Source organism: Paroedura picta, chromosome 6 (genome assembly GCF_049243985.1).
Source record: "Paroedura picta isolate Pp20150507F chromosome 6, Ppicta_v3.0, whole genome shotgun sequence".
Classification (NCBI taxonomy): Eukaryota; Metazoa; Chordata; class Lepidosauria; order Squamata; family Gekkonidae; genus Paroedura; species Paroedura picta.
The window spans coordinates 107,696,729-107,768,817 of NC_135374.1; the positions used below are offsets into that span (position 1 = coordinate 107,696,729).

The following is a 72,089-nucleotide window of genomic DNA, read 5'->3' on the forward strand; positions in this document are numbered from 1 at the left end:
CCAAAAGCCAGTAAGAGGTTTTTTTTCCTGTCAAGGCAACACAGGTGAGCTCTTTGTGATGTCACCTCAGGAGGTCTCCAGTGTCCCTCTGGAGCTTGGCCCCTTTTCTTGCTTTCAGTCTGTTAAAGATCACCCCAAAATCCAGTAAGAGGTTTTTTTTCCTGTCAAGGCAACACAGGTGAGCTCTTTGTGATGTCATCTCAGGAGGTCTCCAGGGTCTCTCTGAAGTTTGGCCCCTTTTCTGTCTTTTAGTCTGTTTAATGATCACCCCAAAAGCCAGTAAGAGTTTTTTTTCTCAATTAAACACAGGTGAACTCTTTGTGATGTCATGTCAGTAGGTCTCCAGTGACTCTGGCCCTTTTCTGACTTTTAGTCTGTTTAAATATCGCCCCAAACACTGGCAGGGGCTCATGGGAATTGTAGTCCATGAAAATCTGGAGGACCACAGGTTGACTACCCCTGCCTTAAGCAACAAGTTTAAACAATTCTTCTGCTCAATATCTATGGATCAAGGAGCTTCTAAGGGATGAAATAAAATTAACTTTCAATTGCTTTTTCTTTTATACTTGATAGTCAAAGTTTTCAAATTATCAGCAAAAGACTTCTGTTCTGCCCTTTTAGGATCCCTTCCTCCTCAAATGCCCGGTAGCAATGATTTCCTTTATTTTAAGTAAAATAGTCTCCTGCCCTCTTCTATTTAAGGCTGAATCTTTGTGCAAAACCCAATGAACTCAACGGATCCTACTTTGAGTAAACATGCATAGGTTCAGGTTGCCTTAAATAAATAAACAAATATTTTATTTCTATACCACTCTTTCCTGGTGAGCCCAAGGCAGTTAACAACATGGTTTTAAACCATTAATAATAAAGCATTTTCACATCAATAAAATACTAAGAAAACCCTCCTTTAAAAGTTAGTCCCGATGTTTTTCAAATAATCTCCTCCTATGTCCTGATTGGGTCAATTGGAGACTTCCTGCTCCCTTGAGTACACTTCCTCCCTGATTCCTTCCAGAACAGTTAGTCACTTAGACTGTTAGGACTATCTGTCTCCTCTCTTCTTTACAAAGTTGTTCTCTTCTCAATAAAGCTATTATTTATGCAGCTAGCACTTCAGGCTTTCTTTCCATATTTAAACTCTGCTAACTTTTTAAAGGTGTCCCCCAAGTCTTGATATCGCATAGTTACTAAGCTTATCTCAAAAACTATAGGATAGGTCTCTTACTTGTTTCAAGAAAGGCCAAAATTATTGGCATGCAAAAAGAAGGTTGAAGAGCCTAATGCTGGGAGCGATTGAGGGCAAAAGAAGAAGGGGACGACAGAGGATGAGGTGGTTGGATGGAGTCACTGAAGCAGTCGGTACAAACTTAAATGGACTCCGGGGAATGGTAGAGGACAGGAAGGCCTGGAGGATCATTGCCCATGGGGTCTCGATGGGTCGGACATGACGTCGCACCTAACAACAACAACCAATAACCAAAAAAAAAGGAAATGCAAAAGAACAATTGATGCAGTGGGAAAAATAATTTATTCAACTTAAGAATTCCTGTTTATTTTGCCTATGCTTCATTAGGTGGATATGTAGAACTGTGTTGTGCCAAAAAACTTTGAAGCGTAAACAAGTAAAGATAGTAAAGCTGAATAAATTCTTTTTTTTCCCACTGCACCAATTACTTTTTCTTCTTCATATTTTTTTTGGCTCTAGAAATATGCCATCTGAGTCCGATCAAGAGATACTACCCCATCTTTTGCCAACACAGTTAACAATAAATTGATTTAACACTTGGTCCTATATTATTAAACTGTGTCGATGAAACACTTCTGGCCCACTGACTTTCACGTAAAGTTCCCAGTGACATTTTCCTCTCCATAATCAAAGTTGTTCTGTGCCAGAGAATTCTGGCACATTTGCAGGGTAGAAAAACAGAGGGGTCTTGTTTTTTTTTTTTTTTTCCATCAGGTCATATAAAGCAATTCTTGGAGATGATGTGCTTAATTGCTAAATGCCACTTTAAACTATTGTCCCTCTTCTGTATGTTCTGTGCTGCACGGTACTTACTATCTAGCAATCAAATGCCAACAGCAATCTCTTTTCTTCCTGATACGTCTGCTAAAAACCTGCAGTTCAACAGCCCCGTCCTTTTAACAGGGGCTTCATGTGAAAATGAGCAGCTGAAGTTTTTCATGGCACAGTCTGTTACTTATTAAGCCTCTGTTGAAGGAGCAGCTTCTCTCCAGGTTGTTGGCAACCTTGATCCTTGTCAGTAAAGCAAAACATGTTTTTAGCTGTTCCTGATCTCAGGGCTAAAACACTGATGACACTCACACAATCCAACGTAAAATATAACATGTAATGCCAATGTACATTGTCATCAAGGGTTTGTGTGTGTGTATTTGGTCAACACATTTTTATCAGGTATGTCCTGCATTTTGGTTGAAATTGTCTGGCAACCCAGCTTTGTTCAAAATTGGAAAAATTCAAAAATGCCTACAGTAGAGGAGTGGATGATGAAAATGGCAGAACTTGCAGAAACGGCTAAACTTAACTCCGATTAGAGAAAAGAATTTAACTTCCCTTGTTGCTACTTGGAAGCCCTTTACTGACTTTTGGAGGAAAAGTGAGAAGACTGAATTGATGACGTGTGGATTTGTGGAGTAGGAGTAAAGAAACTTATACATCTGTAATAGTTTGTACAAATGTAAGAATTTAAGAGTAAGCAAGCAGTATTCAATTAGATTATTATTTGAAAATTGCAAGCGATGTCCTGTTTTATTCTTTGTACTCTTTATATTGCCCTTTCTTTTCTTTTTTCCTTCTGCAGCTTTTGTCTTCTTTAAAACTTAATGGAATATGATATTTTTAAAAGACTCTTAAGAGGAAGAAGAGCTGTTTTTTATACCCTGCTTTTCACTACTTGATGGAGTCCCAAAGTGGCTTACGATTACATTCCCTTCCTCACCCTACAATGCCAGTGAGATATGTGGGGTTGAGAGAGCTCTAACAGAACTGTTCTGCAAGAACAGTCCTAAGAGAATTGTGACTAGGCCAAGGTCACCAGTTGGTTGCATGTGTTGGAGGAGTGGGAAATCAAACCTGGTTCCCCAGACTGGAGTCTTCTGCTCTTTAATCACTGTACCACACTGCTTCTCACATGCTTTGAAAGCCCCTTGCTGGGATTGCCCTGAGTCAGCTGTGACTTGATGGCACACATACACACACATAACAAGAGCTGTTTCTGCTTCTTTATTTCCTTTGCCTTGGCAGCCAAGAAAGGGGGGGCAGGAGCAATAGTACTTTTAAAAGAAACAGACATGCAACAATAGGAAATAAACATAGCTCTGAATGGAGCTAATTCCATGCAAAAGCAAAACGAAAACCTGACACCCCGCTCCACGCAAAGTGAAAGTGAGTTGGCATGTAGAAGAGAAAAATATACCCTGGAGGTCAATGCAGGTCAAAAGCAGGGGGGAAAACTAGTGCATCAAACCCCCGTTAGCATCTAACACCAAAATAAAACAGGAGTTTGAAAAAAATGCAGTTAGTCTTTAAGGTGACCCTAGAACCCTGTTTTATTTTGCTGTTTCCCTGAAGCCCCTCCTGAGGTACATTCCTGGTACTCCTTGTTCCTTATGCTTTTCCTTTCATTTCACCTTTTTGACAACACAAAGAAACAAAGAAAACAGAAATTACAGGCACTTTTTACCCTTTCTCTCCTACGTTTAATAACATCTGAAGGCACCCTGAACATAATAACTTTCTGGTTTAACTTTTATGTGTGTGTTTTTCATATCATTGGACTGAGTTTTCGCTGACATTTTTTAATTCCTGTCTTGAATTTGGGATGATGACTGTGCAGAGCTTGTTGCTTTCAAAATGGAAGCACACAAGACAAGGAAAGCGTGGGACTGAAAAGGTGAACCTCTAACTACTGGACGAGGAGAAAGAAAGATCTAGACAGATGGGGGGGGGAGAAGAAATACTGGACTGGTTTACTGGACTGGGCAAGAGCTTTCTAGGTATCTGTACCCATGAACACCACATGCTATCTGACAAGAAAAACTGATTTAAATCAGAGATGGCCGCTCTGTTCTGTAGCCCAAGTGCCAAAAACTATCCAGTTTCCTCGCAGATGGCTAGGCTGTGTAATACAGCTGCGATTTCTGAGGGGAGCATGAAGTCATCAGCTGAGGGAGTGGGATTACATTGTGTGCAATTGCCCGAGGAAACAAAATGGCACAGGTCTTTCAACATGTGCCTGGTACACCACACCAATGTATAAAATTATATAAGGGGGACATTTCTTCTTTCAATGAGTGGGGGAGGATTTTTGTTCGTTTGTTCTTGTTTTACGGTCCCCTGTTCAGCCTCAGGATGATTCACTATCAAAATCCAAAATAAAACAGCAGCTTTTAAGAATCAGAGTCAAAGCTAGGGAAAGTTCATACCCCAAAAATCGTTTTGGGTCTCTAAGATGGTCTTGGACTGAGCCTAGCTGTGTCCACTGCGTGTCCGTTCTAAAAATTGAATTTTGAGCTGGGTTCATGATTGAAACCAATATGCTTGCTGAATATGAGAATGAATCTGTGTGTTAGCCAGACTTTACAGAATGCCAGGCAGAGTAAGAGGGGAAGTTTTGTTCTAGAATCATAAGAGTTGGAAGGGGCCATACAGGCCATCTAGTCCAACCCCCTGCTCAACGCAGGATCAGCCCTAAGCATCCTAAAGCATCCAAGAAAAGTGTGTATCCAACTTTTGCTTGAAGACTGCCAGTGAGGGGGAGGTCACCACCTCCTTAGGCAGCCTATTCCACTGCTGAACTACTCTGACTGTTTTTCCTGATATCTAGCCTATATTGTTGTATATGTAGTTTAAACCCATTACTGCGTGTCCTCTCCTCTGCAGCCAACACTGTTCTGAGACAGTGTTGCTGTATCAGTTAGGTTCTGCTCATTTTTCACTTGGGCAGTTATTCTTTCTCTTGAAATAAGAATTTCGTTTTCTTTGAGTAACTGTTAAACACCCGTACCTTTATATTCACAGCAAACAGAATCACATTTCTTGACAGGCTTTTTCCTACTCAGTTGGTTAAACTGTAATAACAAACTTATTCAATCTTGTACGTTTTGTCTGAGGTTAACTTTGTTCCTAACACACTTCTGTTTTGTTACAGTAACTTATGGAGACACGGCCTCTGTCTCATATAAGTGCAGAGAAGCAAGAACACTGACTGAGATTCTGTTAACTAACACTAACCAACACTAACCGACAAAACATAACACTTAGAATTCTCCCAGCATGCACTTCTCCTCCCTCCAACACGAAGCGTGCTTATATGCAAGGATGGGGGGGGGGGGGAAACGGGACGCCACCCATCCTTACCAAATTTTAAGGGGAAACCAATGTCTAAAAACAGGCACCTGGCAGCCTATCTCAGGTGATGGACATCTCTTTTATTTTTTGTATATAGAGATCTATATCCACTTCAGAATGACAAATCCCCATGGGTGCATGCACTCACTTCTTTTCTACAGCATGCAAAGCAGACCTTGAGGAGATCCTTCAAAATCCTCATTTGATGGATGTCTGTTGCCTCGTGCCATCAGTCTCTTTCTACCAGCAGAAGCAGTTTTATTACTTGCCCAAGTGCAAACTATGATGGACAGAGAAAGCAGTGCTGTTAATCCTCGTAAAGACATTTAAGGGGAAGTGTTTAAAATGCGTACTGTCTTAAGGGAAATGAATTGCAATTTATTGTTACAATAGAATCCCCAGGACTTAACAGGGATATTGGTTTCTTATCTCACTACATATCCTAACCTCATTGAGCCCTTGTATCTGCATTCCTAAAAATCCCCCAGAAGGGCCATATATCCTCTTCATTTTATTTTATTTCTTATTTTGAATAATAGAATTTGGAATTAGAGATCGGAATGCATGCTGGAGGTGAGGCAAATGAAGCATAGTGACATTGTCACAGTTAATTACCCTGTGTCTACAATTGGGGTTGCATGTATCCATGAAACTCCAATCATGATATAGTTATTTCTTTTTATTACGTCCCCATCCCCCGAGTTTAATCCAAACAAATAACATCCTGATTAACTTAGCCTGTTATTCCTGTAAGGCGTTTGTATCTATTTACTGGTTTATTACTTACCCTCTACCTAAACTTGCGTGAATTGAAAAATTCCCATTTCATTGTGTCTGAGAAAGTATGCATACACACAATAGCTTGCACTTTGAATAAAATTATGTTGGTCTTAAAGTCATCATTGGACGCTAACTTCGTTGTGTTACTTCAAACCAACGCGGCTTCCCACCTGAGTCTGTGTACTGTCTTGTTAGAGACAAGTTCCTCTAAAGTGTCACTAGAGGGCAGCAGCAATATAAAAGCACAGCCACAGTACAAGTTAGAGCTGCTGGTCCTTGGAAGAACAAGTAATGTTTTCTAAAGTGCCACACAAGTATTCTTTTGGCTGCAGGTACGGTGATCCAGCATATGATACAAGCAGGGGCTGCCCAGTCGAGGTATTTTCAACAGAACAAACACTGTCACAACCCAATTCATGTGTGTGTGTGTGTGTATGTGCCCACACACACATGTTTGCTATCAAACTGCAGCCAATTTTGCTGACACCAGCAAAGGTTTTTCTAGGTACGTCAGTAGCAAAGGCGAGTTGCCATTGCCACCTTCTGCAGAATCTTACTTCACGGTTTCCCTTCCAAGCACTGACACTGCTTATTTGTATCTTTTTATTATTTTTAATTTAAATGTATAGACCGCCCTCTCTGCCAGAGCAGACTCAGGGTGGAGAACAAGACACATTGAACTCTGTAATTAAAACCACAGTCATATAGTCTTAAAATCAGTTCTAAGAATCCCTGGGTATAGAACCAGAACCCAGGGTGGCAGTGCAATACAGGAGGGAGGCTAATTAGAGGTTGATGTTGCCTGTTTTACTGGCCTCAGCCATAGACCTGGTGGAAGAGCTCTGTTTTACCAGCCCTGCGGAACTTGATGAGCTCCAACCAGTCCCTTATGATCCACCAGGTGGGAGCCTGGCTCTGGTTGAGGCCAGCCAAATTTCTTTGGGACCAGGGACCACTACCTTCTTAGTAGTGGCTGAGTGCAAGACTCTTCTAGGGACATACACAGAGAGGCAGTCCCATAGGTATCTTCCAAGATCTGATGGAATCAGACTCCCTTCCCTTCTCCAGTCCAGAGTATATTTGATTTTCTAGACAGAAGGAGAAGAGTTGGTTCTTATATGCCACTTTTTCTCTACCCGAAGGAGTCTCAAAGCGGCTTATAGTTGCCTTTTCTTTCCTCTCCCCACAACAGACACCCTGTGAGGTAGGTGAGGCTGAGAGAGCCCTGATATTACTGCTCAGTGAGAACAGCTTTTCTGTGAGAACAGCAAGCCCAAGGTCACCCAGCTGGCTGCATGTGGGGGAGTGCAGAATCGAACCTGGCTCGCCATATTAGAAGTCCGCAATCCTAACCATTACACCAAACTGGCTCTAGACAGAAGTTGGATCCCATGGTGGAGAAACCATATAACACACAAGGCAACTTTAATAAGGCTTGTAAACAGAAGAATGCTCAAGTTAGGTCAGCTGACTCATAGAAATATTATTGCAAATTTCTGTGTCAGTGCAGGGTAGCCGCAACTACCCACAGAGAAATATGACTATGGTGTGACCCAGATGTCACCTAGGTGGAAAGCCTTATTAGAATGTGCGGTCATGAGCCAGTTGGATGGAATGAGCACAAAGATTTCCCAGCAGTTAAGCAAGATGAAAGGGGAAATGACCGCAAAAAGCAAGGAAGAATCAAAAAACATTCTAAGGTTGACACAACCCTGGGGTAGCTGACTGTGAATCAGAATCCAGACCTTGCATCGTGTTCGTTGCACATAAAGTCAGTGATGCAGGCTGGCACCAACTTGAAGACTGAGCAATTGGACAGAAAATGTTAAAAAGAAACCCAAGGCTAATGGTGCAGAATCAGATTAAAGTGTATATATAATTAGGTTGATTTTTTAAAATCCGTACATATTTCACCAGTAGGTTTCATCAGGGGAATCTGTGCATCTTTCATTAGTTCTTAAAACAATGGGAATAGGACCCATAGGAAAATGTTTAAGCATGGGTGATGCTTAAGAAAAAAAGGCCAATGTGAAAGAAACCAACCATCCAAGACTTGAAGTGGGTTTACATGCTAATCAGATGTATCACTTTCTGAACAGTTCACTTAAGAAAGTCATAGGCAACCTAGAGCCAAATAAAAAGAGGACAACAAAGACAAGCAAGACTCGATTGATGGCCTTAAATTACAAGGTAGATTTTGACTGAGGTAAACTGCCAAACAAAGCATTTGGGGGGGGGGGGGGTTGTGTGAGAAGACTTCTTTGCTGGAGGTCTTCTAGAATAGACTGGAATGCCATCTGTCAGAAATAGTCCAGTTTGGGATTTCCTATATACGGTCCCTTCAGACTCGAGAACTCTAAGCTGATGAGTGGGAGCTGATGCACATGTAATTCTATTCACAAAGAAAGTTCACAAGCAATCAGCTTTTGTGGACATGAACTAAGAGGCAACATGATTCCATAGATAGGTAAAATTTAGGGGCTTTCCGCATTCATCCAAAATAGTACAATGGTTACTAATTGAAATCACTACAGTTTTGCCATTATGCACAACGTCGTTGACAATCTGCAACACTCCTGAAACCGATCTGCAAAAAGCGCTTCGTTGTAGCGCTTTCAGGGAAATCCCAAAAAGTGGATTCACCCTCCGGAAAGCGCTACACTTCTGCAACCAATCTGCAACACTAGCGGGAAAGTTCTGTGCGTTACCATTGTTGCGGTTTCTGCAAAGTCCCTCCCCCTGGCTCTCTCCTCTGATCTTCCGGCGAAGCGATCACCATTTTTTTTCTCCGAGCGAGCGGAGATCAACGCACCAGCGAGCCTTCGTTTACCAAACGAGGCTTCCCTGGCTGCAGCCCCTCTTTTTAAAGTCACCAAGCACAAGCCCGTTTGCTGATTTATTTTCACTTTATTTTCACACTGTTTTCAGCCGAAAATCGCGCCTGTGAGGGGGGGGATTTTTTTTTCACTCGGGGGGAGCGTGGCAACAATGAAACGGCAGCTCAAACACCACCTGCTAGCTGGATGGGTCTCTCTGTTGCAACGAATCAATGAATATTCGTTGCAACAGGTGTTTTGTTTTTTTTTAAACCTTCCTTAAAGGGAAAGGGGCTGTTTGGGAGCATGATAACGGCCGCCCATTGGCTGCTTGACCACCAGGGGCGGGACACAGCTTAGCAATAGCACTTCCGGGCTAGCGATTTTTGCAGAGACCGGAACCCTGTGGGAAACGATAGAAACGCAACTGGATTCCACTACAAAGGCAGGTATGCATTACGCCGAATTCCACTATTTAAAATGGCGATTTTTCATTCAGCGAACAATTTGCTATATGGATCCCGGTGCGGAATGGCCCTTAAAATCTCCCTGTTCAGACATAAATCTTTCCATAAACTTTGGGCTGGTCATTCTCAGCCTACCCGGCAAGGGCTGTTATGAGAGAAGGTACAACAGACAGAAGGCCAAAGTACACCACTATGAGCTTTTTAAAAAAATGCCAGCCTACCCGCAGCAAATATCAGAAGATTTTGAGGGCAGGGCCTGTTGAGAGTAGAGTTTGGGAAGGATATAATGCCACTTTTGGGCAATTCTTATGAATTTCTCCTAATCTCTGTGGCAACAACCACAGAGACATGGGGGAATTCCTAGAGCATCACACTGGAGGCCATTTCCCCAGCCTTTCTGTGTTCTCAGATTCTTGAGGGCAGGGGATTGGGGACAAAGGAAGGATTTCCTTGCCATGAGCAGGCAAAAAACAAGACTAAGTTTCTTGTTTGTTTATGTGTCGGATATTTTACCTGCCGCTCTCAAAATTGACTCACAGTGGGTTACAATCAGGAATAAGACCCCAATAAATAAAACATTAAATGTATAAAACCTAATTAATAACATTAACTTTGAATAACATAGAAATGCAAAGAAACACATATGGGAGTGGATTTCTGTAAGAATCCTCTTCCACTAACAGGATAGTTCTGATTCTGATTTCTGAACAGGAAAAAAAATCACTTTAGGAAAGAATAGTTAGAAAAAAGGGAGAAAATTGTGTAGGGCAAGGAAACTACAAATTCTAAGTGTAGGAAGCTCTGCTCAGCTCACCCTATCCCACGTTTCTGAGGAATTCTTTAGACTCTACATTTCACCCCCAACCAGGAGACAAGTCGCTGGTGACCAGGTTTTGGGTATACTTTGTGGCTGAACCAGGAAGCTGGCTTCCCTGCAGTTTCCAATGCTAAAACTAATCTCTAAGATGAAAAATCAAAAATAACACAGAAGACTGCCGCATTTCATAACCTGAGATGTTAGGAGGTACTGCCTACAATTTTCAACAGTACTCTTGTATAGTATCTGCCATAGCAGCAGTCACATTCAATTTGTGGCAATCCTGAACGGTTTTCACGGCAAGAGTTATTCAGAGGTAATATGCCATCGCCTGCCTTTAAATCACGATCCTGGCATCCCTTGGTGATCTTCCACCCAAATACTAACCAGGGATGACCCTGCTTAGCTTCTGAGACCTGGTGGGAATTGGCAAACTCAGGCTATCCAGGTCATAGTGTCATTTTACAGTAGAGAAAAAAGTCCCCAGAATGGCTTATATGTAAGCCACTCTGGGAGTTTATGTCTGAGCTGGGACCTGGGCTGAATCTGCACAGAGCTTTTATTCCAATCCCAGGTCGATTCAATCCCTGCTATTTACACTGAATGCAATTTCCATTTTTATTTTGGCCAATTTAAATTTTCCCTCTGCAACAAGCATGATTGATCCAGAGTGACCCTACCTTTTCCCCACGATATCCTGGAGTGGATATAACCCTCAATATTTGAAAAATCAGCATGAAAAAGTGTGCAGCTGCCGAGCCTCCAATGCTGTAGAAAAGCCCTGATTGGCCAGTTCAAAGGTTTCCTCATTCCCAGGTTGCAAGCTTCCCTTAAAGGGGAAGCCCTAACTTCTCTCAGCAGAAGCTCCAGAAGCCTTAACTTCTCTCAGAAGAGATTTGCCTCTGGGATTTATTCCCCCTCCTCTGCTGTCTCCAATCCTCTCCCCCCTTCATGAAAAGAAAGAAAGAGGCTCCTGCTGCATTTGGTTCCCCCTATCCCTTCTGAGCTTCCCTATTCACGTGCAGAACACTATTCTGTTTCAATGGGGAGGGGAGGGGAATAGAGGAAGACCCGAGTTCAAATCAATCTGAATTCAGCAGGATCCACAATGGAATAAACAAAGTAACTGCAGAATCAGCCCTGGACTCAGCTCCTTGTATATCTTGTGTACTGAATTACATCACTTCTCGAGTTTTAAAAAGGACACAATCAGGAATACCCAAGATCCACCAGAGTGCCACAGACAATGATTCTTTCTACCTTTTCTCAGCTCACTCAGATACAACATAAACATCATACATTTTTTTAAAAGATCACCTGACTTTGTTAGCACTAATTGGCTAATAATTCATCATTTTTATGCACACTGTCTTCTCTTCCCCTCAATAAAAGGATTGTTGAATGTATAGCTGTCCTGGAGGCAATTTGTCCAAGTCCCGGTTTCCAGGCTCCCAAGCCCTCCCAGAACTTCACCCCCCTGTATACCTCAATAACCCCAGTCACTGTAATCAAAGCAGCAGTTCTTTGTGTTGCTGTTATTCAAAATCAGTCATAAAAGTGTTAAAGTAAAATATTACCAGGTGGATTCAGGTGAGTAGGCACATTGGTCTGAAGAAGGAAAATGTTAGCTTCCAGGGCCATCCTGATGCCCAACAAATGTTTATTCATGATATTAACCTTCGTGTGCAAGCACACCTCTTCAGATGTAACATGTGAACTATATAGTACCAGGTAAGCACATAAAACAATCAATCAATCAATCAGTCTGTCTGTCTGTCTGTTTTTCTTCAACTATAATAACTGTGAATGCTGGCATGATTATATATCAAATAGTATTTTTAAGTGTGTTTTGGTGGATGCTTAAACTTACCCCAGGACATGTTTGTGTGTGTAAGATACAGTGAGAAAATGATTTTAACACCTGTTTTATACTTGCTCCTTGATTAGCATGGCTTTTTCATGTTCCCATTAAATATATAAATCGGTATGGGCATGAACTGAATTTTTGCAGTTTGGTTCATGGCTGATCCATAAACTGAACCATGAGCCGATATAAATCGGGAGGCTGGTTCTCAAACCAAACCAGCTCATATTAGTTTATGAGCCACTAGCATTGCTAACTGGGAGATTTCATAACATTAAATAAGTTTAAACAAGATCTGCCCCTGTCGGCAAAACTGTATAGAAACTTTTTCACATGTTTTATTGCACTGCCCATTTTATGAGGATATTCAGGTTAAATTATTATCTCCATTCTTAACCAGAAAAGCTAGATGCTCTGACCAGATTAAAGTATTGTTTTTAATGAATAATCAGAATTCTGCCTTAATTGAGAATGTTTATAATTTGCCATAAGATTGCAAGAACTCAAACTGTAAACTTAATATTTGGCTACCCTTGATCTCTGTAACTTGATCTCTATAACTTGCATATAATAGTTGTACTAACTGTATTTTCTCTCTTATGATGTGCCAGTAAAGCTACTGTTGTTGTTTTGAACCGTTAAAGTTTAAACCTCTGCATTCTGCTCCCTGTGTCTTTTCATGGGGAGCAGAAAATGGGGGGTTATATGGCTCTCAGCCATTTCACCTCCTGCTTTTGGCTCCCTGAAATTTTCAGGGCCATTCTGCACCCAGTAAATAAAGTGAAAAGCTTATTTTTGCAGACGATTTTCTTTTTTTGGCATTTCAAACAACATTGTCAGCATCCAGCATCCCAGCAGCAAACTGGCAGTTACATCCTCCATTTTGGATTCCCCCAACTATGTAGTGCAAGCAGGAGGAGAGCAACCAGCAACCACAAGCAAAATAAATGAGAGTAACCAAAGTAGCACAATCTCCATCTCCAGTAACAAATTGCCTGGAGCAACCAATACACATTGCTTCATCCAGGCAGAGCAAGAAAAAATCCCCCCCACGCAGTTGATGCACAAAGCATGCCTCTCAGGACTCCCCCCCAACAGGGGAAAAAGTGATTGGCTGCCTGGCGTGATTGACAGGCAGAGGGAGAGACATATGTATAGCATGTCCCTCTCCTCTGCCATTTCAGGCAGCCATGTGGAGTACCAGGAAGCGGCAGAAGAAAGGGGGAGAGCAAGAAGGTGAGAAATGGCAGGGGGGCATGATTTTTTATAGTGTCACACAATTTCGCTGGCGTTACGCCATTTTTTTAGATGTGCAGAATGGTCCTCAAGGAGAGCAGAAAGCAGTGATTTTAATGGCTCCCAACGATTTAAACCAACAGCTGAGCAAAACAGTTGTTTTATGAAGAGCTGAAAGCCGGGCTCTGCTTTCCACTCTTCATAAACCTCTAAGAACTACATCACAATTTATGAAGTTTATCATGGTTTTTCAGTTCATAAACATGAACCATAAACTGGCCAAAATTTTTGGCAAACTTTAGCTCATCAGCTGGTTCATTCCTATCCAGCTTGGTGTAGTGGTTAGGAGTGCAGACTTCTAATCTGGCAAGCTGGGTTTGATTCCGTGCTCCCCCACATGCAACCAGCTGGGTGACCTTGGGCTTGCCACAGCACCGATAAAGCTGTTTTGACAAGCAGTAATACCAGAGCTCTCTCAGCCTCATCTCCCTCACAGGGTGTCTGTTGTGGGGAGAGGAAAGAGAAGGCGATTGTAAGTCACTTTGAGACTCCTGGTAGAGAAAAGTGGCATATAAGAACCAACTCCTCCTCCTCCTTCATCCCTACTTACAAAGATACCAGGATTTTGCATAAGAAGTCTCCAGTGCAAAACAGCAAGAAGATATCCCAGAACTCTTTGGCTCAGATCCTTATCTCTCTTTCCACTACTGCTGGGTATTTCTACTTACAAAAGAGGGGAAGGAAACTATTTATGATTGCCTCTTTATACCGTGAAACCTTGTTTTGATCCCAATGGAATTTTGCTGGCAGGAAGGTCTAGTGTCCCACAAGGACAGTGTTCCGATGGTCACTGAAGGCTGCAATGGGAGGGGAGAGGCAGAAAAATTGCCATTTATAGATATAGATTACCTGTAATGTCATACAATTCAACCACAACACAGATGGGCATAGGTGATATATACTGAAGCCTGATATGTAAGCTAGCATTTTTGCAAATATAAAAGACTGACTTTTAACATACAATAAAGTACATTTGCCATTTTAGCCAATCAGAGAAAGGCAGAACCTTTCCAAGGCAATTGGTACAATAAATTTTATATATTGATAATTTTTTTAAAAAATGACTGACATTCCCCACAATACGTTACAGAGCCGGTGGTCTATCTATATGTATATATAAATTGTTTGATAAGTGTATAAGGAATCAACCACTGAAGAAAAATTGTGAAAACAGAATATATCTAGAAACCGTTTTGGTTGGTCCTTAAAAAAATTATCAATATATAAAATTTATTGTACCAATTGCCTTGGAAAGGTTCTGTCTTTCTCTGTTTCTGCTTTGAACCTTTCTTCCTTTTTTCATATTGTAATTTTAGCCAATCAAGCATGATCCTTCTTGTCAAGCAGCTTTAAAAATGTGCTGTTGATTCCTGCAATTCAGCTCCAGTTTTGTTATATAGTCTTGAATCAAGATGTGTTGACTGGAAGGAGCTGGACAGACCAAGATGATGCGGGAATTGCCATTTATGCAGTACAGTTCCACTCATACTGCATAGGATCCAAGCGACTATACCTGATCATAACTGTATTGTTATCTTGGATTTTGTGACATCTGTACAGAATTGTGCTAGGCATTTGGAGGTCAGAGGCAAAGCCTGTGGCCAGCATCTTCCTTTCGGAGAAATAGAAATTGAAACATAAAGGTAAAGAATCCTCTTGCTTGGCAGACCGAATCTTGAGATGGAAGAGTAAAAGAAATGTTCCTTTCTAAGGAATAGAAATTGAAACAGAAGGGTAAAGAATACTCTCATTTGGCAGACCGAATCTTGACACGGAAGACTAAAAGAAATATGACTTTATGAAACAAGCATCTCATCTTCTATTCTTGTCCATATGTATGTGTAAGAGGCACATCTTTTTCTTTAAGGGAGAGAAACATGTGGATGCTTAATTGTGACACATATGGCACAAGTTCGACAATGTCAGACGTAATATAAATGCAAGCCTTATTTATAGTTATTAGATTATGTTGCTAAAATGATTTTTTCAGAAAGCAATGCTTGTTGCAGTGTTTTTGTTGCCTCCTAAACATGAACCATCTGGAGGGGTTTTACATTTTTTTTAAAACATAAATAATAATAATAACCCTTTCTCATTTTCTCACAAAATGTATTTTAATTATTTTCATGTCTGAGATAAGACCCGAGAATTTTAAAAAAATAATAATTGGGAAATAATAATTGCAGCAAATAAAAGTTTCACGAGGCTTGAAGTTTTTGTGCTTTTTTACATTCCCCAGCGGTGCCAAATAGAAATTAATTGGACCCAAAGAAACTGATTGCTATCAGGATGGATTCTATTAAAGAAAATACCAGGGCTTAGAAATGGCTTATCTTTAATAGTGTTTTCCTCAGCTACAACAGTGCTGAAGAGAAGTAGTTTAGAAGCAGCATCAGCTATTATTATTATGTGGCCATTAAATTCATATGTACATCCCTTGTTTTTCGAACCCACTCTTTAGTCTTTAGACTCTCCATACATTTACTCTTGGATTCTTACTCTGTGCATGTGTATAAACAGGAAAGGACAGAAGGGGCGGAATTAACATGCACACACACACACACACACACACACACACACACACATCTTTTGTATTATTTCTTTCTTTTTCTTTTTTTTTTAAAGGAAAAGAAGGGAAAACATCCAGCAACTAAAAAAGATTTATTTAAAGACAGAAATATAATGAAAGTGGTGGCAAACCTACATGTCAAGTTCTGTAAACGCTTTCCAAATATCTAAAGATAAGTCCGTATGCCCTTGCCACCTATATGAAGAGGAATAGAAGAGTTTTTTTTTAATACCCCACTTTTCTCTACCCTGAGAAGCCTCAAAGCAACTTACAATCACTTTCCCTTCCTCTCCCCACAACTGACACCCAATGAGGTAGGTGGGGTTGGGAGAGCTCTGAGAAAAATGTGACTGGCCCAAGGTCACCCAGCAGACCTCATGAGGAAGAGTTGAGAATCAAACCTGGTTCTCCAGGTTAGAGTTCGCTGCTCTTAACCACTTCACTACATTGCCTCTATATGCCATACATTCATATAGTGATAGAGTTCTAAGGTCCATTGGCTTACTGGTTTTTATCTTTCCAATGTTGTAATACATGTCTTTTACCTATAGGAAGAGCAGTATTCTAGTATTAAATATATGAGTAACCAGGATATATTGGTAACCGGGAAGGCAATCATATGCAGAATTACATCCTGCATTGACGTCGGCCTTTGGGATGGCCCTGTCAAAACGTTGCAGACCAAAACAACTGACCTTCTCTTGTACTGGCTTTCCACAAACCGCACACCACTTTGGTATACTCCTTTGCTGCATATGATTGAAAATGTTTTGTTTTGTTTTTGCCTGATTATTGAATGAACTTTTCCAAATAATGTACAGGGATCAATGCCAAGCCCTTCTGAGGGCTGAGGAGTCTCCAGACAGATTTTTAGTAAATGTTTTCATATCTTAAATTACCACCAAAGCTAAGCATTTGACCATTAAAAAAAAGAAATTGGGCAATTTACTTATGGTACTAAAAATAATTGGAAGAGCTTTCTGCCAACTCTAATTATAATATTTGCAGGGGGAGTGAGTCAGAGGAAGAAACGGGTGGCATTTTGTATGTAATGTGTGTGATTTGTCATTGTCTCAGGACACTGAAGTGGTCCGTTTTGTGTAAAAACCTCTCGCCATCCATCACCTCAACTGAGACAAATGGTGGCCTTGTCCTTCTGTCCGTATAGGAGATTCTGCCCCATCCTGCACCTTGCTTCCATTCCCTGCAATGCATCACCAGAAAGGCAGGGGTTATTGATAGTCCGGGGAAAGGATGCTGGGACACCAAGCTCCTCAGACTCAGAGAAATGAGCAATATGTATGATTATGATGATTTGCACACGTTGAACAAGTCTGAAATAGATACGTACTGCTGGCAGCATTTCCACACATGAATATGGATGCGACGACTCCATTTGGTTCTGCAGCTCAGTTCCATTGGGCATTCCGATTTTAGGCTGTCACACAAAACGTAACATAAATGCTGCATTTGAAAATTTGTAATCCCGGCTACATCATGCTCAAAAGCTCTCTACTTAGAACAGGATTTTTCAGCCAGGGTTTCATGAAACTCTGGGGTTTCTTGATGGACCTAGAAGAATTTCCTGCATGGGTGGGAGTTTATACGCACACACACACACACATATATATATGTCAATCTCCCTCCTTCAAAATGGCCTTGAGAAGGTAGGAAGGGGGGGGGGGGCTGAGTGGGCATGTACACAGCCATGCTTCCCAACCATATTCTGCACCATTGTGCTACTTTTGGGGTTTCTCAGTGCCTGAAGAATGCTTCAGGGGATTCTCAATAGTAAAAAAGTTTAGAAAGGCTGACTTAGAATTTGGTTTGGGGACTTACGGGGACTTAAATCGGTAATGCAAATTTTCTCTGACGGGAGTTGGGGGAATGGTTGAATAACTTGGATCTAACTGAATACTAAAAAGATACAACTCTTTATTCTGATAGAGATGTATAAAAATTTGACTACCATTTGAAAACCTTATCCCTTAGCAATGGTTTTACTATTTTACAACTGTAATAAGGGGGAAGGGCAAAATAATACAATGCGAGCTATTGACTTGATTGGATTCGTGTTGCAAGGGCATAAACGTTGCTCCATAGGCTGTTTTTGAATCCTGTCCTCAAGAAGAGCGATGGAAACAGTTGGAATTTGTGAGGTAAAAATTAATAAATCATGCAGACACGTGTGTATAGCTTCTATAAAATATTCACTATTCTAAAGATAACAAGCAACAACTATAACAACAACCTATCTTTCTAAACAACACTATCTTAGCTTCTATTGCGATAATGGAAACTTCTCTTCAGTTTTCCATCTTGCCTCAGTGCCTCACACACTCTGCCATCTTGACTAACCAAACCGTTAGTGGGGAACTCTGAGGGCCATTCCACACAACCGCCAATGTAGCTAAATGTAAGCGCTATCATAAAGTGCTACAATTAATAGCGGCAGGTCTTGATACAGCCGTTTCTAGCCGGGAAAAAGGCTCTCTCACTAGCGCTGTTTTCGTTACCCACAAGTTTCCGGTCTTGCCTGAATCGCTACAAATGAGACATAATGTGTGGCAATTCTGCTGGCCTCTGGCCATCAATCAAACTGAAGATCCAATGAAATCGATATCCTATTGCCACCAAAAAAAACTTTTCCCTTTAATTTTTTTTAAAGAAAATACAAGTGGCAATGAATATGTGTTTACTCATTGCTCCATAGAGAGCCATCTTTCAGTTTCTCTTCCCAAAACATTCCTTTATCGGACAAAACATGCCATGCTCGCATGTATTCATTGACACGCGTTTCCATTAATGGCCCACAGTCACCCAGAAGGCCTCAGTTGTCTCTAAGCAGTTTTAAATTGCCTTTTCTTCCCTCCCCATAACAGACACCCTATTAGAGAAGTGGGGCTCAGAGCTCTGAGGGGCAGTAAGCAGTCACTTGGCCCCCGACCCAGAGTAGCAGTCAGTGCCTCAGCGCCCACTCCCAAGCAGCAGAGGTTTTCTGGCAGTGAGGACAACAGCAGGCAGGCCCCTCAGTCACCCTTTCTCCAGACCAGTGCCCCTGACTCTGACCTATGTCTCTGATGTCCAGTGGCCAAATGGCGTCTACTGGCCTTGCGGGCTTTGTGGAGGGCGGGCCGTATGGTCACTGGCCAATCAGAGGAATGCACTGGACAGACAGGGTCCCGGACAGTCTCCTCCCAGGAGGCTGTTTCCATTTTATAAAAGGGAGCAAAAAGTGTTAAAGATGTATAACTATATCACATTATTTTTAATTTGTCTATTTCGTCCATATAAATCCTGAACACTTAATGCTAAAAAAATGGCGTTACAGGTTGCTTCAAGACTTTCTATTTGGATTTTGTTATGCAATACTGAGACTGTTTTGCATTCCCTATTTGGACATCTTTTCTTTAGGAGTAGATACAAATGGGTAGCCATGTTGGTCTGAAGTAGCACAATAAAATCAGAGTCCAGTAGCACCTTTAAGACCAACAAAGATTTATTCAGGGCGTGAGCTTTCGAGTGCAAGCACTCTTCCTCAGACTATGATCTTCTTACATATATTCCCTGTCATGTAAGAAGATCATAGTCTGATGAAGAGTGCTTGCACTCGAAAGCTCACGCCCTGAATAAATCTTTGTTGATCTTAAAGGTGCTACTGGACTTTGATTTTCTTTAGGAGTGTTTCTCAACGTTTGATAAATTCAAGTAATCTTGACTCTGACATAGTTCGCTGGCAGGGGCTCATTGGAATTGTAGTCCATGAACATCTGGAGGACCACTGGTTGACTACCTCTGGTCTACAGAACCAAGAAGATAGGCCAGTAAATGCATTAATACAATTAATATAAGTTGTAAATGTGAGATTAAAACAAAATTTAAGGGTGACAATCAAATATCACTTGGCATTAGAGATTGTGGTTCTATTCTGAGGATGCTAACATGGTCCATTCCTTACATTTTGCATCCAGGAAATAAATCAATTGATGTTAACAATTAGCCATTGTAGAGGGAATTACTCCACCCTGTTACCTACCCTGAATCAACGAGGAAGGGTAGGCTATAAAAATAAAGTTATTATTATGTCTTGGTTTAAGTCTTTATGTGGCACACTGCTAACAAGCTTTCCCTTCGTAGGATTAGTTTGGGCTTTAGGAAACAGACATTTCAAACAGCTTGGTTTATTGTGCACCTTAGTTCCATTTCCATTTACAGGAATGATTGTCCCATCAGTACAGCTTCTTGGAAGGTGATGCAATGTTGGTTGGGGAGGGTGGCATTCCATCTTGCTAGGTCATTTCCATGGAAGTTACTTAGGATCTGGGTATAGTAGTCAAGGACTGACAAGAGTGTCCATTGGGGAAACTATGAAAAGCAATGAAATGCAATACAATTAGAGATGTAAAGGACCAGGAAATAATGGGGGGAATGGGAGGGCTTTTGTGTATTTCCCGTCCTGAACTATTTTGTTTTTCTGATGGAGAAACGGCAACCTGTTGGGGACAACTAAGATATACTATATTTTCATTTAAAGAATAAGCTAAACGTTTCTCATGACAAGGTTTTTTCGTATTCAAAATAACGAAGTTTGAGTTCAGTGGCACCTTTAAGACCCACAAAGTTTTATTCTGTGTCTAAGCTTTCATATGCAGAAACATTCACATGAAAGCTTATGCCCAGAATAAAACTTGGTTGGCTTTAAGGTGCCACTGGACCCAAACTTTGTTCTATTGCTTCAGACCCACCCAGCTACCACCCTGAATCCATATTCAGAATGTATAGCTTGAAAAGATCTGAGTACTTTCTTCAGTTTCCCAGGGGAGCTGGGGAAATTAGGGTAGGTTTTGTCAGCTAGGGAGAAAAAAAAACTTGCCTTCAAATCATGTTGCTTTTTCCAAATGTACTGCATGAAAAGTCTGCAGGCTTCTTCATTTTTTTAAATGGAAAAAACTAAAAATGTGGAAGAATAATGCCAAAACAGGTTGTTTTGTTTATTGGAATGAGAGAAAAGGCAGGGATTTTCTTTAAATGTTTATGGTTTACAGAATTAGATAATGATAATCCTCATGTATACTGTAGACATATACAATGGTAAAAATTGTTTAAGTTTAAACAATTTTGGAATTGTTAATATGCTATAATTTGGAATTGTTAATATGCTATAATTTGTTGAATGATATTGCATTATTAATGCATTAAATATTTTAACTTTTATAAGTGTTAACTTTATGTCCAAACATATTGATAATCTGCCCTACTGAGAAGGTATGCAAGCGTTTTTGTCCAAATAATACACTTTCTTTTGTTTTCTACAAAATATGTTTTCTACCTTTTTTCCCAACCTTCCAGGTCACTTATAAGATTCCCTAGAGGATGGTTACCTTGTTGGACCTTTGATATTAGTAGACCCAAGATATATGTCTTAAAATATAAGGTTGCTTGTTGAAGGCTATTAATATACTTGTAAAATTCAATTTAAAGAAATACTACACTATATTGCTAAGTTCACTGATGAAGTAAAATAAAAAACGAGGCTGTTGTACCTAGGAACTCATTCTGCTTATAACAGTTTATATTGTTTGAATAAAGATTTTGTCATCACTAGCTTGAAAACTACCTTTTTTCCTTTCTACAGAGTGTAAGGTACAGCAGTTTGCAATCATTTCTAAAGCATGAGATATGCTTAAAGGTTTTCTGTATAGAAAACACAACATCACTTTTACATTCCATCATTATGTCAAATAAAATGACACATTTTATTTTCTTAAACCAGTAATATAAGTTTAGCTTAGATAAGAAAGTTAGTTTTGCAAACATGTCAATGTTTCCCCCCATTTTTTTTACCCTTTTCCCCCAAAAGCCAGGGAGAACCAAACCCCCCACCCCCATGGCTTCAATTTTTGTTGTAAATTTTCCATCTCTAAAACTGTATATGCTAATCTATTGTAGGTTTGATAGGAAAGTAAGTACTTCCTATATTTCAATGTTTCCCCAAATTGCCGGTTTCTCCCCAGAAAAATCAGAAAACAGATTGTTCCAGGTGGCTTCAAAATTTTCAGAAATTTTTCATCTCTAAAACACTGTTGAAAAATACTGTACAGTTATTTACTTCACATCTATAATATTTTGTCAACCTTTAATTATACAGAAAGAAATATCCACGACTGTTGTTTGCTTAGGATACAGGCTCGGGTGTGGGAAGACCCAGGTTCAACTCACTGGTGTACTTTGCCATCAAGTTTGCCAGGTTACTTTGGTCCATTCATACTTTCTCAATAAAACCAAACTCACCAGGCTGCTAGGACAAAATGAAGGAGTAGAGAATAATGAAAGCCACCTTGCATATCTTAGTGGAAGGATGGAATAAAAATGGAGAAGAGCTCAGGTTGTATCAGCTTTTGGTTCCTCACACAGGCAATAAAGCTCATATTCTAGATATTCTAGAAATCCTATGTGAATTTGTTGCTTTTGCTTCAGGACATTAGCAGTACAATCTGGCCAGTCTTAAGCACTTGCAAACTGGCATTCTTCATGTTTACTTGGAAGTAAGTCCCTTTGGGTTTAGGGATGTCTTACTCCCATGTAAGTATGTATAAGACTTACGCTTGGAGTTCCAATTATTTCCAAGGAAGAAATTGTGTTTTTCACCCCTGCAGCAGAACCAGTTATACTCCCTCCCCAGAGAGATTTGTACATCTCCCTATATCAGGGGTAGTCAAACTGCGGCCCTCCAGATGTCCATGGACTACAATTCCCATGAGCCCCTGCCAGCAAATGATGGCAGGGGCTCATGGGAATTGTAGTCCATGGACATCTGGAGGGCCGCAGTTTGACTACCCCTGCCCTATATTGATGTCTTCTACCAGCAGGGGAAGACTTTTATTTCATTCATTTGGGATACACCCGATAACATTTTCTGTCCCTCCTCCCTGATTTCACTGCTGTTTATGCATGCATTTTTTATTGGTTTGATCATCTTAAATGTTGCTTTTCAAATGTTAAATGTTTGTATTTCACCACCTCGGGGACACTGACAGGGTGGAAAGGTGACACAAAGTGTTTCCAAACAAATAAGTTTACATCTATATAGGGTTCAGTTTGAACTAGTTCCACAAAATATTGCATGGACCAGTTAAGATGGCATTATGTTAGTCTCACACATGGTTGGGAAAATCTTGTTTCACTGCAATCAGGGAATCTGTAGATCCCCTTTCTATAGAATCAACTGCATAAGCAGACATGAATTTTCTGTCTGAAAGGTCTTCATGTGTTTTATAAAGGGGTGTTAGGGAAGCAGTTGCTGAAACAAGGCATGTGAACCATTTTATTTCAACACCTCTTTCTCCTTGCTGGGGATTCAAAGCAGCTTACAAAGAAACGTGGAAATATAAACAAAGTATAAATGAAAATATATAATGCAGCTCTAACACACTGGGTTGCTTCTGGATCTACTGGCAAGCTCACTCAGGGCCACAGCCAGAGAACCAAGAGCCCTGTAGTTCAAACATTTGGCCACCCAAGGCTTAGATACCTGCAAGGGGAAAGGAAATGCAAGCTCAGTCTGTATCTCTCAGAGTTCGCAGGGATGCTAATATCTGTAGGGGAAATGAAATCTTTAGTCTAAAAGTTACTGTGTTGCCGTCTGTTTATATCTATGGATTGTCCATATCTCAGAAGTATTGTCCATGAGAGAACTGTGTGTGACGAGTTCCTTCCCCTTAAATATTTGGAAAGAAAAGTCTAAACACACGCCAATCTATCCTTCCTTTAAAAACAAACAAACATGTATTTGAGACAAACAAGATACACAGAAGCAGCAAAAGAGCAAGAAAACTTTCCTAACAATTTTTTGGAAGCGTTAGTAAATATTTTGCACTAATACAAAAACAAGCATCATTTATCACCTCCTTATACAAAAATAATTGTGATGTGAGTTACTAAGGATCTACTATAATATTAAGCACTAGCTTTTGTGCGTAGGATCATTAAAGTAATAATTTCATTTCATTTTTAACTTTTTCTTTTTTTAATTTCATTTTTCTACAACATATCAGAGAATGGAACAAGTGTCATCCATTTTCTGCAGCCTTATTTCTGGTAATTAATGACTTAGAGGTCCTGCAATGTTGGACTAGTTGCATCTTGCTCACCAACAGAGGTGTGTTTATATAGTTGCAAGATTGGTTGTCGGGGGCTGGGGGAACATCTGACAAATGATTCAGAGAATTTTTATGTAGCATCTAGGAAGAATGAATAGCTTTCACTTTGCTCAGAACTTTCGTTTTGTGTTGCACGGTGGATCGTGTCAGATGCGTTGGCTCAGTGTATCAACTCAGTTCCCAGCACCAATGGATTAGATCAGCTTTTCTGCTGATGAAAATAGGGGGGCCCCTTTTAACTACCAACAACCCCCCCCCCCACACACACACATACACACCCATTGCTGGGGGATCATGGAAACTGAAGGAACAATCAACCTAGTGGGGCAGGGGTAGGGATAGGCGATTTGGTTTGGATAAACTGATAAGTATTTTTTGGATATATACAGGCCAAATAGCCCATTCCTGTACTTTAAACCAGTTGAATCAGCACTATCTGAATCATGATTCGGCAATTTAGCCGGTTTAAACGTATTTTCCCTTCCCCTTCCCAGGTATTCTCAGCAGCCTAGGCAGGTTCGGGGGGGGGGATGCCCTTTAAATACCCCCCCCCAGCCTTCCCAGGCATCAGAGAGCCAGCTTTCTACTGCCTGGGAAGGTGGGGTGTATGTGGGGAGAGCACAACAAACAACTGATGCCAGTCCCAGTTGCTTGGCATTCCCTTTAAATGGTCTCCCTCTAAAGTAGCGATCCCCAACCTGTGGGCCGCGGACCACAAGTGGTCCTTCGACTAATTGGAGGCTGGCCCCGAAGGACACCTCCCCCCCCCCTGGCCCTTTACAACACACTTCATTGTTGTGGCATGTCTGTATCTTATTTTGAAGGGATGTTTAAACATTACCATAACGATCAGAGAGTGTTAGGGCAGTGGTTGAGAGTAAACTACCCCCCCCCCACCGGGCCTCAGTAAAAGGCGCTGAGTGGTCCCCGGCATTGAGTGGTCCTCGGTGATAAAAAGGCTGGGGACCACTGCTTTAAAGCATTCTCAGGCAGCAGAGATGGAGACCGCTTTCTGCTGCCTGGGAAGGCTGTGGGTAGGCATGTCCAGTGTACGGGGGGGGGGGGGGAGGTACTTTTTGGATTCTTACAATTCAATTTGGCTGATTCCGAACCAGTGATTGGCGATTCAGATGTTTGGGATTCGAAAGGAACATCAAGAACAGGCTAGAAAGGGAGATTGCAGAAATGCAAATTATTACAACATTCAAAACTATGACATACCCAGGACTCAAAGAAGACATAGTTTTTAATCTCACTATTCATGCTAACCTTGTCCTCACACTTTATTTTATTAGTGATGTGATTGTAAGGTAGTGGCAATGTAATGGAATTTTGAGTTTGACTCCCTGGCCTTGGGATAAGATAGTTACCAGCAATTCCCTTGCAGGAATGTTTCACAGTTGTATGGAGACAGATGGAGCAAGCAGCATATGGTGAAGTAAGAGCCTTTGATCGCTGATATAGGCAGTTTGGGGTTTTTGTAAACTACATTGAATTCCAGGGGATTGATTGGCTGTTTTGACAAAGAATTATCATTGGCTGCATTTGGTTGTGTGACACAGTCTACTGATGTAACAGAATTGATTTTTGCTATATATTCCTTGTCATGTAAGGAGTTCATAGTCTGACGAAGAGTGCTTGCACTCGAAAGCTCACGCCCTGAATAAATCTTTGTTCGTCTTAAAGGTGCCACTGGACTCTGATCAGACCAAAATAGCTACCCGTTTGAATCTATCCAACCTAGTGGTTGGCAAGATAAAATGGGATGTACTCATACATACAACACATAGAGTCCCTTAGAAACAGCCAAGTTACAAATGTGCTGGGGGGGGGGGAGAGGGAGCTCCAACGGGATTGTTAATTTGCATTGACATGATTTACTCTAGTCAGAAATTCTTATGGCAGCGTTGTCAATAATATAAAAGTAAATAATAAAAAAATAAAAATAAATAGTCAAAACATATGGCTTTCACACAAGGTTAGAACTGAAAGAGCTTGATTGCCTCATGGCATCCCTGGTCCAACACCCCCCCCCCCAATACACACACAATGCTGGGGCTCATGGAACCTGAGTGGACAATGAGCCTAGTGGGACAAGAGTAGAAATGGGTGATTTGGTTCGGCTAAGCTGAAAAGTATGGATGTATCTAAACCAAATTGCCCATCCCTGTACTTTAAACCGGTCAAATTGGTTGTGTCTGAATCACAATTCAGCTAGTTTAACTTGATCTGTCAGGATCAGCTGCTTGGCATTCCTTTTAAATGCCTCCCCCCCCCCCTCCATGATCTCAGGCAGTGAAGACAGAGAGCAACTTTCTGCTGCCTGGGAAGACTAGGGGTAGGCATGTGTAGTTCATGGGGGGGGGGGGGGCTATTGCAAAGTAAGAATTCGAACCCAAGTCCCTCAGAAACTTGTTGGACGCTTAAACCAGTAGCTCTCAAGACAGACCAGTTTCAGCTGTATGTGAACATTTGTTTTCAGTTTGGGAGGAGGACGATTCAGTTGTGTCGCCTTATACATACCAGCCTACTATTACTCTGAAGTTTTTTTCTCCTTTGAATTTTATCCTGTCCACTCTCTGAGATGCTCAGTGTGGCAAGCCCCACTTGAACTTCCTCCATTTTATCCAGTCCTGTGAGGTAAATTAGGCTGAAAGATGGTCACTTGGTCAGTCTGCTGTCTCACCCAAAATGTTTCACTTTGGAGTAGGGATTTGGGTCTCCTGGATTCCTAGTGTGATATTACAACCACAGCCAGACATGGGGTCCCTTTGGGTCTCCACTAGGGTACAAAGGAATAAAATAATAAATGCTGAGAATTAGACTTAGAGTTCCAGAGACAAAATTCACCCCAAACCTTCCCTGCACAGTTATGGAACTGAAGCATCCCTTTGTGTACACAGGTGGGTAGCCATGTTGGTCTGAAGCAACAAGAAAGTTTAATTCTGGTTATTAACGTTTGTGCGCCTGCACACTCCTTCAGAGACACAGAATCTTAGACCAGGAATTAAACCTCCTTGGCCTTAAAGGTGTCGCTGGCCTTAAATGTTTCTCTTCATATACCCAGTCGTTGCCTCTCAAGCTGAAACACACGGGGCCTGCAAAGTTGCAATAGAAACAGCAAAAGACCTCAGCAGGCCTAATTTTAAGCTTCCGCTGCAGAGAAAGGACACAAGGAAATTGCAGCGGCCACATGGGGATACATCAGGAGGGAAGGACTTTACTCAAACGTCTCTTGTTCCTCCCTCAGCAAGAGAAGGGCAGCTACAGGAGGTGACATGCAGGCCCCCTTGAGACTACTGTAGGGACATTTGAGGGCTGGAGTGTCGCTTTGTCTTCTGTCTGGGCCCCATAGAAAAATTGGGGTTACTGCAGCCCCTCTCTTATACTTGTCCAAGTTTTACTCCAAGTCTTGGTTTTGAAGCTACCCTGAAAGCTTTGTGAACTGCCTGCGGAGCATTAATATTGGTAGAAGGGCCGGGGGTATCAATGCTATAAATATCCAGATCAGTAATAGAGAGTCCTTTGCTGGGTTGAGCTGGCTTGTCTGGAGGGCGTCAGCAGCCGCCTTCAGTGCCTGCCCTGTGAAAAATACAGCCTCTGTTAGCAAGGAGTTGCCAGCACCGATCTAAGTACACAACTCATCAAACTGAATATACTGTGATTTCCCCAACGTGGCTTACTGAATGCGTCGCCTGGAACTTTTACAGACCAAATCCTAAGAAGGGCTACACCAAATCATGTTGATATCTACTCAAGAGGGCTAACTCTCAGGAAAGTGTTCTTCAGATCAGTCACGTGTACATCTGCGCTTGGATAAACCCACTGACTTCCCTAGCGCTTCTTTTCCATCCAAGGTTGGGAATAAAGCCAACTGAAATCAGCAGGACTACTTGTGAGTAAACATGGCTCAGATAAGACTACACGCACGCTAAGGATGACACAACTGCACAGCCAGATCCTGCCTCAGTGGCATTCCCAAACAAGTGTGCATAGAACTGCAGCAGTCCGGTAAAATAACATGCACATTTAGAACTATTTTGAAAGGATTCCAATAGGCTGACACTCATTCATCCTCATTTTCTAGTGTCATTATTGTGCTCCAACAATTAAAGCAGCTAAATTCTTTTTTTAAATGTATATTGTATTTTCCCCTGCCAACAAATGTAATTTAGACTCATCCACAAACACCCTTTCTTCCCCCTCAAATCTGGCTCAAAGAGGAGATGCAAAACTATGGAAAAAAAATAAAATTACATGTCACCCCCCCCCCCCTTTTTAGGTAAAGACTTGATGAAAATAATTTCCCAATTCCAGTTAAAATATACATGCTAACTTATGTATTTTTTTAGAAACCAGGGGTTTCTCCCATTTGTAGGGCTATATAACTGATGTGAGAACTGGACAGGGCTAGCAAAAACTTAATACTGAAATGACAAGGCAACATTTCCCCTGCTTTGTGAGATCAGATTTTTGCTGCACAAAATAATTTCATGACTATGAGATGCCAGAAAAATAGACTCCCAATTTTTAAGTTTACGCAGACAACATGATATGAAATAGCATACCATAGCAACATGGTTCGGAATGTGAATCTTTTTCTATAGATTTCTTGACAAACATCGCAAACATTTCCATTATAAGGCAATAATCATTGCAAGATGTTACTATTTCCTTTCTCGTTTTCTAAAGGCTTCAGCCATCGCAGATTCCTTTTTCGCAGACCACCCTGAGATCACATCAACAGTTAGTTGCAAATGTGAATAATTTCAGCACACAGCATCCCTTCCTCTTTTCCCGCTTAGGGCTAAAGCTAGAAAAGGTTACATCAAAATGCCCGCCTAAGGATTCTTTCCGAAACTATTGTCAAGCCAAAAGCAACGCCAAGCCAAAGGCCAGCTTTTCAGACCCCCGTGTGAGTTTTCGGACTCTCTCTAGCTGGTATCAGTTTTTTCAATGGAAGAAAATGGACCTAAGTGACAAATTCGGCAAGGCTTTAGGGGTGTTGTTGGGTTGTCCTCCCCCCACCCATCCCCATCCACGCGGGGGCGGCTGGGGGGAAGAAGCAACCTCCTTTCTCCACGGCTCTGTCTCTCAATGGCCCCAAACAACAGCGGCTCCGGTCGCTTCCACTTCGGAAGACAGGCCAGGGGAAGTCCGCATGAGCGAAGCCGTGCCCCGAAACGAAGCGTTCATTTAGAGAAAAGAAAAAAGAGATCTGTTACTTTTTAGAGTTTTTCCGGTAAGCTCCCACTTGCGAACGGCGAACTTTGGGAAGTTTGTTTGATGCGACTCGGCATCACTTTGTGTGGGGAAAGCGGGGTGGGGGGCCCGGCTCGGGAAGGAGGGGGGCGAAAGAAAGCCGCATCCCAGCCCCCGAGCTGGCATTTGTTCGCGCGCTTCCCTTCCGAGCCCTCCTTTGTAAAAGCTGGCGCGGAGTCGGTCCCCGCCGAAGCCTCCCGAGCGCGCCGCAAGTCCCGGGAGGTGAAGCGCCCCCCCTGGTCCCCCGGAGCCTGACAATGAGCCGCTAACCGTGCGTGCAAGCGGGCTCCGGCCCCTCCTCGGCCCGCCGGACCTGACAAAAACAAGCGTGAGAGAGAGAAAAAGAGTGAATGAGCCGCGGACGGGAGTGAGCAAACACAACAGGAAGGGGGAGGGGGCGGGATCCTGCCAAGAGCCCCGGCCAGCCATCGCCGCCCCATCCCCCCACTCAGCGCGCCCCCTCCCTCCTCCCCCTCCCCGCCAGCCAGGGATACGCAAAATCAAAGCCCGCGGAGGATGCAGCAGCGCTGGCCGGCATTCACTTTCAGGCCCCCCCGTCCGCGCTCACTCCCATGCAGTTCCTCTCGAGGCGAGAGCCTTGCAATTTGTCTTTTTTTGGGGGGGGGGGGGGCGTGTTGCAGCGCGGAGAGGGATTGCCTTGAAAAGTTGCCAGAGGCTGCTCGGACTCCGTGCCGTCGCGTGCACGGTTTAGCGCGGCCAGGGCGTGTTTCCTAGGGGCCTTGCAGCCTGATCCGAGGCAAGTTAGGAGGACCCGGGTGATGAAGGTGGTGCATAAGAACGCACCCTAGGGGTTTACTCCTTAGGTGCTTTAGGGTTGCCGCTGCAGCCGCCGTTAAGAGCGCCTTGACTTGGGAGCCAGTCTGCTCTGCGCGGCCAAAACTGGGGTTTCGTTCCGAGCGCACGTGTTGAGGATCGGGCGCCGATGCGCTTGCAGACTTCTTCGGAGCAATTTCACCGACGCCTGCGTAGTTTAGGGTGGCCCACCGACGGACCACAGCAACCCACCCCTCCATTTTGGGCGACCCTCCTGAAATTATCCACCGGGTCTTCAAGACAAAAGAGCTCCAGAAAGATCGCGTGCAGTTGGAGCTTGAGTTGACTCTGGGAAGGAGCAGCCAAACCTACACCGCTCCTCAATCATGAATTACATCGATTCAGGGTTGCACCTACAGCCCCTAACGCCGTTCAGTCCTGGGATAACGTTTTGAGGTGGGACGGGCAGCCGGTAGCACAAGTGTTTTTGCAAGTGGGTGCTGCAAACAGTCGTGGGGGGGAAGTGAATGGAAATAAAGTCCCGCCGCCCTCGGAGGCTGCTTTCGGGTCAGCGCGAAACTCGCTGCCCTCCGCCTGCCTCCCCTCGTGCAGAAACCACATTGCGCGGGGACGAATCGGCTCTCTCGGCGCGCGGGCGGAGCCCGGCTCTCGTAGCAATAGTAGAAAAGCCGTAGTAAGAGGAGGGGCGCGCGGAGGGGCGTGGCTTGGCCGCGAGGGGGCGGGGCACGCCCTGATTGGGCGGGCGCGGGGCTCGGAAGCACTTTGTTTTCTATGCTAATGAGGGCGGAGAAGAGGCGGGTGGATATTTACGTTGAGGCGGGAGCCGCCGCCCTTCATTCTCTCTCTCGCGCGCCCCCCCTCCGCTCTCCCCCACATGGGGCTCTCCCCGCCCCCTCTTGTTCCCGCTGCCTCCTCCCTTCGCCTGATACCGCCATCATCACCGCCGCCACCTCTTCGCGCCACTTCCCTCAGAAGGGAAAGCGGGGAGGGGATAAAAGGGGTGGGGAAAGCGGCGAAGGCAGCTGCGGCGGGGCGGGCGACGAGAGTGGCGGTTGGTCGCTCGTTCGACGGGCTGGTGAGTTTGGAACACTCCGACCGTTTGCGGCAGTTACTGCTGGGGGGGGGGGGAGAGAGAGGAAAAAGTGTGTGTTATGTTTGAGGGAGGAGGGGGGTGCGCCGCGCGCCCACGCCCGCGCGTTCGGGTCGCCCCGCGAGGTGGGTTTGACGGTTAGTCGGTCGGGGCGCATGGCAGCCGCGCCTCCGCTCACGATGGCAGGCAGGCGCGCGCCCGCGCTGTGTCCGTCCCCACCCCCCTCGCCGCCACCCGCGTGCCTCCTCCCCCGCGTGCGCGCGCAACGGCAGCGGCGCCCTCCCGCACGACGGAGCTTTGGCGCGCACGGGGGCGGGCGGGGCCGGAATGAGGGAGATTTGAAAAGGCTGCGCGGCGGTCGGCGGTGGCGGCGGCTCCCAACGCCTCCTCCTCGTCCCCGCCGCCCGGCCTCCGGAGGCACCGCGCCGGGCAGGGGGAGCGGGTGAGAAGGGCTGGGGAGCAACTCCGGGAGAACAAAAGCGGAGGCGCCTGGGAAGAGGGGCCCGGCTCTGGCCACGCGGGAGGAAGCGCGGGGCGAGGCGAGAGGCGCGGCGAAAGTTTCCGTGAGGGGCTCGGCGGCGGGCGGGCAGACCGGGCCGGGCACGGCTCCGCGTGGGCTTTTGTTCTGGGAGGGGCGGGGGCGGCGTTGCCTGCCGCGCGGGGCCCGGGCCGGACTGCGTGTGGCGCCGCCTTCCCCTCTCTTCGCGGCCGTCCCGCCCGCTCCTTCGCCGCCCGCTGCCCGCCTCGGCCGGGGGTGTCCCGCGGGGGTGCGCGCCTGTGGGCCGGGGGCGAGGGGTGAAGCGGCGGCCCCCGCGCCCAACTGCGAAGCCGCCGGCGGTGGTTGCGGGGCCGCGGCGGCGCCATGTTGCCGAGGGGGGCGGGGCCGGGACATGGCGGCGGCTGCGCGTGCTGAGGCCGATTGTTCCTAGCTAGGCCTCGGCCATGTGGGAGCCGCCGGGCGGCGGCGGGATGGGCGCGCGGGGCGGGGGAGGGATCGGCGGGGGCCGCCTCGGGGAGGGCAGGGGGCGAGGGTGGGGGCCTGCCCGGCTTCGGAGCTGGTCGGGGGGAGGAAAGGAGGGGGGAGTTCGCTGCTCCAGTAGCCGAGCACTGACCTCCCGTCGCCGCCACAGCGCCCCCTGCCGCCCGTCTCTAGCGGAGTGGCTTCCCCGGGCGCAGCACGTGCAGCTTGCGAGGAGCCGCGGGCCCCGGCTCGGGGGCGCCATTGTTTGCTCCATCTGCTTCCCGCCACCTTGACCCTAACACAGCCCCGTGCTGTAGCGGGCCATTCGCCGGAGTTTTTTGCTTCTGTGAACCAATGAACTTTGTGCGAAGCTAGTTGGTACGATCGGGCGCAAGTAGAGCTCGCCCGTTTGGGAAACGATAATGTGGGTACAGAAAGTTGAATGTAACCCCCCCTCCCCTCTCGTTTTTCAGCGTTGTCTTTTTCTCTCTCTCTCTGCAGCACCAACACCACCAGATAGTAAAACTTGGAGGTCTAATACTACTGAAAAACAAAGTTTCCTTTTATGTATTGGGGGTAAGTTTCAACCAACCAAGTACTTGTTCTGAGCTGTAATAAGAATGACTGATTCTTGTCCTGGAGACATGTCTTTTTTCCCCACTTTATGTCATTTATTTACTTAGCCCACATAAAGATGCTGCTAACCCTTAGAAATTGTTTCATGCAGAGGTTTAGAATTCATGGTGGTTTTAAGTAATTTGGCACCATGATCTAAGTCATGTTTATTTGGAAGCAGGTATGTTTCAATCTTAACCTGAGATTGCTAACTTCTTTTCAGTGCTGTAAGGGAAATGTCCATTTCTACCATTTGATAAGTAAACTGATATCCTTTTCCCCCCTAGATAGTAATGCAGTCAGTGTTAGAGAGGAAGTGCTGTTGTGATGGGAGAACACATTTAATGCTTATTTAGTTATTTAAGTATACATAGCATAATATATTCTATGAAGAGCTTTTATATAAATACTGTGAACTTTTCAGTTTGATCGCTGCCCAGACACTAATAGCTGTGATGGAAACTGTGGAGTTATTTGAATAAAAGGAGCAATATAATTTTATATGCTTTTCTCTAGAGAACAATACATGCTCAAATATGGTAACCATCAGATTTCACCCTGCAGTTGTTTTGGGTAGATGATTTTGTTTCAAGTTAGGCTAACTATGATTAGTTACTTGCTGTGTCTCTGAATGGTCTGTATTAATGAAAGTTGTTTCTTTTTGACAGGTGAAAATAACAGCCTGCTTTGAAACCACTGAAGAATACTGGTCATGTCAGAGTAATGTCAAAGTGCTTACAGTGCAGGTAGTGACATATAGAACCTACTGCAGTGAAGGCACTTGTAGCATTATGCTGACAACTGCCTCAAAGGTTTGACAAACTATTGTGCAGAGGCCATAGCATGGTGTTTTAATGCTTTTTGTTCTAAGGTGCATCTAGTGCAGATAGTGAAGTAGACTAGCATCTACTGCCCTAAGTGCTCCTTCTGGCATAAGAAGTTGTAATTTCATCCATTCACTCATACCGTGTATAAAACATAGTAATGTTTTGCAGTCCTCTGTTAGTTTTGCATAGTTGCACTACAAGAAGAATGTAGTTGTGCAAATCTATGCAAAACTGATTGTGGCCTGTTATTGCCTACATAAAGCCAAGTCGATGATTCCTCCTCCTAATTTAACTTAAATGTCTTCTCAAAGTAGCAGGCAAAACAGCTCATGTAGCACTAAAGTGCTTATAGTGCAGGTAGTGATTAATAATCTACTGCATTAGGAGCACTTAAAGTACTGCTAGCTGTAGAACTTCAGTTTCACCATGTTTTCCCCGTTTTGCTGCTTTTTTGTTGTTTAAACACTGTGCTCTGGTTAGTTTTGCAGGTTTGCATCCAGCTGTATGATATTCTGCTGTGCAAATCCATGCAAAACTGACTGTGGCAGTGGCAAGTCAATGAATAAGAGCTAAATTGTACCCCTTTCTACACAGGTTGGGATTAGTTGCAATGCTGTGTGTGTCTGTGGTATTGCACTTGTCCCGGCCTGTTGAGGTTGGTGGGGCTAGAACGTGGAACATGTTAGAAAATTTGTCACCTGGTGGTTCTGAAACAATGCAGAAGATTTGTTTCCCCCCTTTGAGTTGGCCATTACTACCGTAATTTTGACCCAATAGAATAACAAAAGTTTATTTGGTATTGTGGACACAGTGAAGCTTTAGCCATATAAAGCTATTGTATGAAGGACTTAAGATTCTGAATAATAAAATACTAGATTTATATATTAATGACATGGGTGTGTTCCTTTTTTGCCAAAACAATGTGTTAACAATTACAGATAATGTGCTTAGTAGTATCCAGCCCTATATTTGCCCCATCCCCAAACATACATGCTTGCCAGTCTGGCTGTCTCAAGGGACAAGAAAGTTGGTGACAGGAGTGCTGAAATGCTAGGGTTGTGCAGTGTGGCAGATTGTCCTTCAGAGGGGTCGGAAGTGCTTATCTAATACATCGGTCATCTCTGACATCAGTTCATTGTGTTGATGGTTAATTGTTGCATGTTATAAGGTCCTTGATTGATGAAGACTGTTCATCCCAGAAACATCTTTAAGAACTTAGTATGAAACTACAATATTGTATTTAAAAGCTATGGGGAATTATAACTAAGGAGTCTCTACTTTCTTAAGAAGCTTAAAAATGTTTATTTTTAGAGGTATGGAATTTAAAAATGACCCTCTGTGAAATCTTAACATTCTAAAATGTGCACTAGATGGTCTGCTGTAGAGCATGCCTCCTACTGTGCCATTCCTTCCCCCCAGGCCAATAGTGGCTGACTGTGGAATTGGTGGAATAGAAGAGGGTATTTGGGATCCCACTGGGGAGAAAAGGGTGGTAATAAATGAGATACATAAATCTCTGTGCAGATAATTCTTTAAGACTGCTGTCCTATGCACACTTGAGTAAAGTGATTTGGAATGCAAATGTGCTAGGATTGTACTTTCTCAAATTGTTGAATAGGTACAGCCTGAGCATTTACAGTTGCTGCTTGATGTAAATAATCAAGTGGCTTTTGGAGGACACTTACAGTTCATACCTGCTCCTGAAAACAATTGGCGTAATGTTAAGTTAAAGTCATATTTCTCTGAATTATGTGCAGGGTTTAAGAATGCAAAGCAATACATGACTCAGATTTTTCTGTTCTGGTTGAACATACATTGTTTTGGTGTGTTGGTTTGAAGCAGGGGTAGTCAAACTCCGGCCCTCCAGATGTCCATGGAGTATAGTTCCCATGATCCCCTGCCAGCATTTGCTGGTAGGGGCTCATGGGAATTGTAGTCCATGGACATCTGGAGGGCCACAGTTTTGATTATCCCTGGTCTGAAGCAACAGAATGGATCTTGTAAGACCGACAATGTTTAATCCTGGGAATAAGCTTTCATGTATATCTGATGAAGTGTATATTCATGCAAAATCTTATAACTGGAATTAAACTTCATTGGTCTTAATGATGCTACTAGACTTAAGTTACAGGAGGTTAAAAATTTAAACTTTTTAAAGTACTGATTTAAATATTTTTATGTGGGTTTAAAGTGTTGGTACTGCTAAAGTTCAGATGTGTACTTGAATCACGGTTGTAATGTTCTGTTTCTTATGTCCACTTTATATTATGTAAATGCTATGGTTAGGGAGGCTGTATTGTGAACGGTAGTAAAGAGTGCTACTAGTAAACCCTTTTAGTCCAAATACATCTTCAGAAAATAGCCTTATGATAGCAGATTACTAAAAGGTCAAAAGTTTTTTTTTATGTTCTCAATGTGTAATGCAAGTATAAAACATATTAACCAAAGAGCTGTTTAGCCTCATGGTAGGAGCTAGTGCTAGTCCAGCGGAATGTTCTGGTTTTCTCTGGACATCTGGTCCTCTCTTTTTGCAACTCTATTACTACTTTAGAACGGTCTCTTAGTTTCAGAATTGCTGGTTGTGGGGATGGAATGTCTATTTAAAAGTAAGTTTTTTTGGAGGTCAAGAAGCTAATACTGCTGTGGCAGTGTGAGCCTGCTTTGATCTGCAGGCCATGTTCCGTCCTGCTCTCCCAAGTTTTTTCCAACAGCTAGAGAGGCCTTTCTTTTTCTCTTGGTAACCACTGCCACCACCTGACCTTTGTAAGGAATTGCCTGGGTAGGGTCAGGACTCACAGATTCCCTCCCAAGTTCTGAGGCCTTTCCTATCTAGTGGTAACCACAGGGACAGTTTACTGCCTTGTTGCGCCCCTGGAGTAATAGCCATTTGCCAGCTGCCTTCCCCTGGCAGTCCTTTTAAGTAGCATATCCAGTATCATTGAAAGTTATAAAGTATTGACGAGAAAATGTTCACAAGCATACTTTCAGGACAGCGCCAATTGAGTAAGGGGTTCAAAAGAATTGGGTAAAACAATTCCTCTGTCTCTGCATGTCGTATCAGATTTCAAAATATAGAACACACTCCTTAACTTAGGATGTTACAGATCTCTACAGTTCCTCAAGCCAGCACATGATTAATGGCTGTCTCCTTCAGAACTCCACTCTGGTGCATTCAGCACAAAAGAGACCTTACTCCCCTGAGTTTTATTACCTCTCTTCTTGCCCCACTGACCAGGTCAGGTTTAGTTGGAGTAGCTTGTCTTGGAGTTTCTTCCTCAGTACTCTCAATTCATTAATTCCCTTACATCTGTGATTTTGGGAAGCTTAGTCATTGGCTAGAAGGTATAACTGTGTTTTTAAAATGTATTTTATCCCACATAAGCATTTAGCAAAAGCTTTGAATGTAGTAGTTAGGATACTACCTAGGATAATTTGGCTTGGTGGTTTTATGTGTACTCTTGACTATGAAAAGCAGACGAGAGCCGTATCTGCGTAAGAAAATCCTGCATCAAAAGTTTAGCCACTGGTGTCCTTCATCATTTTATAAAGTGCTTCAACTTCTTAACCTAGTAGGATTCAAAATGGCAAGGTTTATATTTGGTCATAGCAATGTGTTGCAATTTGCCCCATAGTAGAAATGCAGAATTTTACTATGCATTATGACAGTAACTAGAATATTACACTTCAGTCTGAGCTATAATGGTGACTGGATGACACTAGGGCAGTTATTCCTCATATTTCTATTCTCCAGGAAAGTAGGAATATGATTTGGAAGAAGAAAATGTTCCTGAAGGGCAGGTGAGAGAACGTATTTGTAAATTTTTCAGGATAAGTCTTCATCTCTGTTTCAGTCTGATGTATAGTATTTTATAGTTGGGTATCTTTATTGTAACAGTGCAGTATAGCTTATTCATGTCCTTGTAGATGCTGGCTTCATGCTAGGTCTTCTACAGCAATGGTCCCCAACCCGGTGCCGGGCCGCAAAGGCCTTGGCGCCGAGCCGCGGCTCCCTCTCCCCACCCACCCCCCGTAGTAAAAAACTTCCCAGGCTGCAATCTTGCGCATGCACGGCCGAAATCGCGCATGCGCGGCACTTTCGTGGCACATAATCATGCATGTGTGGCACTTTCGCGGCACATAAAACCGGCCGCGCATGTGCGGGTGGGCAGTTGAGCTGCCGGTCCCCAGCCACAAAAAGGTTGGGGACCACTGTTCTACAGCATAACTGAGCTTTATTTTCCTAAAGAATAGAGTATCATTTGCTTGAAAAATAATGATGATTTTTCTAGGGATACTGGTTTAGGAAAAGGCTCATGACCATTGTTGTCTCCAGACTTCCACAACCATCAAAAATTTCTACAAATCCTGGAAATGCTGCTCAGGTTTGGCTTGCTCTGAAAGTGTCTGGTTGCTAAATAACAACATCTTTGGATGGAAAAGGCAGCCTTGCTCTGATATAGACTGATACTACTTCAGCTAGTGCAAAACGCAGTTGCTAAGGTCCTCGTTGGCACACCTTGGAGGGCCCATATCCAGCCCGGATGTAGTTCAAGGTTTTGGTTTTAACCTTTAAGGCCTTACGTGGATTGGGGCCCACTCTATGTCCCCTGCAGAGCCTTGCGCTCTGCGGGTGAGAATTTGCTGGTCGTTCCTGGCCCCAGGGAAGCGCGCCTGGGCCAGGGCCTTTTCAGTCCTGGCCCCCTCCTGGTGGAATGAGCTCCCGGGTGAGCTGTGGGATTTGTCAGCTTTCTGCAGGGCATGTAAAACTGAGCTCTTCCACCAGGTCTATGGTTGAGGCTGGGGGCTAGCAAACTAGAGTTATTCCTCTCCCCCCCCCCCCCCCCAGATTGGAAGTATACATCATTCCTCTCCATTCCCTCTACCACTTCGGTAGTGGGGGTGTGAATGGGATTCTTCTTCCGCCATGTTGGGGATCTTAAAGTTTATAATGGGACTTTTAAGGGGGTTAGTGACGTATGTTACCCGCCATGGCCCTTTTAGGGAGTGGTGGGAAATAAATCCCATAATAATATAAGATTGGTACCTGTTCTGGTTCTCCAGTGTCCAGAACATCCTGGTCTGAGATCTCAAGCAGAGCAACCAACAGTTGAATCCAAGGCTCCTACTTGTCTAGTGTGTATTAAAATGGGATGGTTTTAGGGGCATGTTTAATAGAAATCTAAACATCTAATTTGTTTTATTCCTACCCTTAACATGGCTTTTCACAGTGTTCTGATCCCAATGGAATCCATTGAATCATAACAAAAATGCACAATATATTGTGATTTCTGGATGGTTAGCTGCCTTTTTATTGCTTCTGAAATACCGGGAATGAATACAGAATGTAGACGTAGAGAAAGATAGGAAAAGTATTATATGGATTCACTTGTTTGTTTAAGTAATTACTTGTATCCAGCCCTAATAATTAAGTTACAGCATGTTTGTTAACCAATTCATTAACCAAATGAATTCTTATGGCTTGGATTCTAATCTGAAAGGGAAAAGAGAAACCCAAGAAATTTGAATCAAATCCCAAAAAGATTAAAGAAATATGAACGTATAGCCTGATAATGTAAGTGTAATATGTAGAAAAAATATTTAAAATGTATGTATGTATAATGAAAGTTAAAAACAGTAAAGACATGGCTCCATGCCAATAAGTAATTTGAAATAAGAGTTTGTTTGTCTACCTCAATGTTGCTTTTCTCTATCAGAAGTAGTCTCAAAGCGGCATACAATTGCCTTCCCTTTCCTCTCCCCACAGCAGACATCCTGTTTATTTAGTGTTATAACCTCTGGCCTTAACATCTTACAGCAAATGAGCTAAAACACCTTTAAATCATTTTTTTAAATTACAAAATACTTATAAAATAGAATTGAATTTATAATAAATACAGACATTCCTGGTTTAGAGATTGGCATGTACAAATTGCTTCCTAAACGTAATAACAACATAGAGGCAACTTTAACTCATTTAGATGAATTTGTATCTGCCAGGAAAAAGCTAGTACAATCCTCTAGTGTTCTATTAAGAGTGCAGGGTGACCTGATATAACCTAGTGCAGATGGTGTCATATAGTGCAGTGGTCCCCAAACTTTTTATCACCGGGGATCGGTGAACGCTTGACAACTTTATTGAGTCCCGGGGGGGGGGGGGTAGTCTTTTGCCGAGGGATGTCACTGCCACCACCTGAGCCCCTGCTCCACTTGCTTTCCCGCTAGTGCCAGACTTCCCACTGCCCACAGGGGGCGCTGCCAGCAGTAGCTGTGCAGTACCATGCTGAGGGGGAGCCCTGCTGGCGGGAAAGCAAATGGAGCAGGGGCTCAGGCGGCAGCGATAATGTCGCTCAGCATAAGACCTACACCCCCCCTGGGCCTCAGTAAAATTGTCAAGCGTTGACCGGTCCCCGGTGATAAAAAGGTTGGGGACCACTGTTGTAGGGCAGTGGTCTCCAACCTTTTTATCACTAGGGACCGGTCAACGCTAGACAATTTTACTGAGGCCCGGGGGGGGGGGGTAGTCTTTTACTGAGACTACCATCGCCACCTGAGCCCCTGCTCCACTTTCTTTCCCACTGGCGCCCGACTTCCCACTGCCCACTGGGGGACGTTGCCAGCAGCAGCTGCGCAGTGCCACGCCGAGGGGCAGCCTCAGCCATGGCGGCCGCGGGAGAGCACCAAAGGTGAGCCAGTGGCAGAGTGGCAGGGCAGGCCCCCAAGGCAGTAGCTGGGGAGGAGGACAAGAAGCCGCGGCTCGGTACTGTACTGATTCACGGACTGGTCCCAGTCCCCGGATGGGGACCACTGCTGTAGAGAACAGAAGCACCATGAGGACCATACATACATGTAGAGAGGGCACCTTCCCTGATTTTCATTGCCTTCCTTCCTCTCCCCACAACAGACACCCTGTGAAGTAGTTGAGACTCAGAGCTCTGAGAGCAACTGCTGTGAGAGCAGTTTCTAACAGGATTGTCAGTAACCCAAGGCCACCCTCGGAGCAATCCAAGGAGAGAGACACTCAGATATTTTCCTACATGGAGAAGTGATTGTGTGGTTAATAAAGTATGTCTGCAATCTGGAGAGGAGCTTCCATTCTGGGGTTCTGTTTCCTCAGTGGCAGGGATGCTAGCCTCCAGCTGGGACATGGAGACCCCACTTCTGGGTTTCATGAAGCCTGAGGAATGTTTCAGATGTTTCTCAAGGGTAATACAGTTGAGAAAAGCTGACATAGGGGCAGTAATTGAGAAACCCACTGTAAATTTACTGGTCCTAGGCCCCTGGGACGTATGCCTGGCCTCAACCAGGGCCAGGGCCTTTTCAGTCCTGGCCCCAACCTGGCAGAATGAGCTGGAAGAGCTAAGGGCCCTTATCAGCTTTCTGCAGGGCCTGCAAGATGGAGCTCCTCCGCCAGGCGCATGGTTGAGGCTGGGGCAGAGTCCTGGGGGAGGGGTTTTCCAACTGGTTCCCAAATTCATCTTGGCCCTGGCTCTCATTACATTAGATTAGATTAACATCAGACTAATATTAGATTGAGATCAGTGGCCCACCTTGAACAAGGAGGGATTATTAGAGATTATGGTCGCCGTTGCATAGTTGGTTAGTATGTGATAGTTATTTTAATGAGGATTTTATTGGGGTTTTATTGTTTTAGAATTGTATGTGTAAACTGCCGCAAGGCAGGCGGTGGTATAGAAATCTAATAATAAAAACATAAATACACAAAAATATATTATTTGCCTTCACCAAAGGGAGCCCTTTCCTCCATGAAAACTGATCTTTGTAGTCTAGAGAAGAGCTTTCATTCTGGGGTTCTTGAAGTCTGAAGAATGTTTCATGTGTTTTATCAATGGTAAAAAGACTGAGAAAAGCTGACATGATCACTATCACAATCACTAAACATTATAAAGTTGAACTTGTGTGTGGCCAACTCACTCCCTACCTGATTGGCCCTCTCTTGGGGTATGCTGCCATTAGGGAGAGCACTCTGCTAATGAGGGTCAATCAGTTCAGTTCAAATTGCACTCTGCCAAAGAGGACCAATTGAGCTAAATTATATGCAGACAGCCAGTCAAAGCTTCTACCCTGGGAATATGTCCTTAGAAATTCAAGAAAACCTAATAAGGTGTCTGCTCTCTGCCTCCCAACTTTCTGCCAGTGTCAGAAGTTTGCTGGGTTGAAGAGAAGGTGCTCTGGCTCCTGATATCTTTTGAGGTTGGGGGGGGGGAGCGAGCTGCCTCCTGATGCAGCCTCTGGGAGGTCCAGAAATGCCCCCCTGCCAGCCCTCTGTGACCCAGGACATGCAACTCTTTTTGGTTTACTTTGATATTGAAATTACTGAAAGGTATTCAGTTCTTTAAGCAAATTTTGCTATCAACAAAATATTTTCATTAAAAGAAGAAACTGACAAGTTTATGAATTAGATGTTTATTTTTATTAGCCATCACTTCCACTCAGCATTTTTCTGTTTCCCACCTGCAGCCTGGCATCCCTGCATCTCCATGGGATCCAAGGCCAGGGTTTTTCTCCAACCTCTCAGCCACAGAGTTCTCCCCTCCTGTTTTTGTAGAGTCCCCCCCCCCCCCAAAAACAGCCATTTCCCCCTGGGGAGCTGGTCTCTATAGTCCAGCACCCGGAGATTTCTAGGCCATCGGTGACCCCTGGCTCAGGAATGTTCCTTGAGGTTTGGAGGTGGGGACTCCAGAGGACAAGGGTGGGCCGGAGCTTTTGCCATGTAGCCAGCCGCTAGGAAGGTATACACCCTCGCACCTGTTGTATTCATGGGTACAACAAGCTTTGTCTCTTGTACAACCAGATAGACAGAAAATAATTTATTAATGAACACCCAAAAAAATTCTTACACAGTCCAACATACAGGAATTTTTTTAAAAAATTAATAAAATTAAATTTTAGAACATTGACAGAAATGAGCATTCGTTTTTTCTTTACTGCATTAATTCAAGTACACATAAAACATTAAGTTTTCTTTCCCCTTATGAAGGTCAAACTTTCTAGCAATTATTGAGGTCATATGTGACAAAAGGTATTTTAACAGTTCAGCTACCCCTATAAACCCTTTGGGCTCCCCTTCTCCCCAGGGGGCCATATGGCCACATTTGAGAATGCACATGCCAAGGACTGGCATGGTATGCTAACCCTAGGCACTGCAATTCAAGCGTTCATGTTAAACAAGAAGACCAAATCACTGTGACGTGGGTATGTAAATACGGTTTCACTAGAGGAATAATTTGCCAATTGCAAAAAAAAATTGAGCAATCCCCCCCTTCTCTGTTAATGTTAGAAACTTCTATGTTGCATGTAGTTAAGGAAAAAAGACTTGGTCAAGTACTGTTGAACACATAGCTTAAAATATGCATATGTCGCTGTCATCAGAGCTAACTACGAAGGCTTGGATCCCATGATTGCATTTTGCATGTACTTTAGCTGCAGTGACATTCATTTCCTCTCACTAGTTACTTCCATTTGGAAAAGTCTTGAAATAGAAGCACTAGTGACAGAAAATGAGGTGTACTGTGGGTGGAGCTGAGTATGTAGAATGTAATCATAGGTTTCAAGGCAGTATTAAATGTAACTACATAGTACATCTATGTTTACTCTTCAATGTTCCTTCTTACACTAAGGAGCTTTATCAGATATGGTAAAAGGTAAAGGTATCCCCTGTGCAAGCACCGGGTCATGTCTGACCCTTGAGGTGACGCCCTCTAGCGTTTTCATGGCAGACTCAATATGGGGTGGTTTGCCAGTGCCTTCCCCAGTCATTACCGTTTACCCCCCAGCAGCAAGCTGGGTACTCATTTTACCGACCTCAGAAGGATGGAAGGCTGAGTCAACCTTGAGCCGGCTGCTGGGATCAAACTCCCAGCCTCATGGGCAGAGCTTCAGACTGTATGTCTGCTGCCTTACCACTCTGCACCACAAGAGGCTCCTATCAGATACGGTACGATCTGCTAAATAAATTTTTGTTGCCAGTTAACTCAACTCTAAGCTAGTGCAAAGTTTATACATACTCTGGAAGCACACTGCCTCTTGGTGTCCTGCAAGTCAAAATTTTATTTGATATGACCAGACACAAATAGATAAAAGTGGGGGAATCTGGGACCCACTTTCAAGGACTTTGCAATGCACTTTTGGTTAAGACCCATTTGCTGTTAAATGTCCTAGTGAACTGACAGCTCCTCTTTGGTTCAACTTACATTGGCACTGCATCCACACAGCCTGGCTGCAGAATAGAATTTTTTCTTCTTTTTAAAGATGGTCTCTCTCTGGAGTTGCACTTACCTGTAACTGCTGATTAACATCTTCTGTGCAGCAGGCACACATTCCCTCCTTCCTGCCCTGCTGTGAGCTCCCTCTCTGATGTTTTTTCTTCCATAGGGGGGTTTGCGGTAGCCTCACAGGAAGTGAGGCTCCTGCCTTCAGTGCATTTGATGGTTTGGGCAGGAAGAGCTGCTGTACCAGTCCCTCAAGGGAGGAACACCCACTCAATAGCTTTTAGCAGGGGAGTGTGGGGGGGGGGAACTATTCTGAGGATGGCCTGTGCAAATACAGTCCCAATGTGTGTCTGCATAGAAGATGTCAGTGAACAACAAAAACAGGTAAGTACTCCAAAAATATAGTTGATAGTCTTTAAAACTCTTGCATTTTTAACACTTTGAGCCTGGAAATGCTTGGTGCTGTCTCTTATGGCAGCTTCTTTCCACTTTGTTTTTAGAAGATAGAGAGCTCTAATCACTGCCTTAGTTGATTATGAAGAATTTAAATGTATTAGAATATCATCCCCTGATCCTTAGATCAGAAAGGAGCATGGATTAAAATTCCCAGGTAGCAAGCCTACATTTTTTCATGAAGTTTTAAGATACCAAGTAATTGAATAGTGTTTTGTTTATACAACATATATTTTTTTAATGTGGGACTTTTGATGTTCAGCAATAATGAGGTAAACTTGCTCCAGAAGATAGCTTCTGAGCACCATTAATGACAAACGGCTGCCTAAGAGAAATCTTATGCTGCTAGCCTCAACATGTCTTGGGAGTTTTTGCAAATGTAGTATAAGAACTTGTATTTATTGTGAGGGGGCTGCATAAACATGGAGCTACTGACAAGACTCAGAGCCACATTTCTTTTATGTGAACACTTGTATCACAGATATTTACATCAAAAGTTGATAGACACTGATAATATAGGTGTTTTCTGTTAATCGTCTAATACAAGATTTCTCTGCATTCCCTTACAGAAGAAAGGTTTAATTAGTGAAGATAGTAAACCCTATTGCAGAATAATTGAAAGCAGTACCCCAAGAATAGCCATACTATGAGGCAACATATTCCTTGCCCACTGAAAGCATTGCTTAGGTAATTTGTATACCACAGGGAAAGAGTGCAACTTACCTGTGGCTACCACTTTGTCACCTGAGTGAGTATTGTCAGTATGGATTCTGTGACATAAGTAGGTTCTTGCAAGATCAACTATTAAAAACACCAAGTGAATATTAGGTGCATATTCCATAAAAATACCTAACATTCACATACATGGGTGGAGTATACAGAGTACAAGGTTGCTCCCTTCTCCAGTCCATTCAGAGCAGCTCTGTATCCCCATAGCCTTGCAGTTGTCTGTATTCAGGCTTGTAGATTCCAGAGGTCAAATCAGACTTCTGCAAGCTGATGGAGTGGTAACCCCATAATGCGTTGGTTGGCGGCTGGGGGTGGGTGGGTAGAATTATACGGTCAGGTCCTCTTTTCCCTCTCCCCACACCCCAGTGCAGCGGTCCGTGGCCTGTAAAAGGTTGCGGACCACTAATTTAGACAACCTGTTACTGAGAGGGCACTCCAGGGAACAGGCAGACATTCATACTGAAAAGGCCATTGCAACTCTCCAGCACTTTGGGTTCTTGGTTCAAACAAATTAATCATGACTCCTCCCAAAATGCAGAAAACAATAGTTCGGTCATCAAAGCAAGGCACTCCAACCTCCTTCGTTTAGTGAGCCTAATAGGAGTATTGATTTCCAACAGAGGCAGTGCAGTGGGGGAGGTTCCATACCAGAATGCTACAATCTCTTCTCCTTTTCCAGGTCCGAATTTCAAAGAAGTCCCGGTTGCCACAAAATAGTATCTAACCTGGTGGACTCGCACCAGCAATTTATCCCATGGGAAGACCTTTTTCATTCCTGAGGAAGTCCTGAGGAATATGAGCTTGATGGGGTGGGGGGCAGTCCTGGGTATACAGACAGTCCAAGAGAAATGGTCCACAGAGGAAGCCAGGTGTCCCATATATCTGTTGGAATTGAGAGCCGTTCGATGGGCACTCAAGCACTTCCGATCGGTAATTCAGGGTTATTATGTTCTCATCAGAACAGACAACATTGCAACAAAAGTGTACCTGAACTGCCTGGGGGGATCCAGATCTCCCAGACTTCAGGCAAGAGGCCACAAAGGTATTGGAGTGGGCGGAACTCCATCTAGAATCCCTAAGGGCTGAGCATGTGAAGGGGGTTCTCAGTGTCAGGCAGACTGTGATAGAAGTGGAGTGTCAATTAAAAAGGGAAATTTTTCAGTGGATAGTACAACCATTAGGCATGCCCATAATGGACCTATTTGCCACCCATCAAAATGGCCTCAAGGAGAAGGACCATATCATGGTGAGTTAACCAATGGTCATTACCCCTAAATTCTCCAACTCAGCTCTAATTTGGGTAACAGCGTATTTGGGTAAAGAGTTTCATACAGTCACAGTAAGGTGTCAAATAGGCCTGTGCGCTTTGGTGCTGGCCTCCTCAGGCTTGAACGGCCGTCGAAGTGGCTGAAGTGCACAAGCCTAGTTTCAAACAAATATAAGTAAGATAAGACAACACAATTTTTAATGTATAATCCAGTGGTATAGTGTTTAAGGGTGGCAGGCTCTAATCTGGAGAGTCAGGTTTGATTCCTATGCAGCCAGCTGGGTGACCCTGGGCCAGTCACAGTTATCATGAAGCTATTCTCAGGGAATGGGCCTCTTGTGGCGCAGAGTGGTAAGGCAGCCGTCTGAAAGCTTTGCCCATTAGGCTGGGAGTTCAATCCCAGCAGCCGGCTCAAGGTTGACTCAGCCTTCCATCCTTCCGAGGTCGGTAAAATGAGTACCCAGCTTGCTGGGGGGTAAGCGGTAATGACTGGGGAAGGCACTGGCAAACCACCCCGTATTGAGTCTGCCATGAAAACGCTGGAGGGCGTCACCCCAAGGGTCAGACATGACTCGGTGGTTGCACAGGGGATACCTTTACCTTTACCTTATTCTCAGGGAGGTTCTCTTTGAGCTCCGTCAGCCCACCTTTCTCACAGAGTGCCTGTTGTGGAGAGAGGAAGGCAAAGGTATTTGTAAGCCACTATGGGACTCCTTTGGCTAGTGAAAAGCAGGATATTTTTACAGGAGCCTTTTACAATCTTTTGACTATGGAGGGTACCCCTGAAATATCTTTCAGGCTTCAGGGAACCCTGGAAGTGATGTCAGCAAGACACCCTGTAAGTGCCCTCCTTTGTCTTGGGTCTGAGGAGTACCTGAGTATGTAAATCTGTCACCAGTGCTTTGCTGTGCTAGCTGTAAGCACTCTAGTCTGCCTCTGTTCTTACCAAAAAATCAAAACAAAAAAAACCCACAATCCACAGCATGCACTTGGCTGGTTATACAAATGAGTTCCAATATCCTCCCATTCCTTTTTGGCACAGTGGCTTTTTTTGGTAGTCATACCACACATTGGGATGTAACTCTTTGAAACTCTTTGAAACATTCCTTTTTGGCACAGTGGCTTTTTTTGGTAGTCATACCACACATTGGGATGTAACTCTTTGAAACTACTTGTTGTAGAACACAAGGACTGATGGTTCCAGTGATGCCAGTAGCTGCCCAAAGTTCCAGAGTAGGTAGCATCACCCCTGGGGACTGCTCCCGTCAACACCAGGGTGATGTGCCACCCCAGTTGGGAATCCTTGCCATAGAAAAATCCAAGAGGTTACATGGTTTTTTTTTTCCTGGAATGAAAATCTCCCTGAATGGAGAATGTGAGGTCATAGTTAGGCCTGTGAGATTCCTTAGCAACCAAGGCATCAGAACCTGGGCCTAGACAACCCTGGCATAACAGAAGGTTGAGTGAGAGCAAGAGCTGACAGAGGTGAACAGAGAGTGGACAGTTGGAGACGTTAGAGTAAGTGTCTCAGCATGCTTGGATATTTGGGGGGGGGAGCTACAACCTAAGGGTGTATACGTATTACCTTCTTGAATGGATTGCCTTGTTTTATCTCAACCAGGGATCTGCCCTCTCTCTCCTCTTACTCACCTTAGATGGCCTCCCATGGAAACACATGTCTCTGCTGGTCTTGCCTGTCAATACCGTGTCCTCATATGCTCACACACATGATGTGGAACAAGCTGGTGTTTGTGATAGGGAAAGTACTCTTTAGATTAGGCTTCCTTTTCTCTTTGACTGCAGTGTGAATATGAACTGGGTATACTTGAATAAATGTAAGTTTACCTTTTTTTTCAATATATTTCTTGGGAGAGTATCCTGTTTTCTATGACTGGGCATATTCTTCTATATTAACCAAATATCCCAGTAGGAGAAAAGGTTGAGAAAAGCTGGAAAGAGAAAGGGGAACCAGAGGGAGAAATGTGCTGAGGATAGAACATAGGCATTCATGGGGAAGGGAATAGGATTCCTGCCACCCTGTCCAACCCAGCCCAGAATTGTGGGTCCTCAATTTGTAGTTACTTAATGTTGTAACTGTTATATAAATGCTTTCATGTTTGCTACTAATTTTTGGCAGTAAAATCTTTAAAGAAAATATTCAAAGGAGAGTGTTTTAGTGTTTTATGCCAGTGCTTTTAGTTTTTCAATAAAAAATTACGAAGTCGGAAGATCAACCACTCCCACAACATTTCCATTTTTTTCTCAGCCACTTTTCTTTTGAAAATGAATGAATATTTTAAATCCACGATAATGGAAGCTCAGTCTTGCATATTAAGAAACATATCACCAAACCTAAAAGGAGAGCTGTGTAGTTAGCAAGCAAAAAAAGTGTAAGTCATACTCAAATGAGATCGACAAAGAGCTCAAACATTGGGAAAACATTAAGTTCATGATAAAGCAAGAGAAAAGTTACCATATTGCCCAAGACATTAAAGAAATTGATTGAGATACAGCAAAAGGAAAAACCAAGAAACAACACCTGAAGGTTGTGGTGAAGCACTTGACCGACAAGAGGGTGAAAAGATTTTTAAAGGAAGGTGGAGATTTTACAGGTAAACAGATGATTCCCTTGAAACCAATGAAGTAGCCACAAAAGAATAAGAGTTTTTTTTTTAAAGCATCCGGCTTCTTCCTATCGAAAAGAATCTCGAGTGGCTTACAATTGCCCTCCCTCTCTCCCCAAACAGATACCCCGTGAGTAGAATTGCCAGCTTCAGGTAGGGAAACTCCTGGAGAGGGCAGGGACCTCAGTATGGTATATTATTACAGAGTCTGCCCTCCTAAGCATCCATTTTCTCAAGGGAAACTGATATCTGTAGATGAGCCGTATTTCTGGGGAACAACCCCCAAGCTCCAGCTGGAGGCTGCCTGTGAAGTGGCTGAGTCTGAGGGTACTCTGAGTAGAACTGTGATTGACTCAAAATCATCCAGCTGGCTGCATGCAGAGGAACCGGGAATCTAACCAGATTAGAGGCCACCACTACACTAAACTGTCACTAAGCACCAGAGTGACAATTAATCTGTTGTGTTTCATAGGACTGGCTGTATCTGGACAGTAAACTTTACTTTTAGTGGCGGCAAGAACACATTTTTTGTTGCTGCATTCTGAGATAGTCGTGAAAAACTGATTTTCACAGTGGTAGTGTTTGCAATGGGGAAGAGCAAGACACAAAGGGAATCATGTTTTTTTTTTCCTGTTTTGACTAATGTTTATTTGAAGAAATAGTCAACAAAGGTGTGTGCCAGTTCAGCAAATTTCCCTACTACTATAAATTAGATCTAAAATAATTGCTATGGATACTTTGGTTGACTGGTAAAAGTGCCCTTTGGCTTAACTTGGGTTGCACTTAACTAGAGAATGAAGTAATACCTTTTTCAGTATCCACTTGAGTGTTTAGCTCTTGCACATAGGAGGGAGAGAAAAGTGGCCGCTGTTTATAATGGTTAACCAGGTGTGACGCACCTTCTCTTAAAAAAACAAAGCCCAATTTGTCTTGAATCCTCCCCCTCTCGCACTGTAGAAATCAGACTCCTGGAAGGGGGGGGGATCGCAGGCAGAAACAGTATCCTAGGACTACAAATCCCAGTTTACCTTGAAAGTATATATCCAATGTAAACCAAGGGAGTAGTAAACAGAGCAGCACGCCCATTTCAGGAGCTCAATCTGGACACTGGCGTGAAAAGTGTTGGTTGCTACAGAAAGCTTGTTCTGTGGCTTGATTCCTCCGACCCCCCCCCCCCCCTCCAATTTCAGCAAGAGTGCAGCCTGCGATAGGAGTAGAGTGTCTGCTGCGCTGACCATGTTTACTGGCTTCCCTCTGTCCCCGTTTCCTATTTCCTCCCTTCCAGCAGAGAGGCTAAGTATCCATATCGGCTGTTGTCGCCGCATCCCAGCTGCAGCATATTCTCATGCACTTCATAGAAACTAGCAGAAACTACAAAAGTAGGAAAGGTTAAGTCTCAAGAGTAGATAGCAACAGGGTGTATGTGTGGTTGAGGGGGCATGGAAGTTTCAACCCTACATTTGAAGCCAAAGGGGCAGAGTTGTCATTAGTCTTCTGGCCGAATTCTGTGCCTTAACCCTTGAACGACCAGAGGAATTTGAAGTAAGCAAAGGCTTTTCATTGCTGAATCTGCATGCTGGCAAAAAAGGCTGAATTTCCAAAGAGTGTCTGTAGGCTCTTAAATGATTTCTATCTGATCCTCCTGTAGCAACTTCAGTTCATTTCTAGACTTCCCTGGTGGCATTTGGTTTTGCTTTGATCTAACAACTCTGCCTCTTTTATGTTGCTCAAAAAGGTAGATTGCCTCATTTCCATAAGGTGTAATGAATATCCACTTCTGTCAGTTCTTGCTCAGACACTGGCTTCCCTTGTAGGTAGGCAAAGCCCATGTGACTTGATGCTTAAAACAATGAAGCAGCCAGTAGTGCTATATGTGCGTCATAGAAAGATTCAGCATGTGACTCACCCACTGACCTTATTCTGTGGCAAGGTTTCTGTGCCTTGAAAATTTCTGATTGGGGAAAAATAAAGTAGTGACACCCAGGCTCTCACAGGCATGTTGCGAGGCACATACGTGCTCCAGAGCTCTTTGATCTATCCCCTCCCCCTCTCTCTCACAAACCCACACATGCAGATCCCTTCCCTCTCTACTTTTTCCTCCCCTATCACTTCCCTGACCTACTCCCTGGTTGCTTCCCCTTGACACACACACAAACACACAAAGAGTCCTCCTTACCTGTTCTCCCAGAAGACTCCAATCTACTCCGGCCTGGAGGGCATCAACCTGGTCCCCGAGAGCCACACAACCTCTGCTCCAGCCCCCAGAGGCCTCTGGAGCAGCGCAGTGGCTTCAGCAAACCGCATGGCCTCCACCCCGGCCTCCAGTGCCTATAGGGTTGCACAATAACTTTGGCCTGCTGCGTAGCTTCCACCCTGGCCCCCAAAGGCCTGTGGGGAGGTGCTGTGACTTTGGCCAGCTGCATGACCTTCTTCCCAGACCCCAGAGGCCTCCACTTCCACCAGCTGCCTGCCTCCCTCATGCACCCCAGCCTCCACCTCCACTGGCCACCTTCCAGCCTACCTCTTCTGGTGCGCTCCCTGTGGCAGGACTACAGGCGTCATGTCCGTACCCATTTCTATCCCAGGAGGAGTGCCAGAAGTTGTCTTTCACACCAAAAAGGAGCAATTGGTGTGTGTGGACATCTGGCTAGTGCTGGTAATATTAAATTGTCTCATAATTTTGATAGCAGCCTGGTATAAGGAACATCTCCTATGAAGATGCAGACCTAAACTTAGTAGGATACAGTCCTCTTGAGAATAGAATCGTTGTGCTTAACTGGAAAGATCCGGTCTTTGAGGAAGCAGAAACATTCGAAAAAGACCCAAGTTAAGGATTCTGCTCCAGTGGTTAGGGACATTGTGTGGGGAACCAGGAAAGCAACCAGGAGGCAGATGTACTTTAAAAGTCTTCCCCTTTTTTTGTCAATGCCACTAACTCAAAAAAGGCTGTCTTAGGACTGCAGTTCATGAGACCTAATTTCAGATCTAGCTCATGGTAAATGTTATGGCTGTTGCCGGTCTGCAAATGCTAAAGTTTATATTGTTAAGCACTCCCCAGTTTTTCTAATCAATGAGGAGTCCAAAGGGCAACCCTCTAGGTTTATCTTTTTTGGATGACATAGTGCTTGCAACAGATGGTTCCTCTGTAAGATTTGCTTTGTTTACACAAATATAGCAGATCACATGGGGAACAAATACATACTACTACTCCAGGCAGTAAGTTTGACATAGTTGGAAATTCCCAGGGAGTGTACTTGTAGCCTAAGGTGCTTCATCTTCAGGCAGCCCATAATTCAATGTATCAATTTCCTCTTAATTGAAATAGCAAAACTGACTTTTGCTATATCTTTATCCCTTCTACTAGCTGAAAGGTATCATTTTCCAAAAACAGGCAAAGGTTCTCCGGCTATCTGTACATATACATATACATATACATACACACACACACACACACACACACATATGAAGTTAGCATTGATGAAATACAAGGGAATTATTTCTGATACTAGGAAATGATTAATTTAACAAAGGATAGCCAGCCAGAATCCCTAACATTATGTAAAATGAGTATACATAATCCCATATGAATGGTGTTTTTACAACTGTCTTATTTTTTTCAAGGAATTTATAGTGTAAAATGTATAGTATAAAAAATTTAAAGAGTAGCTATCTTAATTTACAGCGATACGCTCACAATGCACTCTATGTGGGGCAACCTCTGAGAAGTGTTTGGAACCTTCAGTTGGTACTGAACTGTGCAGCCAGGATTATGATTAGATTGGGTCATAGGAACTGTACCACTCCAGTCTTGGCCCACCTACACTGTTTGTTTCTAAGCTTTATTCAAGGCGCTGGTCAAGCTCTGTATGGCTTGAAACCGACATACTTGAAAGATTACATAATCCAATATGAACTGCCTGACTGACATAATTTAAGTGCCTTCACCTTCTGAGATTAGGCAGGTGGCCACACGGGAGAAGGCTGCCTCAGTTATGGCACCAAAGTAATGGGATATTCTCTCCTGGGAGATTCATGGGGCCCCTTCTGTTGCTACCTTCTGCCAGTGATAGAAGGCTTATTTGTTCTGTTGAGCATTCACTCAATGATCTCTCCTTCCTGACCTATGTTTTGTTTGTATCTTAGCTCTGTTTTTTGTTTTAATGAGATGTGTTTTAGAGAGGTTGATTGTAATGGTTTTAAAATTTAATTCTATCACATATGCTTTAAATTGTTAGCTGCCTTGGTACCTATTTGTAAGAGTAGAAAGATGGGGAGATCAATTATGTCCCTGTAGTAACACATATCTTCATTGTCATTGTCCTGTACAACCTCACATGAAACTACACATGCCTGTGGACCAGCCACTGGGAAGATTTATTTGCTTCTCTAACTTTTAGTAATAGAACAGGGGGGTGCCCCTCTGCTATGATGCTGACAGAGGCCAATTTCCATCCAAATGGCCATGTGCTCTAGGGCGGGGAACTCCCACTTTCACTGAGTTCATTCTTTGCTGCTGCTCTGTGAAGAATGTTCTTATCTTGGCTCTCATACTTTGATCTCCCCTATTTTTTCTTTCCAAGTTTGAAGTTTCAAATAATGTTCATCTTGTGCCATGAAAATTAATTTTTTTAATTCGCTTTTCCACTTGTATGTCATCCTTCCCCAAAGGGCTCAGGGTGACTGACAACAGTTATAAATGACATAAAATCATATAAAATCCATAAAATCAGTCCTAAGAATTATTAGTATAAAAGCAAGTCTCAAACTTTCAGACAGGCTACCTCTTTCCCCATAGGGGCTAACGAGGCCTAAGAGGGGGAGCCCACAGAATGTGGATAAAATGCCACCCCCAGCCCCATAGTGTCCAAGGTGGCCTCTGATCACTCCTCTGCACCCCCCATTGGGGGAGCATGAGAGAGCCTTCCTTCCAGCTGTTTTCTCTAGAGAAAGTGATGCCTTGAGATCAATTGTTATCCTTGAAGATCTCCAGGCCCCTACCTGGAGGTTGGCAACCAAGCTTTCTATTCATGGTAGAAGAAGAAGAAGAAGAAGAGTTGGTTCTTATATGCCGCTTTTCCCTACCCGAAGGAGGCTCAAAGCGGCTTACAGTCGCCTTCACATTCCTCTCCCCATAACAGACACCCTGTGGGGTAGGTGAGGCTGAGAGAGCCCTGATATCACTGCTCGGTCAGAACAATTTTATCAGTGCCGTGGCGAGCCCAAGGTCACCCAGCTGGATGCATGTGGGGGAGCGCAGAATCGAACCCGGCTCGCCAGATTAGAAGTCCACACTCCTAACCACTACACCAAACTGGCTCTGGTAGAGGAGTAGCGCATCAGGCCCAGTCTTTGAGATTGGAGTCTGCTACTCTTTAACCACTTCACCATGCTGGATCTCAAGTTCAAGCAGGGAGCAGGGGTTAGAGGACCAGCTGCCAGGGAGGACACATTTCAGGGATGCTTCTTAGCATCCATTTATTTATTTATTTATTTATTTATTTATTTACTTATTTATCATACTTATATACCGCCTCCCCGGAGGTATTCCTTGGTACAATGGGCTTTGCCCGTAGTGCAAAATGTAAAGGCCACCATTTGCTTGAAAGCACTAAAAAAACATTAAGCGAAAGAAGCAGTTAAGGACAGACAGACGGTATGTTTATTCGGTCAATTGACCCATATAAATAATACATCTATTGAAACAGCAATCAACTATAAAAGTTAATCAATATGTGTCGTGAAAAAATATAAGAGTATTGCTATATAAAATTATCTGTCCCTCTTAATAAAACAGTAAGAAGGGTTGGGGTAGGCTGAGTCCGGGATCAAAACTCCCGGATTGGCACCTCGGCCCCGGACTGACAAGCAGAGGGGCCAGTCGGAAGGCGCAAAGCGCCTTCCAATTTGGCCCTTACCAGGGCAGACCAGAGTTCCATCCAGCCGGGAGGTGCCGCCCACCCAGCCAAGCTAGGGGCAATCTGGAGACATGGCTACCAGTCTGCTCCTGACCACCACAGGAAGAAATGGTCAGTAGGGTTGCCAAGGGGGATGAGAACAGAGGCTTGGACAGGCTGTCCTAACTGTCATGTCCAACTGTAAATTGCCTCAGAATACTGACAGAGCTGCCAAGAGGCTGGTAAGTGCGCTCCCTCCCCCTCCCTTCAGGCATGCTGCGAAGGAGCGTCTGACAGCCCCTGCCAGAGGGGAGGGAGGCATTTCCAAGATCCTGAGGCCATTCCTTTTGAGGGTGGGGAACTTTCCCCTTCTGCCAAACAGTTGGCTGACAGGGAGGCCACAGAAAAGCCCCTTCTTAGTTAAAATACTGCTCTGCCCGGGGGTTAGACACAGCCAAGCCATGTGTCTTTCTTCTTTGCAACTCTCTGCAGATTTGAGGCATATTGCACAGCGTTATTCTGCAGACGAAACTGGATACTGTTGCAGAGTTTCTTTTGTTTCCTTTTTCATCTGCACAACAATCCTGTGCAGTAGGCCTCAAGTCTTTCAATTCAACAACAACCTGTGTGGGAAGCCTTAACTGTTTCTTCTCTACCACAACCCTGTCCAAAGTAGCCATTTCTGCCTGGGGAACTGATCTTTATACTCTGCAGGTGAGTTGTAATTCCAGGAGCTCTCCAGGCCCCACCTGGAGGTCGGCTACCCCTGGGCTGGAAATATTCCTGGAGGTTTGGAGGTGGAACTTCAAAATCGTACAATGCCTCAGAGTCCAGCCTTCAAAGGAACCATTTTTGCTTGCAGTTGGGAGGGAGTGGTGCAGGTGTCCCTCCTGGGCTATGGGCTATGGCCAGTCTTTACCAGCAACTGTTTGTATTCTGGGGCGCAGACAGGCAGACCAGCATCAGTCTTGTGAGTCTGGAAAGTGCAGGAAGATCTAAATAAATATTTACAGCCTGTAAATAGTGAGCAAGTAAAAGGCTGGAGAGACATGGGAGCTGAATGACTTTTTCAACCTTGGCCTGGCAAAAAAAAAACCAGTATAAATAACCTTACTAAGGTCAAGACTGCTGTGCTCAGAGAATCTTCCTCTTAGGGTTGCCAGCTTCCATGTGAGGCTCTCTACCCCACCTCCCTCATGGGGAATCTTCTATGGAGAGAAGAAGGGAAGATGATTGGAAAATGCTTTAAGACACCTGAGGCCTGCTGGGTCACTGCGGCCCATTCCCAGTTCTCTCAGACCTCTCACAGCCCCACATCCCTCACAGGTTGACTATTGTGGGGAGACGAAGGGAAAAGGTGTTTGTAAACCCCTTTGAGACTCCTTTGGGTAGGAAACAACAGGGTACAAAAATCCGTTCTTCTAAGGAGCAATCATGAAAGAAGCATGTGGGCACATAACATTTTATCAACAGTGAAATAAGAGAGATCTGAACACAATGGAAAAATGGGCAAATGAGAACAAGATGCAATTTAATAAAGATAAGTGTAAAGTTCTGCATCTGGGTCAGAAAAATGAAAAGCATGCCTACTGGATGGGGGATACGCTTCTAGGTAGCACTGTGTGTGAACGAGACCTTGCATTCATGTTAGCTAGAACTAATGCTCTACCTTCTGCTGTTCTATATGGGAGATTTCAACAGATCCTGTATTCAGCTAGGTTGTGCCCATGTGGACAATGCTGTATAGAATCAATTACACACGTTTTCTTCCATTGTCCATTTTATTCTTCGATCCGAGCCAAATTTCTTAACTCACTGCTGTGTAAAAGAGAACTGCATTCGGATGAACAAAAGACTCAGTTTCTTTTGACATCCCAGAACCCTGATATAATTGAACCAGTAGCAAAGTTTTTACATCTTGCCATGAGAAATCATGAATGTATTATGTCTAAAGCATGATCTCTGTCTTTGTTCTCACTAGCAGTGGATCCTTTTGCACTTTCCCTTCTCATATTGTACTAAGTTCCTGCAGTTCTATGTCTAACAGTCTGCGTTTAATTAAATTAAATGCAGTCTTTTCAGATATCAGATACAAGGATTCTTCTGCCAAACAGATATCCTTATAGATTTAATTTTTCCCTCAATGTGTCCTAACCAAGTAGATGACTCATGTTCAGATAGCATGAGGGAAATTAGACTATTGGGATCAGATCTAAAATGAATGCGAAGCCAGAACTTGATTGTTAACAACCATGCTCTGGTTTCCAATAGTCTTTGGCTGGTTTCTAGACATAGGACTGCATAAGAGACACAGTTCGGGGTCCCAAGGATTTTACGAAGGAAGACAGATTGGAGACTTTTGACTGCTTGGTTTCTCAATCACCCAAACTGATGTGACTGAGTTGCCTATACTTCTCTCAGCATCACCAAAGCTCTAGTCTCCAGTTCCCTCTCTCCCCAAAAGCAAAGTGCTTCTGGAACATATCAACTTACCTATCAGTCCACCTTCGATTCTGGCCACTTCACCATTACCACCTTTGTGGTCACAGGCTTATCCTCCGGGACTTTGGCACCAATAGCCCCTTTTCTATCCCTCTCTAATTCCTCAGTATTGTGGGGATTAACCTCAGAGTTAGCCTGAACCAAGACCTTCCAAATCTAAGGACAGATCTTAAGCACCATCTCACTGGTAATCTCACACATAGTCTCCTATATCCATCTCCAGTTTCAAAGAGAAGGAGGAGTGCGAATCTATAGCCAGTGCAGGCCTACCTTAAAGCCATTCTCTGGATGACACCATCGGGACCATGACCCTGTTTCATCAAGTGTAGATAAGCCTTATTTGGAACAAAACTAGCTCTCAGTTCAGTCTCGGAGGATGCATTGTCCCAAGCTTCATTAGTAACTGTAATGTATCCTCCTGTAGGTTTTCTGTCTCATTACTAATGCTGATTTCTCCATGCTCACTATCCTTCTGTATATTACAGCTAATCCAGTCATACATGCTATCATTCACTTTTTGGCATTCAGTATCTGAAATCACTCTACTTTCCAGTTCTAGCTGTACCTGAAGAAGTGAGCAGTTTCTCACAAAAGCTCATGCTCTGCTGTAAATCTTATGTCACTTTTCTCTATCAGAAGGAGTCTCAAAGTGGCTTATAATTGCCTTCCCTTTCCTCTCCCCACAACAGACATCCTGTGAGGTACGTGAGGCTGAGAGTGCCCTGATATTACTTCTCTGTAAGAACAGCTCTATCAGTTCTGTGATGAACCCAAGATTGCCCAGCTGACTGCAGATGGATGAGTGGTTAATCAAACCTGGCTCGCCTGATTAAAAGTGGCCATTCTTAACTACTACACCAAGCTGGTTAATCTTTAAGTTGCTACTGGACTCTTGCTCTTGCTCTTTTCCCTTGCCACAGACAAACTAACAAGGTTAACATCTTAATTTACTATGAATTTGACTGTTTTGACTGGGGTATTTTGGAACTGGTTTTAACTAGTAAAAATGATCCAAATGGTTTAACCTAGTTAAATGAGTCTAACTTGATACTGGCTGGCATGAACTAATTTGAATTGAAGTGAATTAATCTAAAAAGCTTTTCTCTGCTCTGATCTACTCTCAACAGGTTTGAACTGGGCTCTTTCGGGTCTGAACTCTTTTATGTTGGAAGTGAAGAACCTGAGATGCAATGTGGTAGCTGCAATCAAACTGACCATAAAGCAGTAGATTACCCACACAGCAAATGCATAACAAAAGGAAGAGAGGAGGGAACCCAATCCTCATCAGCATAATTGTAAACACCAGAATTTCACAGTGGATTTAGTTAAAGGGATGACCAGTTTCATCTTTGACTCAGGAGCTTCAGAATATATATGCAACAAGGAAGTTTTCTTTATTGAATTACATGACATTCCCGAAATAAAGGTTCATCTGGGAAATGGAAAAAAGATTTTAGCCTTTCAAGAAGGGAATATCATACTATATTACACATTGCCACAAGGTGGCACTCATGCATTTCTTGTGGGGAATGACTCGGTCATACTAGAATTCACATCCAATCTCTTGTCATTATCAAAACTTTATGAAGAGGATTTGAGGTATATTTGAAGGATGGACTGTGTACTATTTTGAGACGTGGAAAAATAGCTATGACAGGCATGAAATAAAAAGTTCTTTATAATCTGCTGGAAATTACTGAGATTATGCCAGAACAAGAGAGTTTGCTTGAATGTTCTGATGAAATACCAGATGCAAAACCAAAAGAGATTAACAATGCAAAATCATGTGATTGTGAGAGCTGTCTGAAATTTTGGCACAGGAGACTAGGCCATAAGAACTCTCAGGACATCCAAAACATGGAGCAAAAAGGTTTTAACCAATGGCATAGATGTTCCTCAATGTCAAGATGATTCTAATTGTGCATGTTGTGTTCTCTTTAAGACAGTTAACAGACCTTTCTCAAAGCAGAATGACAAAAAGGCAGAGATATCCCTGGAACTGATTCACAGTGATGTTTGTGGGCCAGTGCCAACTAGCTAATTACAGATATGTTCTAACTTTTATTGAGGATAGTATCAGATATACAGTTGTGTTTTTGCTTAGTTGAAAATCAGAGATGCTGGACAGGTTGAGATACTACCTTGCACTTGTCTGCAATAAATTTGGAAGAAAACCACAGATACTGGGAACTGACAATGGAGGCAAATATACGTATTTGCCGGCGTATAAGACGACTGGAAGTATAAGACGACCCCCCAACATTTATACTCAAAATACAGTATTATGGGCCACTATGGGCAGCTATGTCTATCCCAACTGAAGTGCACCCAGCGTATAAGATGACCCCCCCCATTTGGAGGCATGTTTTTCAGGGGGGGAAAAGTAGTCTTATAAGCCAGCAAATACTGTAACTCTAGCTGTGGCAAAAGGGTGGAATTTGAGTATTAGTGTGATTTAAGTTGTCCAGGACTGTTGTATTGTTGGGCATTTTGAAATAAATAAAATAGGTTTATACTTGTGTTATTTGATTTGATGTTGTATAAACATGCTTTACCTGGTATATACTATTTTTAAATCATCCATAGTTGTCTAAGCTAATTTATTTTTAAATGATCTGAACTGGTTTATAATGGCTTAAGTTGATCTAAACAGATTTTAATGGGTTATTAATTGGCTTAAACTGCTCTAAACTTGTCTGAAATTGTCTTTATGGGTTGATACAGATTTGAACAGTTCTAAACAGGTTGTAGTTTGTCTGCTCCAGTCTGGACATATTTGAACATCTATGATGAGACCACACAATCAAGAGTGGCTCAGGATTTCATTAATTCCATAACAACCATGGGTGAACTGGAAAGGGTAAAGCTTACTCCCTTGTAATGGACAGATCATTGATACTATTTAGTCTCTCTGTCTTCTCTTCTCTCCACAAACTGGTGGTCCCATTAAGATAGTTTGCCCTATGTGTTTGGTGGATCTTGATGGCTTCCTCACTGCAGTTGAGGATTGCCCTGCCTTAGCTGCTGTGAAGGCCCTGACCTATTTGTAATAGGGAAATGACCCAGCCTGTTGATGCAATCACCCCCAAACACCCCCCCCCACACACACACAGAGTCAAGTAGTCTCTCTGGTTTATAGATCAGTTGATGTCAATGAAATGGGAGGAACAACACCTATAATATCATGGGCAAAAAATTCAAAGCGAGGCTGATGAAACATTGCAGGGAGCCCATATTTGGTCCTATTCCATAGCTGTGATGGGTGGCAACTAGTCACTATTGCAACTATGCATAATCATCCAGTAGAGCTGGGCATGCATAACAATCCAGCACATCTGGTTGTTTTTCTTTTTCAATTAGCTAATTATGATTATAAGAGCCTCTTGTGGCGCAGAGTGGTAAGGCAGCAGACATGCAGTCTGAAAGCTCTGCCCATGGGGCTGAGAGTTCGATCCCAGCAGCCGGCTCAAGGTTGACTCAGCCTTCCATCCTTCCGAGGTCGGTAAAATGAGTACCCAGCATGCTGGGGGGTAAACGGTAATGACTGGGGAAGGCACTGGCAAACCACCCCGTATTGAGTCTGCCATGAAAACGCTAGAGGGCGTCACCCCAAGGGTCAGACATGACCCGGTGCTTGCACAGGGGATACCTTTACCTTTACCTTTAATTATGATTATGGTGAAACTGTCCTATTAGATGGCAGAATAGTATAAATTTCATTGAAACTTATAAAAATGACTGAAATCATTTGGAATTTTCAAACTCGACCACTGGGTGGCAGCCTGAGGCTACTTACAGACAGCATTAAATTATCTAGTCAAGCCACCAGATTCTTTGCTTCAGTAGTTCCAAGCTGCCATAAAACACATTTTCCTTGGCAAACAACCACACAGGTACTCAGATGGCCTTGTCTATTTAGTCCAAAATTGTCATGTCCTTAACTTTAAAAAAGTTGTTTTATGTGAAGCTTTTTTAAAAGAGTAGGAATGGTGTCCCCAGTGTTGAGAACACATGGAAGATTTTATTCCAGCGCCATCTGTGATGGAAGAGCGTTATTTTTTCATTATCAGTCTTGTAGTTCAGCCCCACATTGGGACTGCGCAAGTGCAGGCCAGCCACAGAAGTCTTTTCTAGCTAAAGCTCTATAGGGGGTGCTACTGCCCTATCACTGCGCATGAGTGCTGTTTCCCACAGGAACGCACACATGATGTGGGCAGAGTGCCCCCTCATCCCTCAGTTCCTTTTTTGCCGCCACAAAGAACAGTTGCATCTAAAACAGCTCTTACTTCTACTTACTGCTATGGCTTCAAAAGCCGTTTTCAAGAAGTGTTCATGTTGTGGGGTTAAAATCCCACAGACTGATGAACATGAGATGTGTCTTCTGTGCCTGTGTGAGGCACACAATGTTGGGGCCTGCAAGATCTGCCAGCGGTTTACACCAAAGGCAAGATCAGATCGTTTTGCCAGATTAAAGGCAGTGCTTTTGGAGAAGGCCCTCCACGGTCTCCAAGCCTCAGCCCCATTTTAGCCAGCATCTGAGCCAACCTCCGCTCCCGCCCACACTCCCAGATCTTCATCCATTCTACTGTATCCGTTCTGGTCTCAGTTCCAACCCAAGTAGAAAAGCGAAAATCGGTTCCATCAGTTTCGTCTGCTCCATCCCTGGCTCCCACAAACTCGGAGGCCATTACGGTTCAAGCTGCACTGGCTCCGTCTTCAGAGCCTCATTCCAATAAGACGAGAAAGGCAAAGAGTAAACCCCATTCCTCTTATTCCGACTATGGAACAGCATCTCAATCTGTGATTTCATCGGTTCCGTCTACATCCACGGTTCTGTTAACACACCATACTCATTCTCGTGAATCCAGATCCCTCGGTTCCAAGCCATTCACCACAACCCAGGGTCACTCCTATGGTCTGGTACTCATCCTCACAGGCTTCCTGTGATCCATCTCCTGTCTATGTGGGTCAGTGGGACCAACCCTATGATGAGGAACCCCCATTTTGTTTGGTTTTAGAGAACTTCACCCTCCTGCAGAGGAAATAGACATGGAAGAGGACAAACTAATCCAACCTCCTCCCTCTCCTAGTACCACCTCTTATCCTTCCCTGGGTGCCAACGCTGGGGATCCTTCTCCTGCATTTCACTAGTCCATAGGAAGCTTGATTCCCTTTACAGGGTCAAACAGAACAATTCTGCTTTCCTCTCCACCCATCCTCCCTCTACTTCTACTGTTCTGCAGGATAAACCATTCCGTTACCCAGACCACAGACAGTCTTTTCCACCAGACCTTTTTGTAATAGGGGTGGTAAAACTCGGAATGAGACTTTCAGTACTAGGGGAGCCCAGGGAGGTTTGATCTCACAATTAGGCCCTCACTCACTGTTTGGGGATAGGTTGAGTATGTTCTTTAAAGTCTGGTATTTTATCAGTTCAAATGCTTGGGTGTTGCAAATAATAAAAATTGGATACTATATCGAGTTCCTTAATCATCCAGGATATAACACCCCGCCAAGTGAAGGGGAGCACCCTTCATCATTTCTGACTCAAGATGTTAACTCACTGGTATTGAAGGGCGCGGTGACAGACCTGGGGTATACTCCATTGTCTAGAGGGTTCTACTCCAGGTTCTTTGCTATTTGACAAGAAAGGAGGAGGTAAATGACCTATATTGGATCTCCAGATCCTGAATAAATCAGTTAGGGCACCTACATTCAGAATCTTGTCTATACAGGAGTTATTACAGATCTTACACACAGGAGATTAGCTTGCAACCTTAGATTTAAAGGATGCATATTTCCACATTGCTTTCCCCCCTCCTCTCAAAGATTCCTGCACTTTATATATGCTTCTAGATACTGTGAATATAATGTCTTACACTTTGGGTCAGCACCCAGAGTGTTTGTCAAATGCACAGGTGCTATGGTGGCATACTTGAGAGCCAAGGGTTGCATGGGGCTCGTGCTAGGGACCTATCCAATCACCTCAGGGCTGTTTGGCTGTCCACTTTGAGGGCAGGATGGGCTGAGTATCACATCAGCACCACTGGTCTGGTGGGCCACATTCCTGGTGCTGTATGCGCAACTTTGGGAAAAGGAACATTTTTGGGATGAGGTGGGCAGTGCTACCCATGCCGTCCCTGCAGAGGCCGTGCTGTGCTTGGCTGCATTTGGCTAGGATACAGGTGTGTATGTTCTTACTACCGAAGCTTTCTTTAGAGGCATAGTTAGTAAACAGAGGGCTGTTAATGCCAAAAGCACAAGAGCACTTTAATTCCTTCAAAATACAAGAAAACCGACCCGAGCCTTAAAACTCATTAAATTAATTACTTCTAAGCTAGCCCAAACAAATAAAATTACTATGCCTTATTAATTAATTATGCATGTCTCCACTGGCTTCTGTTTATTATATATTTAAGTAATTATGCTATTTATTATGATTATAAGTTCTGAAACCACTTAGAAAATTGCAAGCATTCTAACGAACCCCCAGATTACCCAACCATCAATTGACACTGCTGAACCATCAATTGACTTTAATGCTCCAGCAGACCACACTGAGTAATGAGCCAAATCCCATAATGTGCAAGGAATAACAACCCCCTTCCTTCAGAATGGCTTCCTGAAATTGGAGAAGAGGGGGATAGTTGAACCACCCAGCATGGGCACGGATAGTTGAACCACTTAAGCTAAGGTAGATGAATGTATTGTAAAAGGTATCCTCAACCAGGCATGGCCTTTCCCAAGACTTGCAAAGGAGCAGCTGGGTTGGTAAGCCATTGCAGCTTCCGCAACTATTGTGCTCTGGTATTGACTGGTCCTGCTCATGCAGAAGCGCCCATAGATTTTGCCCACTCTGCCGAAGGATCACTCATGGTTAAGCCCATGCTAAGCCCTGTCAATATTAACTGGAAGGTCCTAGATGTTTCTGAATTCTGCTGGGGCTATGGTCCAATTTGAAAGAAGTGGCTGGGAAGCTGTCGAACAGTTCACACATGGCTGCTCACCAGCTGGAGCAGCCTATTAATGTAGCTCCATGCAGTCATATAAGCTGCACTACCCTGTTTAAAGAGCCAGTTGGCACACTATCGATCAGCTGTAGTGAGGGCATGGGGATGACAATCATCTGGGGCAGCTCCCTTTTATAGCTACCATGGCTACACAATTCAAGACCAGGCATTGTGCTCCTGCTTCTACCACTTCTGGAGAACCACAGGAGAACTGCATTGGTAACAAAAAGGAAAATCACTGGAGAAAGCCAAGAGGCAAGACAGTTGCAGCTCTGACAATGGGTGATGTTATTCCACTTTTCAAGGTGATACCAGCTGATGAGGCCGGACAGCCCAGCTCGCAGCTGATTCCACCCCTGTTTGGCTCTTCAGGCAGCAACACACTGCTAGATGTCCTTCTGTCTGCCTCACTAACCCTCCCCAATCAGCAAACAGTGATGCTTAAGTAGACATTTATTGCTGATTCCTACGTATCTCTCCGGAAGGGTCTGCTGTCCCCCAGAAAGAACATATAGAGTGGCTTTAGGAGCTGCAGTGGGAGAGGAAAGCTAAGAAAGTCCCATTCCACTAATGGAAGCCTCTTCTATAAGTAGATATTTACAGTGGGCTCTCAGCCATTGAATAAATTGACCCCACTTTTAAGCCACAATAATTTTCCCAAACATAATATACAGATGTCACCAGACATCCTCCTCCTCCTAGAATATGTTGCCTGGATCACTTTGACATTCTTGTTACTTATCGGGAAAACAGTTTTACTGTAAAGAAATCTTTGAGATACTAAAAGATGACCTTTTTCCAGTCTCTGATAAGTGTTTAGAAATGTGAAAATTTAGACATAACAAATTTATGAAAGACTCATAAATGGAGCACTGATACTGGCATGATATGACATTGTTGCAGCTTTCTTGTTTTCACTTCCTTTGTTGCGTTCAAAGACAGAGCACACACTAAAAGTCATGAACTTGACTTGTTAAAAGCAGCACAATACCCTCTGCTTTTCAGAATTACTGATAAATTGCATATTTAGACACATTAAACATCACACCATTTAATTCAGTTGAAGATCACTGTATTGGATTATAAGCTTTTGGTTTGTTTCTTGTTTTTAAGGTTTAGGGAGACTGGTTCCCTCTTTCAGGCAGGGATTTCTGTCACAGTGATTTCACTGCCTGATTTCTGATTAAAGCCTTAAAGACCCAGTTATCTAAAATATGAGAAATGTTTATCCTGCATTAGAATTGTTATATGTAATGTTTTTAATGTGCATTCTTGAAATGTGATGATGGTGTTATCCGTTCAGTCGTGTCGAGTCCTCGGTGATTCTATAGGAAAGTTTTCTCCGTTCATCTTCTTTCAGTTGGTTCATGGTCAACCCTTTATCGGCTTTGATCATGTCGAGCCAGCAGATCCTTTGGTGACCATGTTTCCTTTTGCGCTGACTATGCCAAGCATTAATGATTTTTCTAATGAGTCTGATTGCATGATGTGTCCAAAGTAAGTAAGCTTTAGCCGTAATATCTTTCCTTCTAATGACATAGTTGGTTTGCTCCTCTGTAAAACTATCTTGTTGGTAACTTTGGCTGTCCATGGCATTAGCAGCATTCGTCTCCAACACCAAAATTCGAAAGCATCTCTTCTCCTCCTGTCTTCCTTCTTCAGGGTCCGGCATGATATGACATTGAAATGTTTTGAAATGTAAATTAAATACCTTATTTTCCCTACATGTGAAGTGCATGTGTATGTGATCTCCAGGTAGACATGGTGTGTTTCCTGGTGCCCCCTTGTTTCTTCCCCACAACAAAGAGCCAATTGTGACTTTCCTTCAGTTCATTAGATCAGGAACTATCTCTTGGCATGCCAGCCTCCAAGTGGGACTTCACAATCCCTTGTAATTACAGCTCATTAGAGATCAGTTCCACTGAAGAAGATGGCTACTTTGGGGGGTTGGCTCTCTGACATTGTACTCCATTGAGGTCCTGTCCTACTCAGGCACCTCCCCAAATCTTGAGGAGTTTTCAAACCTGGACTATATCTGCACGGAGATGTAAAACATGTGCCACATCCTGCCTGCAAATGCACAATAAGAAACTGCATGTTTGCATGCTTCTTGATGGGGAGGCCCTTCCTATGTTATCCTAACACTTCGTTGCAGCTTTTCGCTTCCTGATGAGGTTGTGGAGAAGCCTAAAGTGTGGCCAACCCACAATTCTCCTCCCACACCTTGGGTTGTCAATCAGTGCAAGCCACCAATCCCTTCACAGCAGTTGTTTTGGAGACTCAAACTTCCATCCCCCCTGAGTCCCAAAATTAAATGGAAAAAAAAATAACAAAGCACTTTTATGTTGCTATGGGGAAATGCCACAAAAGTAAAACATAAAAAAAAACTTTCACTTCCACATTGCTACAGGATCACGCAACAACACTAAAACATTTCATTAGATCCCTTTTTGGGTTACTTTGTATTGTGGTCACTATTTTTGGTTAGATTTGTGGTAACAGGATCCTGATGATTGTGAGTTCACAATAAAGATTTAAAACACAGACGCCAAGCTAATAGGGAGATGGCTGTTTCATCACACGCCCCCTCCCTTCTTTCCCCATTCGTACCCCACTGCCAGAAAACACAAACAGGAATTAATTAATTATGTGTTTTAGCTGCCTGATCCCAATATTACCATGCACAATGAAGACAACATTTTATTTGTACTGAGGGCACATCACTTTGTCGTCCCATAGCAATGTGGACCACGGCATTTTTTAAAAATTTCAATCTGGAAATGGAGATGGGTGGGTGGGTGCAAGGGTGGCAAAATGTTACTGAGACAGTTGCACATTTCTCCGTTCAGATGGGCTTGCCCCTGTTTGCGCCCTGATTTGCAATGCAACAAGAAAGGGAAATCTTTTTTTTTTTTGCGAATTCCCTCATTGTGAAGCAAATCGGACATAAACTCACGCCAACTCCTGCACAGGTGTAATTGAATCGATTTGAATTGTAATTTTCAGGTATAATTGAATCGATTGCCCATATTATATTATACTGTGACTTTTATAAGGTTGCCAGAAGCCGTTTAATCTTGCCCTTGCTATCAAGGTTCCCTGGACTTAGATATGATCATCTAATTGACATCTTGCTTGCAGATGAAGATAATTCTGTTTCTTATATGGTGGCAAAGTTTTGCTACATTGCCAGCAGAATCTTTGGTTACTGTTGATTCTGAGTGACCTGACTGTCAAAATGCTGTATTAATGTTTTGTGTCTTTGTTAATTCCCTGATGCCGAGCATCCTGTTAAAACGCTGTAATAATGTATGTGGTCTGTAGATACTTTGATGCTGGTCAATGACCGTAATAAATAATAAATCAATCACTCAATCAAACTCATGCACAGCTGCGGGTTATTGCCGACGTCATATGGAAGCAACATGAAAAGCTGTCCAGTGGGCATATTCCTCATGCAGAAATGGTCCTGGATCTGGAAAGCCTACACCCATCCTATGCCAGTGGCCTGGGGAGTACCTGGCAATCCTAGATACCTCAGAAGATTCCAGGAGATATCACCCATGTTTCTTCAGAAGTCTTGGCAGAATTTAAATATGCAGATAATTTAAATATACACCAGAAAATAATAAAATAGTTTTATTAAGAAGAACAACAAACTTTGTATAGAAAGAGGAGAGAAAATGCCCTGCAGTCTGTTATGATCATTCTATCTGTCCTGGAGGCAAGAAGGGAGGAAGTCTGCTCAAAGAACAGAAAGTCTGCAAAGGCCAATCAGGATACAGGAGGAGATTATTTGAAAAACATCAGGAAGTTCCTAAGTTAACTATGCTAAATATACATCTTCTCCGATGCCCCCTCAGGACATTCGAAATGGGTTTCTGAATCATGCACACTACAGTTCTTGCATATTCCAACCACAAGAACCCACATGGAAACAACTTCTTCCATTGTAGACGCATGCCTGGCTTGGAACCTCCCAACATTTAATGTAAACTTCCAGAAATGTTATGAATCCAATAATAAACAGCAGCATTCACCAGAGGTTTCTAACCTTAACAAGTTTATAGGTTCTTCTATAGAATGAGAATGAGCAGTGGTTGCCCCCACAAAATGCCTGCTGCCATAAGATGTCAGGGCCAAGCCACAATGTTCCACCTGTTTCTCCATCTTTTCCCCTTTGGAGGATTTTTAAAATAGCTAATTGCTTATTGAACTACAGAATTATAATTTTTGTAACAATCCATTGCCACAATGCACTAGTTCCTCTAAATTCTTGGCATAGGAGACAATGACACATGGATGTCTCAAACAAATCTGCTCCCTGTTTGCATGCAAAGCTGAACCTACCTCCATCTGGGCAACCCATTCCAAACAAAGACTTATAACAATTAAGCCACAATAAAGTGGCAATTTGTTGTGCCAATATGAAACAATAAGTAACTGACCAGTCTGTTCATTTTTTAAAAAGAAATGAATTATGCCTAAAGCAAAACAGGAACCACAAAAATCCTACTGAACTAAAAATCTCATGTCTGCTTGCGTGGGTACATGTGGGTAAGTGTTTGGAGAAGTGGAAATACAAAAGTAAATGAAAGCTTGGTAAATCCCTGGTTGCAGCAATTCTGCAGTAGCCTGTCTGACAGTGCTTTGAAATGATATCGGGTAATTAGAGATAATGCAATATCAGCTTAGCTGAGAAAAAAAAAAACTTTATTAAACTGCAGCAAGTTCCCCCAGGAGCATACCTACTCTACGGAGATTAAATGTCCAGATCTTTTGGAATGGAACCACACAATGTTGTCATATTGAATATTCTTGAAGGCAATATTATAGCATCCATGGCTTGGAGGCACTTCCTACCACATAAGAGCAGCTTTATCATATAATTGTTTTAATTTAAATAAATGATTTTATGTTTTAAAATAATCCAATAAAGATTTTGGAGCATTGAGGAGCTGTCAGTAGCAAAGAACTCCTGTTCATCAGAGATTTTAAAAACAGTCTCCAAACCAGTCCTCTTTAGGTCAGTTGTTCTGCTAACATTCTTCCGATGCAAGATACCTTCTCTGATGCAAATAGCTATTCTCCCTTGAGATCCAGGAGGATGTCTCAGTGGGTGTTCTCCCGCCACTTTAACCTCCCTGTTAAAGTGGCAGGAGGACACCCACTGAGACATCCTCCTGGCCTCAAGGAGAAGGACCATTTCACGGTAAGTTAACCAATGGTCATTTCTCCCTGTTAAAGTGGCGAGAAAACAACCACCGAGATGTCCTCCTGGCCTCAAGGAGAAGGACCATCTCACGGTAAGTTAACCAATGGTCATTCCATCCACTATTTTGTAGCTGTTGTCACCCACCTGTTGTAAAAAGCTTTTAAAATTATTACATCATTCCTCAAAGATACATAAAGGTAAAGGTATCCCCTGTGCAAGCACCGAGTCATGTCTGACCCTCTAGCGTTTTCATGGCAGACTCAATATGGGGTGATTTGCCAGTGCCTTCCCCAGTCATTACCGTTTTCCCCCCAGCAAGCTGGGTACTCATTTTACCGACCTCGGAAGGATGGAAAGCTGAGTCAACCTTGAGCCGGCTGCTGGGATCAAACTCCCAGCCTCATGGGCAGAGCTTCAGATAGCATGTCGCTGCCTTACCACTCTGTGCCCACAAGAGGCTCATCAAAGATACATACTAGAACATTATTTACAAGAATGTATGCATGGGGAAGATATATATTACCCTGATGTACAGAAGAACAGTACTCCTTTATTTTTGGAAGCAGTCTCAGAATTGCTATCATAGGTGCTCTTAGGTATGGGGCAAGTAAGGCGCCAGCTTACTGTCTTCTGTGTTTGGTGAGGATCAGATTGACACAGTTTGAGTTACAACCCTTCAAAGAAGGTGTGCCCCTCAGGAAAGTGCTTTCTTAGGAAATGAGAAACGCAGGTTCAGGAGTGTATGAAACAGGCCCTATGCAAGCTAGACACATCAAACTCACAGGGCATCTCCCCCTGATGTTCCTCCAAGTGCCCTCCAAGTTATGTGTAGATTGTTCTTAGGGGGGGTCTGAGTTATGACCCCTATAGAAGATGTCCCCGGAAAATTGCTTTTGGGGGAAATGCCACGTGCAGGTTCTATAGTGCAAGCTACACATACCAAACATAGGGAGCCTCACCCTAGTGCCCACTCCTCTATAATCTCTTGCCTGTTGCTTTGAAGTTTTGTAAATATTTTCATTGAGGCATAAAACAAAACATTGAAATTAGGTCCTATGATACAGCATACAACTGAAAGTAGTTACTGGCCCGAGTCACAAACGTTAATGACTACAGTTTAACTTTGTGTTGGATAGTATTAGGTTGTGTTATTTTTATTTCTGCTGCATTTCCTCATATGTGGCATGTGGTGGAGCTGCTGTTAAATGAGTTGAGTCTTTAAACAATATTACAGCTCGGTGGAAGAACATTATTATTAGTGTATAAACTGGCTTCCTCTCTATCTGCAAAAATACTTTATAATTTCACCTGTACATGTTAATGTGTTAAGGATGGTCAGTATATGGAGAATATTAAAATATTAGTGATTTTAACACCACTGCTAAATGCCTCCCCCCACCACCACCACAAGCTCACTCTACTATGCAGCTCATTTGGACCAGTGATTCTACCAGCCTTTCTCAACTTTTTTACCATTGAGAAACCCCTGAAATATTCCTCAGTCTTCAAGATACCCCAGAAGTGATGCAATCATGCAGGATACGGTTGGGAGGAAAAGCTGTATAAATGCTCATCAGGTTCCCTCCCCTTCCCACGTCCTCCAAGCCCATCATGGGCCATTTTGAGAGGGGGGGGCGGGATTGACATGACTATATATGGTCATATCTCTCAAAAATATTTGACAAGATTTTTAAATATATAAAAAATTAATTAACTCCCACTCATTCAATAAACCCTTCCAGGGTCTTCACAAAACCCTGGTTGAGAAAGCTTGGATTGTACTGTTGCCTAACTAGTGTTATCATTTATTTGTATGGATTTAAAGTGGAGAAGATCATGCATGCTGCTGTGATATTCTTGGAGAAAAGGGTAGAGTGAGCAGAAACTACCAGGTCCAGCTACTGAATTCAAGGTGTACATCAGGGCATTTTAGTATACGCATTGACATTTCTGCTGTAATTTATTCTCTGGGTGGATCACAAAAGAAGGATTACTTTCATGAACTGAGACAGACTGTCTCACTCCCCTCCTTTTTGTTAATTATTAAATGTTTTGCAGAGGCTTGGATGGGAAAGCTTTGTTGACCAGCCCATCTTGTACTAAATTGCTTATACTCTGTTGGGGTTATTGTTCCCAACTCTAGGGGCCATTCCGCACAAAGAGCAATGTGGCTAAATCTGTGCGCTATTGAAAAGCGCTGCAGGCAAAAGAGGTAGATTGCGGTAATGCACACAGCCGTTTCTAGCAAAAAAAGGCTCTCCCACTAGCGCTGTTCTCGCAATGCACAAGTTTCCGATTTCGCCGAAATTGCAATAGGGGAGGTGATTTTTTTCCACGCTTTCTCCCACCCCTTAACAGCCAATTAACTGTTGTGTTCATGTTTCCCTTTAAGAACTCTTTTTTAAAAACCTGAAAACACCTGTAGCAACGCATATTCGTTCCTTCAGTGTATCAGAAAGATCTTTTCTGCAGGCGTA

The 72,089-nt window shown here is 43.5% G+C and overlaps 1 protein-coding gene and 1 long non-coding RNA gene across 3 annotated transcripts; one reads left to right on the plus strand and one right to left on the minus strand.

Moving 5' to 3' along the window:
- The first annotated feature begins 31,000 nt into the window (after positions 1-31,000).
- On the plus strand, positions 31,001-59,888 carry LOC143840402 (uncharacterized). 2 transcript variants are annotated; one of them, XM_077343883.1, is made up of 4 exons: positions 31,001-31,271; positions 32,749-32,823; positions 33,531-33,608; positions 58,515-59,888. In XM_077343883.1, the coding sequence occupies exons 1-4, from the start codon at positions 31,071-31,073 to the stop codon at positions 58,518-58,520; spliced, it is 360 nt and encodes a 119-aa protein (XP_077199998.1). In that variant the 5' UTR covers positions 31,001-31,070; the 3' UTR covers positions 58,521-59,888. The 2 variants fall into 2 exon arrangements, 1 of the variants encoding a protein (XP_077199998.1); XR_013232177.1 differs by lacking the exon at positions 31,001-31,271 and adding an exon at positions 31,584-31,728.
- Positions 42,336-52,426, minus strand: LOC143840403 (uncharacterized). The gene is made up of 3 exons (XR_013232178.1): positions 51,168-52,426; positions 46,974-47,030; positions 42,336-46,522 (listed from the first exon to the last, which is right to left on the minus strand). It is a non-coding gene; the product is annotated as an uncharacterized LOC143840403 (long non-coding RNA).
- Positions 59,889-72,089: the final 12,201 nt, after the last annotated feature.

Bases quoted from the DNA above. Each gene is read 5' to 3' on its own strand.
- LOC143840402 (XM_077343883.1), top strand. From the start codon at position 31,071: ATGGGGCTCTCCCCGCCCCCTCTTGTTCCCGCTGCCTCCTCCCTTCGC. The intron at 31,272-32,748 runs GTGAGTTTGGAA...CTCTCTCTGCAG, and splicing joins GTCGCTCGTTCGACGGGCTG to CACCAACACCACCAGATAGT. The intron at 32,824-33,530 runs GTAAGTTTCAAC...TCTTTTTGACAG, and splicing joins TTTCCTTTTATGTATTGGGG to GTGAAAATAACAGCCTGCTT.